General features: G+C 32.3%; 2 protein-coding genes and 1 long non-coding RNA gene across 7 annotated transcripts; 2 read left to right on the top strand and 1 right to left on the bottom strand.

Annotated features, from left to right (window-relative positions):
* The first annotated feature begins 14,570 nt into the window (after nt 1-14,570).
* On the top strand, nt 14,571-15,281 carry LOC121216072 (restin homolog). Its single transcript, XM_041091356.1, has one exon. It carries the CDS (start codon nt 14,571-14,573, stop codon nt 15,279-15,281), a length of 711 nt encoding a protein of 236 aa, XP_040947290.1.
* Nucleotides 15,282-31,689: 16,408 nt separating this feature from the next.
* Nucleotides 31,690-33,014, top strand: LOC107935782 (uncharacterized). Of its 3 annotated transcripts, XR_005912369.1 has the most exons (4): nt 31,695-31,909; nt 32,115-32,355; nt 32,473-32,535; nt 32,618-33,014. It is a non-coding gene; the product is annotated as an uncharacterized lncRNA (long non-coding RNA). The 3 variants fall into 3 exon arrangements; XR_001694275.2 differs by having other exon boundaries at nt 31,690-32,355; XR_005912368.1 differs by having other exon boundaries at nt 31,696-31,909; nt 32,473-33,014.
* Nucleotides 33,015-50,203: 17,189 nt separating this feature from the next.
* On the bottom strand, nt 50,204-52,751 carry LOC107935781 (beta-adaptin-like protein C). 3 transcript variants are annotated; one of them, XR_001694274.2, is made up of 4 exons: nt 52,390-52,751; nt 51,924-52,280; nt 51,386-51,462; nt 50,204-50,972 (listed from the first exon to the last, which is right to left on the bottom strand). XR_001694274.2 is itself a non-coding variant. In XM_016868403.2 (3 exons), the coding sequence occupies exons 2-3, from the start codon at nt 51,448-51,450 to the stop codon at nt 50,750-50,752; spliced, it is 288 nt and encodes a 95-aa protein (XP_016723892.1). In that variant the 5' UTR covers nt 51,451-51,462; nt 51,924-52,643; the 3' UTR covers nt 50,204-50,749. The 3 variants fall into 3 exon arrangements, 1 of the variants encoding a protein (XP_016723892.1); XR_005912367.1 differs by having other exon boundaries at nt 51,924-52,126; nt 52,234-52,643; XM_016868403.2 differs by having other exon boundaries at nt 51,924-52,643.
* Between the last annotated feature and the right edge of the window lie 19,338 nt (nt 52,752-72,089).

The following is a 72,089-nucleotide window of genomic DNA, read 5'->3' as shown; positions in this document are numbered from 1 at the left end:
GATAAGTGGTAGCTTCAGCAACACTTATCTGATCAGTGACAAGTGACAAGTGATAAGTGGTAGCTTTAGCTACACTTATCTGATCAGTGACAAGTGATAAATGTGATCCGTGTAAGATCATGGCAGGGCTATGGCTTCGGAAAGTGATAAGTGATCATACGCAAGACCATAGTTATACTATGGCAAAGTGGAAGTGAAGGACTCAATTTTTTGTAACCCTTCCCTAATTTGATTAATGATAGTAAGTGACAAATGGGCCCAAAAGAATTATAGTAAATGGATAAATGGTAGTGAGTTTATACAAGGGGACTCACCAATGATTGTGGTTGACAGGTGAACTTAGTAATTGTGTATAATGTTTTAGTGTATGAATGTTTGGTAAGATTTATGTTTTATGCCTATGAACTTACTAAGTTTCTATAAGTTTACTTGAGTGTATTCAACGTCTATTGTAGATTGACATGAAAATATATGGATAGTCAGATCAACACGAAGGATCACACTATCAAGATTATCTCCGGTAGCTTTTTTAAATTTCATTTTTTATTTATATGGCATGTATATGGTTTGATAATTATATAAATGCCAAAACTATATGCTAAATGGTATAATTATAATAGAAGTATGATTTGGTATCAAATTTATTGAAATGGATTGGTTGGTTTGGATTGATCTCGATTTTAAAATTTCAGGGAAGGTTGGATATCTATAAAGGGATCATATTGAGTTCATAAAAAAAAATTGGGATTTTGCGAAAAGTTCCCTATGGTTTCGATTTAATCCCGGTTTGGTCCCCAAGTGTGTTTTGGGCTTTAGAGGTCCATCTAAATGATGTCATGATATGTTTCATTAAATGATTAGTAACTAACTCATAATAACGGAAAATTAATTCAGTAAACTCTGGTAATACCTCGTACCCTATCTTAGCGAAGAATACAGGTAGGGGGTGTTACAGGTTCCACACAATTAAATAAATTTTTAGCATAAAATTATATTTTAAATCTATGTAATAATTGTAAAATCTAATATAAAGTTTATCTCGTTTCACCCGAGGACGTAAAAATAGAAAGCGAAACCGAACCCATGAATGTAAAATGAAATATGTATAAAAGTAATAACACATGCATCTGCCATATTTTATTTATTTGATGGATATTTATAAAATTTTATAATAAATTTACAACAATTATCTCTCTATAACAACATATTGTTATAGGTGTATAACAATCACTTTTCTATAACAGACAAAATTTAAGCAGACAAATGGAGTTAAGACAAGATTAATTGTAATTAAACCATAAATTGTTAATTACAAAATCGAAAACAACTATCATAGTTTTAAAATTAATATATAGTTTAATATATTAAAATTTAATATTATTTGATATAATATATTATAGTTTGATATGATTTTATATAAGTAATATGTTTATTTTAATAATTGTTAACCTTTAAAATTATTTCTTCAAAAAAAAATTTAAAAATTAACCTACATATAAATATAATTTATTTAGCAATTTATATTATTATATCATATTTAAAATTATTTCTTAAAAAACCCTTTAAATTTTGTTATTGTATATTTACTTAAAAACTATTTTCTCAAATAAATATAGAGCCTTTTTTACATAAATAAAATCATAGAATTATTTTTAAAATATGTTTTTTAAAACTTGTAATAAGAAGTTTAGAGGTGTTAGGGAAAAAATTAAAATGTTTTAAATAAAAAAAATTTATAACTCTTTTGTAATAATTTTTATTTATATTCATTTTAGAATTATTAATATATTTTGGGCTTAATGATAAATTTGGTCATTAACGTTTACATGTTTTGTCAAAATGACCTTAATTGTATTTTTTAATTTTTTTTGGCCATTAACTTTTGATTTTTTTTCAATCAACTTTTACTAACATATTTAATGAATAAATTCAAGGTTTCAATTTTTCATACTATTGTTTATTAAAAAAAATTTACTGAGTTAATTTTTTTAGATATTATATATTTGGTGAAAGAAATATTAATTTAGATTTAGCTTGTCATTTTTCTTCATTTTATATTGTAAATTGTTATCTTAGTTGTTAAGTTTTAAATCTTAATCTTTTAATTGGTCCCAAAATTCCCGACACTGCTAATGAGCATAACACAATAAATTTTATGGGCTATTAGAACCTTCGAGTTTATAGTTATTGATTATTTTAATTTTATTTATGTAATGTATTTATTTTGATTTTATTTATTTAATTACATTTATTTGTAAAGGATTGGATACCATAACATATCTCATTTCATATTTTATCAAATTTTTTGTTATTAGCAAGTCTATATTTTAAATTTTTTAAGCTTAAAATTTGAAGAAATATTATTAAATAATTGGGATGAGATTCGGGATGATATGGTCCGCCTGATTCATTCGACCATAGCAAAGAGTAGTCTGTCTACTCTTGCTCGTACCTCTCTGCTCCATCTATCTCCTCTTCGCTCAACTTCTTTGACGAGGTTCAAAATCCCCCATTGGCTCCCTTATCCATCAAATTCTTTTCAGCTACGCGTTTTCTCGAACACTTCATGCTGCCCCCCCCCCCTCTTTTTTTTTGGCTTTTTTCTTCTCGTGGGTGTTTCAGTTTGTGTTGTTTGGTTGCAGGGATAATGCAACTGAAAGTGTTGCCATCGAGGGTGGTAATACTAACTTCTCGGTTAATACGAGGCAAGGCAAAATGGTGCCAATTCTCAAGGATTGTTCAATTCCTTCCGACAGTTGTGGATGCTTCTTGGACCTAATGGTTGTGGTAAATCTACCCCTTTAAAGGTACGTCCCCAAAATTTATTTTTTTACCGCATTGATGATCTAAAAGCATTTAAAATAATGAATTACTATATAAAAAACGACAAGCTAAATGTAAATTAATAATTCTTTCACCAAATATATATTCATATTAATGTAATATAATTATTAATAAATTAATCCCTTAGTTGTAAAATGAATTATTAATGATAAAAACATTATAAAAATCATTATATTATACTTTAAATTATATCACAAGTTTTAAACTGCGACCTGTAAATGGAATTAGTAATATCTACACGTAATTAAAAAAACAAAACTAGATTAAGCTGTTGCTGCCCAAACGTTGCTTTAAATTTCCGACAAAAGGTAGATTTGTCTTTGTCCAAAGAGCCTAAAAGTTGCTGCCCAAATGTTGCTTTGGATTTCCGACAAAAGTTAGATTTGCCTTTGCCCAAAGAGACTTCCGCACATAACCATAATGAACTTCTCCGAATAGTTATTGCCTCGTAGTTGGAGTCCACACACTCTGATTTGTGTAGATTTTATTTTTCATGCTTGGGTTGGGTTGATGAGAGCCCTTGAATCTGCCTCAACATTCATCCATTCGAAAACTCATGGGTTCTAGATGAAATTTCAATGAGTTGTTACTGTTTAATAATATTAATTCATTTTTATTATAATTTTTTTTTTCAATAGCTGCAGATCACTCCTCGTCGGGCGGTTGGACAGTAGCTGTGGTCAGAAGAGTTCTATGGTATTGAAGGGAATAAAGTTGGGTGCTTTTGCTGCGATTGGTTTTATTTATTTATTTATTTATTTATATATGTAAGACTTCGTGCTTGGTTCTATGATGCAATAAAAATGGTATTTTATTTTATTAAAGTATTGATTATTGATGTAATTAAGTGAAAAGAGTGGAGGGAAGTGGACCAAGTCACGTGTGTGAATCTATTTGAAGCTTCTTTTTCCTTTGAAATTTTAGTGTTACGAGATTAGTAAGTAGCAACATCTAATTTGGGAAGAAGCCGATTAAGCGGTAAGCATGAGTGTATGGCTAGCCATTTTACAGGTTGGATGGTTGGCACTTGGCAATGGTATCCCACATCTTAACAAGATCTTTCACTCTCAATGAACCCAATTATATAATATACTAGAATTTGATATGATTTTATATAATTAATATATTTATGTTAATAATTGTTAACCTTTAATACATATAAATATAATTTATTTAACAATTTATATTATTATATCATATTTAATTAATTTTAACCTTAAGGATGTAAAAAGCTCTCAATTTAAAAAAAAAATTAATTAAGTTTCCGTTTTTTTTTACTCATTGAGTACTTAAACTTTCAAAATGTATCAAAAAGGCCCTTAAACTTTTTCAAAAAAAGCAATTGAGCTCTAGCATTTTTTTGCACTCAATTGAGTACTTGAATCATCAAAATGCATTAAAAAAGCCCTTTGACCGTCGATTTTAATAGGTTAACTCTTTTAAATATAATTAAAATTTAATCATATAACTGGAAACAATGTAAACTACCAAAATAGTCACTTTTGTTTATCTCATGTTATATTTTAGTCATTTATGTATGAAATGTTACATTTTAGTTACTTACGTTATTGTGTTGTAACATTCTAGTCTCTGAGCCATTAATTGTCGTTAACGGTGTTATGGTACAAAAAGTGACAAGTTAAATCATTATTTCAAATGAAAATTAGATTAAATTATATAATTATACCTATATTTTACATATTTAGTGTAGGTTTATTTTTTTAATGTGCTCTAAATAACATCATATATAAAAATAACATAATATAAAATATTATAAACTTAAAAATGGGTCGGGTTGAGCTTGGGCTTGGGCCTTGGATGTTTAAGCACAAGCCCAATCCATATTTTAAATGGGCTTATTTTTGAAATTCGAGGAGTTGTGCTCCTAACTTACGGAGTATGACATCTTCTTAAAACCAAAGTAATTGAATGTCCTATTTAAAATAGCAAAAAAAAAAAGATTTAGGTAATGATCAAACTAGAGGTGCTCATGAGCCACCCGGCCCGACGGCCCGCCAGAAATATGGGAGGGTTTGGGTAAAAATATAGGCCCGAAATATGGGCTTGGGCAAAAAAATGAAGCCCGTTTAGAAAACGGACCTGGCCTCGGGCACCACTTTTTTGCCCGAGCTTGGCCCGAATATAATAAATTTTTTTTTTATTTTTTTATTTTTAAAAATAAAAAAATATTTTTAAAATAATTTTTTATTTTTTATTTTAAAATATTTTTAAAATACTTTTTTAAATTTTTTTAATTTTTTTGGTGTTTATTTTAAAAATAGGCCGGGTCGGGCCCGGGCTTAGGAATTTTTCCCCGAGCCAGGCCTGGACAAAATTTTAGGCCAATATTTTGGGCCGGGCTGAGCCCGAGCCTAGGGCACGGGCCAAAATTTTTTATGGGCCCGTCCCGATCCAACCCATGAGCACCTCTAGATCAAACGACGATTATTTTGGTTTTTGAGAATTAGAGAAATCATGTCCTAACTCACGGGACGTGATCTTCTTCTCGATTAATTCAGAATAAAGCCATTTCTATTTAATTTAATTTAGTTAAATAATATCTTAATACAAAGAGGGATCGTGTTTTAACTTCTCTTCAAATTTTCAATTCTCAACACCAAAACATCAAGTAATCAAATAGGTACCAATTTTGGACGTCTCGAGCGTGTTAATCCTTCCTCGTGCATAACCGACTCCCGAACCCATTTTATGGATTTTCTAGATCGAAAAACATTGTTTTAGTAAACCAAACCTTTTATTAATAAATAATGATCAAATTACGAGGTGATTCGATCATATCTCATAAAAATGTTGGTGACAACTCCATTTTCATTTGTTTTAAAATAAAAATTCGATTTCAAAAAAGGTTTCGACATATAGTTTAATATATTATATTATAATATTATTTGATATAGTTTGATATAATTAAAAATTTCTAATTAATATTGTAATAGGCCAATTTTGGCCTGATTAAAAAATCAAATAAAAGCCAAATAATGACAAAATACCCAGCCCATTTACGCAACCCAAATAGAGGTTAAATACATTTGGCCCAATGACCCAAAATTAGTAACCCTAGCACTAGCCCAAAATACAAAACAGAGCCAGAAAGAACCCTAGCAGCAGCCTTCTTCCTAGCTTTGGCGCCGCAGCAACCGTCTCCAAGCACGAACTCACAACAGCCCCGCATGTCGCGCATGTCGCCCTCGCACAGCCCACGTACTCTAATCCAGTACACCTGCAAACCACGAATAGCACAAATAGGACGATACATACAGTAAATTGTAAAAAAGATTTGGCTATAAAAAGCCAATCGATTTCTGTAATGGAGGACGAATGTTGCAAAAAATATTGAAATACAAAAACAAAGAATCAAAAAACAGTTTCGAAGGTGATTAGTTTTTTTCTTTTCTTTTTACTGTTTTTTTATATTTTTTATTTCTTCTTCCTTGTTTCTTAAAACAAATAATCGAAAATGAAAAGAAAAAGGGCAACTCACCTGGTTTCGAGCGCCGTACGCGGTGTGGCGCGACGATGGCAGCATGAAGGTGCTAGGGTTGGAACCCTAGTAGAGATTTTCTCCCTCCCCTTCTCTGTTTTGGAAAAAAATGAAAGGAAATGTTTTTTTAAAGGAAGTTTTTAGCTTCAACACTATAGGCAAAACGACGTCGTATAAGCCAGAACCCAATAGCCTGTGTGACCCGACCCAAAAACTCGATAAAACCTGCGTTTTTATTTCAATGGGAAATTTTCACAATTTGTCCCCCTGTTTTACAGTGTGTTTGAATTAAATTTATTACTTTTTTAAAATTTTACTGCACATTTTATTTTTGTTTCAAATTGGTCCAATGTTGCGCAGCGTTTTAGGATGTTTGGGTAAATTTCTCTTTAGGTCCTCCTACTGTTGCGCGTGTTTTTATTTGGTCCCTTTTCATGTTTTCTATTTTTGAATTCAGCCTTTAAATTCCGGTTACTATTAATTTAACCCTTAATTTGTCATTTTAGGGTTTTTGTTTTACTGTTATATTGCATCATTAATATCGTATTGTTATTTTATTATCATTTATTATTATTATTATTATCATTAAGCCACTTTTATTATTGTTATTGTATTATATATCACTATTATTTTTTTAGTATTATTAATTATTGTTATGTTTATTTATATTTTCACTTATTTTTCAAGCATATGTATATATCATTTTACTACATATTATCTTACTTTATAATTATTTAGTATAATTTTATTTCAAGGTGTTTTATATATTAATTATTTTAAAATTATTTTCATATAACATTAATTTTCTATTATTTATTAAATGGTTTTATTAAACATTTTAAAAAGAAACATATTTGTATATTTGTTTTTTTAAAATGTTTGTATTTTATTAAAGCATGAAAATCATTTTATTTCGTAAATTGTTTTGAAATATTTGGTATTCATGATTCTTGGGAATTCAAAAATGTTGGGTCCTAACTTACTAGACATGGCATTTTGTCATCTCGAAATAAGAATTTCTAAAAGTGAATAAATAAATGCAATATTCGGTATTTGAAATTTTGAGAAATTGTGCCCTAACTTACTGTGTTTCGATTTTCTTCATTTGACTTAAATAACCGAATATCCTTCTTATGTTTAAATGCATGAGTTTTAAAAATCAAAATACAAACTTAATTTTAAAGATTAAAAATGTTGCGCCCTAACTCACTGGGTGTGACATTTTAATTCTTTGAAATAAGAATGTTTTGTTATTTTTAATTCATTCAGAATAAAAAGTTTTCTTTTAAAATCTTTTCAAATTTTCGACACCAAGACATTAAACAATCAATTTGGTACCAATTTTGGGCGTTACGAGGGTGCTAACCCCTTCCTCGTGCGTAACTGACTCCCAAACCTGTTTTCTCAAATTTCGTAGACCAAAATTATTTTTAAGGTGAGCTAACCACATCTCAATCGATGATCGGTGGCGACTCCAATTTTCATTTTTAAAAGTTGACAACTAATTTTTGTTTTTCAAAAAAATAGTTTCGACCGCTTGACGACTCCACTGGGGACTTTTAGAGAGTCGAACCATGAAATGATTTTTTTTATCTTTTTTGTCGAAAATCAAAAAGTTGTTTTACATCATGATTTCCCCTTTGCATTCATTTGTTTTCGTCGCTTGCTTAATTGGTCTAAGTCCGTTAGTTTATTTGTATTTTACATTTCATGGTCAATTTTATCCCTTTAAGTGGGAGTGAGAAGCTACTCCTTCGTGATGTTTTCACCTCCGTGTAGGACAGTGGATCACTTTCGGGATACATCCGTACCTATGTTTTCGTGTGATTTTCATCTCTGTGCAACCATAGGGAAATGTATTCCCCTGAACCGAACTCGGTCTATATGAGCTTATAATGGGTAAGGATCGAGGAATCTGCTGGTTCGGGTACCCTTGCTCTAGAAGCCAGAACCTCATATAGTGAACCTTAAGAACTCACCGTAGGTAGAATTACTCTTAACCTCAGTAGATGATGCGGAAACCCAGATCTAGACACAAGAAAACACAAATTAGAAATAAAACGAGAATAAATAAAATTAGTTAAATAATAATAAAAATAATAAAAAGGATAGATTTGCCCTATGGAACCCTTGGTTAACTTGTAACCAAAAACGCCAATGATTGAGCGGCTCCCTACGAAACCCCTAGAAGAAGAACCTCTAGAAACACCGATGAACGGGAAAGAAATTTGAATATTTGTAACTCCGAAATACCCTTGAAAGTAACAAACCCCAAACTAAATAGCAATAGAAGAATCACTCTACTCTCAAAAATTTGCCTCACACAAATTTGGAAGAAAACAAATACTCTCTTTTTTATTGTCTACCTCCAATGTGTAGAAAACAAGCCTATTTATAGGCAAATTACAAGAGTAATTGAATCCTAATAAAACTCTTTCAAGAGTAATTGAATCCTAATAAAAACTCTTTAAAGAGTAATTGAATCCTAATAAAACTCTTTAAAATTATCTAAGAAAATAAATAAATAATAACCTAACCAATAAAATTACTTAACTCATAAATGATGTGTCCCAACCAATGAGAATTAAGTAAATAATAATAAGATACATAAAAGATTAATCCACCAATTTATGGGCTTTCACTATTCCAAGATTGGTCCAGTGAATTGCATTCTCGTATTTGTCAATGTCATGAACATGATGAATTAAATTTGTAGCAACAAAGTCTTGGACAAAAGCATTCATATTTGATTTTAATTGTCGTGCCTTGCTTCGAGTGATTGGACCACTAGGAAAGACAACCCTTTGAGTGTCACCTCCTTGGCTCGTATCATTCTCCCCCTCTTTAAGAAGATTCGTCCTCAAATCTGAACCTACATCAAATTCAAAAGGAGAAAGATCAAAAACATTGAAAGTAACACTAACACTATACTCACCAGGAAGATCAATACGATAATCATTGTCATTTATTTTCTCGAGTACTTGGAATGGTCCATCTCCTCGTGCATCAAGTTTATTCTTTCTCTTAGAAGGAAATACATCCTCAAAATCCTGCAAAAGGTCAACAAAACAACTAGGAAAATGTGTATTAGGGTTAGTCAAAACAAAGTTTTCCCTAAACCTAATAATTACAAATGTTTGTTTTGTACAATGAGCAAATTTGATATCTCGAAACCTAGCGAATAAACTCACTTTCTCATCTCATGACTTGTGTGTGCAATCACTCACCAATGTTGGGTCTTTAAGTTGGCTTTAACACTAATAGCCTCTTTACTCTCAGCCTTTTTCAATGATTTTACCTCACTTCCCTTACCCATCTCACTAGCAAGTTTGAGTTGATCATTGTAGACTTATTGAGGAGGAAGTGGAGCCAAAGTAAACTTCTTTCCAAGGAACACAAAGGTATATTGGTTAAGGAAACCATCATGATTTACTCGTCGATCAAACTGCCATGGCCGTCCAAGTAATATGTGCCTAGCTTGCATTGGAACAACATCACACAAAACTTTATCAGAGTATCTACCAATGGAAAATGAAACTAAGCATTGTTTAGATACTTTTACCTCCCTACTATCATTCAGCCATTGCAAGCGGTATGGCCTTGGATGCTTCACACAAGGTAGGCCAAGTTTCTCAACAAGGGAAGAACTCACCACATTGGTGCAACTTCCACTATCGATGATCAATGAACTAGGTTGTCCACCAATCAAACATCTCGTGTGGAAAATGTTATCTCTTTGTTCGTGCCCTTCCTCTTTAAACTGGACATTTAAAGCCCTTCGAGCAACAAGTGCTTTCTCACCATACTCCAAGTATTTTTCATACTCATCATGAGTATGCACATCATCAGCATCTTCCAAAGGAGGCATCTCATCTTCGTTATTAGACTCAAAATCAACCTCGCCATCTTCTCGAATCACCAATGACTTTTTATTAGGGCATTCTCGAGCATAGTGACCCCTTCTTTGGCATTTGAAGCAGGTAATATCTTTTGGCTGCTTAATGGCACTAGGAGAAGTAGAAGAAGAAGGTGGAGCTTGATTAGTAGAAGTAGAACCTTTAAATGAATTAGGCATACCTCTATCTTTGGAGTAAGTTCTAGGCTCATTTGGCTTGAACCGTGCATCTCTCTCATTCCACAATCTATCATCTTATTTTTGCCAATTTTCTCTCCAAGCAGGATTAGAAACTGAACTAGCACCCATCGGTATCCCTTTCTTTCGTAATTACTTTTCAATGGTGAGTGCGGTTTGAAGCATCTCTTCAACATCCATGTAGTGTTGTAACTCAACTCGATTTGCAATCTCAGGCTTTAGGCCGGCAAGGAATCTAGCCATAGTTACCTCAGCCTCTTCAACAAGATTGGCTCTAATCTGAATGGTCTCTATCTTTTTGTAGTAGCCATCCACAGATCTATCTCCTTGAACAAGATGTTGGAGTCTTTGATAGAGTTCTCGATAATAGTTTGGTGGAACAAACCATTTTCGTAAGATGCGCTTCATTTCAACCCAAGTAGTAACAGGTTGCTCTCTATAAAGAATCCTGCTTTTACATAATTGATTCCACCATGTTAGTGCATAATTAATGAACTCAGCGACAGCGTATGTTACCTTTTTCTCATCAGAGTAATTGTAACAAGCAAAGACTGCTTCCATTTTTTCCTCTCAATCAAGGTAAGCATCAGGATCATTCTTTCCTGAGAAAGAAGGAAATTTTGGTTTGGGGGTGTCATTGTTTCGTTCCACCCTTTCTCTAGGTACATACTCAGACTTAAAGTCATCATCAAAAACATGGTCCTCCCTTCATTTAAAAGTTCGATCGCGCGAATTTGATCGGCTTATAAAGGCTTCGTTCAACTTCTTGTAATTTTCGGCAATGTATCTCTCTTGAGTTGTAAGTTTTACATCAAGATACTCTCTTTGCTCTTGTATCATCTGGGTCATGCGATGTTCGAATTGAGTTTGCAACTTTTTCATCTCTTTTTGTAACAACTCGACCAAAGTATCGTTCTCTCTTTTTTGCTCATCCTCTTTATTTTTACTAGTTTGGGATCTAGTGATCAGCATGGTATCTGTGAAAGATCACACAAACAAGAACAAGAAAGAAAAATAATAATAACCTCACTCGTTAGCTCTCAAACGAATAACTCTCTGAATGATTCAAAAATTGTAAATATGTTTGGAGAGGGTTACTAATCAAGATCAAATAACGAAGGTGAAAACTTCAAAGAAACAATGAAGACCCTAATTGCTCTAAGAGGCCAATAAACTTGACGAGACAATTTGTAGTGAAGGCTACACGGATGAAGGAATTGTGCGTGCATTTAATATCTGCTAACACAAGAAGAAACAAAGTGTTAGAAAACGTAAGAGAAACAAAAAAAAACGTAGACCTGCAACGATCCCTAACTCTAGAGTCAAAGAAAAGCTTTAATAAGAAGAAAACTTAAGAAAACTCTACCCAATTTAAAGGAAAACAAAAATCGGAAACGTTTTGTATCCTAAGATTTTCAAAAAATTGAAGCTTAAATTATACTTGAGTCAAGAAAAGAAGGGAAAGAAAAAAAAATTCAATTTTGGGAAAAATAAAAATAAAAATAATAACAATAATAGGAAAAGAAGAAACCTACGTATGAAAGGTAGGTAACCTTTTTTTGCGTTTTTTGCTCTTTTTTGCGTTTTTTACTCTTTTTTGCGCTTTTTGCTTTTTTTCTATTTTTTTAAAGAATAAGAGGAGAATAAACACAAACTTCACAAAAAAAAGAGAATCGAAGAAACTGATGAAAAGTGTTTTTGGTATGTTGACTCGTTTCGGATTTGATTTTAGCTTCGAAAATAACACCGAATGGCCTGAAACTGATACCAACTGATGCGGAAACCCGGATCTAGACACAAGAAAACACAAATTAGAAATAAAACGAGAATAAATAAAATTAGTTAAATAATAATAAAAATAATAAAAAGGATAGATTTGCCCTATGGAACCCTTGGTTAACTTGTAACCAAAAACGCCAATGATTGAGCGGCTCCCTATGAAACCCCTAGAAGAAGAACCTCTAGAAACACCGATGAACGGGACAGAAATTTGAATATTTGTAACTCTGAAATACCCTCGAAAGTAACAAACTCCAAACTAAATAGCAAGAGAAGAATCACTCTACTCTAAAAAATTTGCCTCACACAAATTTGGAAGAAAACAAATACTCTCTTTTTTATTGTTTGCCTCCAATGTGTAGAAAACAAGCCTATTTATAGGCAAATTACAAGAGTAATTGAATCCTAATAAAACTCTTTCAAGAGTAATTGAATCCTAATAAAAACTCTTTAAAGAGTAATTGAATCCTAATAAAACTCTTTAAAATTATCTAAGAAAATAAATAAATAATAACCTAACCAATAAAATTACTTAACTCATAAATGATGTGTCCCAACCAATGAGAATTAAGTAAATAATAATAATAAGATAAATAAAAGATTAATCCACCAATTTATGGGCTTTCACTATTCCAAGATTGGTCCAGTGAATTGCATTCCCGTATTTGTCAATGTCACGAACATGATGAATTATATTTGTAGCAACAAAGTCTTGGACAAAAGCATTCATATTTGATTTTAATTGTCGTGCCTTGCTTCGAGTGATTGGACCACTAAGAAAGACAACCCTTTGAGTGCCACCTCATTGGCTCGTATCAGTAGACACCCAATTAAGAGTTTTTACTATTTCTTAGTCGTATTATATTTAATTGATACTGACTTTTTGTGTTTTACTCTGATTGCATGGCATTACAATTACATGGCATTTCATTATAAAGGCGTTGGTTCGTATTCAGTTGCTCGATAGAGAGTTTTTCATGGGAAATGGGTTTCTTGATAGAGTGGAGGACAATGCGGCTATCCGAGCTTGGGCTGAGATGACACAGAGCGAAAAAGGTGGTAGTTTGGCCGAGGGATACGTATCAGAATTATGAGACTTCACCCATGTTAGAGTAGCCCAGAATAACTTGCAGGAGCTGAAGGAGATTTGGGATCAGTGGAATAATGAGGTTAGATAGTTATTCTATTCAAATTATGGGGATTTGCCTTATTTACTTGATATGAAGGTAGACAAGCGTCTGTTTCGAGTTCTTGCCCAATTTTGGAATCTAGCCTACAGTTGCTTCACGTTCGGAAAGGTCGATTTGGTACCTACAATATAAGAATACGTGGCTTTACTTTGGTGTTCGATGATTCAAGTAGACAGAATCTACTCGAAATCGGTAAATTTACTGACCTTATTGAGGAAGCTGATGAATATAACGGGGATGAGTGAGCAGTGGGTTACAGCTCGGATCAAGCAAAAGGGGGATAGCAGGTGCATTCCTTGGAAAAATTTGAAGGACCTCACTTTAGCGTACCTAGATGCGAGGAAGAATGTAGATGTTTTTGCTTTAAGTATATATGGTTTGGTTGTGTTCCCTAAGACTTTGGGACATGTTGACGAGGCAGTCACTGACTTATTTGATCGCCTTGATAAGAGAGTTTCACCAGTCTCGGTAATTTTGGCAGAAACTTTTAGGTCATTTAATGCATGTCGGAGAGCAGGAGAGGGTAGATTTATTGGATGTGCGTAGCTCCTACTTGCATGGTTCCACATTCACTTTTGGAAGGTTGATAAAGTTTCGTATCGGGTTTTTTCTGAAAGTTACTCACCATTGAAGGAGATAGTGATTACACCAAGGAGGGATGACATATCGAAAGAGAAATGGATGGCAATTTTTCAGAATTTGCAAGAGGAGGATATCGAGTGGAGAGCTCCGTGGTTGCTTTCAGGTGAGATCCTATATCAGTGTGAGGATTTTGATTGGGTTCCTTTGCTTGAATTTTGGGGAGCTGTTGGTTATGCCCCATTGCTAGTGCTAAGGCAATACAGGTCAAGGCAGTTTGTGCCCGTAACTCAGGGACTAGCCGAGTGTGAATTCTCGTATGGGGGTGAAGGTTATAAAAAGAAAGCTCGTGAGATGGCCAATACATGGAATCAGACTCACCGAATGAAGGGGATGGCTGTGGGTCTGATGACAACTTCCGAGTATAGCGAGTGGTGGGTTAAGAGGATTAAGATAACATTCTTGGTCCAAGTTCAAAAAATAGTCAGTCGGTAGGGGAACACTTATGAGTCGTCCCTTTTGAGCTGGAAATTATAAGGCAGGACTTTGAAAGAATAAATGCAGAATTAGAAAAAAAATAGAGCAAATGGAGAAGGAAAAAATGAATTTGAGACTGGACGTGGATGTTCAGAAGTTCGAGGCTGATAAACTAAGGAAGGGGAAGAATAAAGCTGAAGAAGAGCTAGATAGCTTGAAGACAAATTATAAGAAGCTGCGTCTGTCAATGAGAACTGCCGGGCTTGGAAAAATTTTAGAGCAGTGGCGTGAAGAGATTCGAGAAGAAAGAAACAAGTCAGACTGGTGGGAAAGAAAATTTCAAGAGGTTCAAACACAAAATGAAGCATTAGAAAAGAGTTTGTCAGAGAGCCAAAAGGAAAATGGCAAACAAAAAGACAAAGTGGTTGAGTTAAAAAGGTCTCTTCGTCAACATAGAAGTCGAAATTCTGTAGTAGAGCTAAAGACAAGTCTAAGTAAGATTGAAGAGATGAAGAACAGAATAGAGGAGTTGAAAACAACATTGCGAAATTGTGAGGTCCAAATTGAGCATTTAAGGGCAAAAAAAAGTCATCAGAAGGAGCAACTTCACTACTTTCAGAATCATGTTAGAAATAGGGATCATATTATAGGAAAAACTATGGTTCAGATTCAAGAAGTAGTAGATCACCTACAAACTTTGGCAGTACAGGCCGACACATTGAGCGTGAAGTATGAATTGGAGTCAGATCGGGGACAAAAATTTGCCTCGTTACTTAAAAAGATTAAGGCCTTGAGTATTATGACAAAACCTTATTTGTAGCTTATTCTATGTAAAGAGATTTATTTTCTAATAAAGTTTTCTGAAAGTAATTGAAATTAGAATTGACGCCTTTTTACATCCATCTCATGCATTTGCATTACATTACATCATATACATTAAAGACCACCAAAAGATCTTAATTGATTAAAATTATTACAGTTAATCTGAAAAACCCACCAACCAAACATCGTTACGGTACTCAAGCAAAGACTAGAGAAATGAACCAAAGGTTAGAGAAATTAGAGCAAATACAAATATAGATATAGGAGCAATTGACCAAATTTCAACAAGATATGAGGGATCAGCTGTTAGAATTCCAAAGAAATATGATGTGCCAGTTAACTCAGTTATTGGCTAGAGGGTTAGGAAGAGGAAAGAGCCTAGTGGTCCACTTTTGGGATGATAATGAGGACCCTATATATCCTCCAGGCTTCACCCTAACAAATATCCAAGCACAACCAAATGCATATCCACAAAGGGTAATTGTTAACATCCGACCCCAATATCAGACCAGCACCTCGACACGGGCGAATTTCTAGACTGACAACCTGAGGGACAATTTAACTAATCCTATTGTCCTTGATGATATAGCAGAAATAGAACAGGCGAGGGTGGAGTTTCCAAAACAATTTGAATATCGTTACAAACGAAAAGGGCGAGAGTAGAACTCCCAAATCAATACTTTAAAGGCTCCAAGGAAAAGGAAAAATGAGGTGAATAATGCGAGTGGGTATAACAAGGGTTATTCAAATTCGGTTACAGCAAGCAAGCCAAAGACGGTTACTACTAGCTATCAAAACCCTTTAAAGCGAGGATCTTACACGAAGACAAATACAGAAGGGCCTCAGTTCACGCCTATACTGATGTCATATAGCGAGCTATATCAAAGCTTATTTAATGCACATGTGGTGTCCCTCTTCTATTTAAAACCAGTGTTGCCCCCATTTTCTAAATGGTATAATGCAAATGCTCAGTGTGAATACCATGCAGGAATTGTGAGGCATTCGATAGAAAATTGCACTGCATTCAAAAAGATAGTTGAAAGACTCATTAATATAGGCGTTGTAAAATTTGATGATTCATTCAGTGAAGAAAATCCATTACCCAATCATGATTGATAATGGAATGAATGCAATGGTGGGAAATTTTCACATCAATTGAAGACACAATTAAAAGGGTCCTTATTAGAGATTTGCCATTATAAACTTAGGAGTGTTCTAAGTAATCGGACTACAGAAGAAATCTCTATAGTATTTAGAGTTTACTCAGAGTAATGTTCAGAACACTCTTATTGCTTTTAGCCTAGAAGTGATAAGAACACCTTTGTGAAATAGGCTCATGTCTGAACGTTATTATTTTAATGAAATATATCTTTGTGATTATTGTGAGCCAATATTTTTATTTTTACGAATAATTCTAGATTCTTTCATTCTTTTGGATTTTCATCTAAATCATTTATTCATAATCATACTGTACAAATAACTATTCATAATTTTATATATGCTTTGTATATTCTTTTGTACCTATAATATGTCCCTAGATATCAATGCCACGAGTGATGCTGCTACAGATTTAGAATCTCCTTTTGAGCGAGACATGTGTTTAGAGGGATCTCATGACTTCGAAGATGACATAGATCATGGCCTATCTTCGGACTTGTTGAGGATGGTAAAGCAGGAAAAGAAAAAATTACCTCATAAGGAGACAATGGAGATTGTGACCTTGAGGGAACATGCATAACCGAAGAAACAAAGCAAGACCTTGTTGAGTCACCTCAAGAGTTCAAAGATTTCTTCACATGGTCATACCAGGATATGCCCGGGTTAAGCATTGACATTGTAATCTGAGCAACAGCACGATGCCAAAAATTTATAGTATGTTCAAGATTAACATCATGAACGATGCAGTTAGAATTCTTTGTCGAGGCAATGCATTCTTCTCTAGCTTATCATAGTTTTGCCCGTTTAAATCAAGTTGTCATTTCTCCGTGTTTTTATTGGATTTCATCCTAATTGAAGAGAAAGATTCAAAATTTTTTTGTCATAGTTAAATTTCGTCCCAAAAAGACTCTGTGAGAGAAACCTGATATCAAAGAAGATCTTTTGCATACAAAATGAAAGTGGAAAATTTTATGTGGAAAACCTTATCTGGAATAACATTGATTCTGATCGAAAGGGATGACCAGGACTTGCCTAATCTTATGAGTGCATTTCTTTCATAAAAAAAGAAAAGAAAGGGAAAAAGAACAAAAAAAGAAGAATAAAAACAAAAAAAAACCCTCTACTGGGGCTATGCCTTCTCTTAGTTTATCACAGTTTTTTTCATTGAAGTTAAAATTCTTTCTCTCCAGGTATTGGCTAAGCTGAAGTAGGAACCTAATTGAAGGAAGAAGGCTAAAAGCTATTCGTCACGGTCAGATGTACCAAAAACAGATGATGCGAGCTTACAACAAAAAAGGTTCATCCTAGATAATTCCACAAAGGGAGACCTGGTATTGAAAAAGATCCTTCATCTACAAAAAGATTTTAGAGAAAAATGAGTGCCAAATTGGGAAGGTGCTTATGTTGTAAAGAAGACCTTTTTCTAGAGGAGCACTGATCTTGAGTGAGATGGATAGTATAAAACTTGCCTAATTCTGTAAACTCAGATTCAGACAAGAAATACATAGCTTAAAAAAGGAGAAAGGACCAAAGTAAAAACCCGCAAAGGGCACTTTGAGTCGTAAAAAATGAAAATGAAATGAAAAAAATAGAAAAATAAAAATGAAAAAAATAAAAATGGAAAGAGTAAAAACGGAGAAGCTAAGGTGAAAACCCACAAAGGGCGCCTTAGACCAAAGGGGATTTGAGTTGAAAACCCGAAAAGAGCGGCTCAAATTTTGATCAGAATAGGCCATGAGGTGATTAGCGTTACTCGAATGTTGATCAAAGTGAGGCATGTGGTGATCTTGCTATGCCTGAATCAGCAGAAAAAGGTATGCGACATCTTGGAGCATCGGCAGAGTATGGTAGATCTCCTAAGTGCATGTCAAACTTGGAATGGTCTTCAGAAAGTTTGTACAGAGAAGTTCACGCTGCGATATCTGGGGCACCTAGCCTTCATACTATTTATATTGAATTGCTTATTCTTGGAATACTTCATTCTTTTTCAAGAGACGAGTCAATTCCTTTTTTATTCTCAATATTATTGACAATTTATTCATTTTGAGTTATGCTCTCAAATCAATTCTATTTTATCCATCGTTTTATTCTTTTTGCAAGTATGTTGCATTGGAATAACGATTAATAGACTAATAAAACTTTCACAATGGAAGCTTCGCATATCACTCTAGAAGTTTCTAAATAATACGGGAACCTAAAATAGGACTATTGTTTAGAACGCACCTGGTTTAAAGTTGGGAAATCTGAGAAGGAATAGTCTAAATTAAGACTATCTCTTTGGATTTTGTTGTCAAAAGCATTGATAGAACAAAATGACAAGATGTTGTGTTGGTGACAAAGCTTCATTAAACAAATAAGCAGTAATCACCAAGCAATAGAAAGGGGTTTCTTTGGAGAGGGAAATCCTTCATTGGTGGTTGAGCATTTTGTATCACACCCTGAAAATAGGGTAAATGATCAAAGTGTTTCACATTGCGATAAGAGAGGATTAAAAAGGCCAGATTTTTCTATCATTGGGTTACAGCGGGAGAAAGATGGTACAATTTTTATGTTCCAGTGGATTGGACCTTGAAGTTCACAGTGGGGGCAATCTGATTAAGTGTTTTTTATGCCAACTAAGCAATAAGGCGTTGTAGCACGTCAATGATAAAATCTTAATAAACTTTGAGTAATGACAACTCAAAAAAAATAATATTCTACATTCATTCAAATGTCATTCATACACGTCTAGTTAGGAGCATTTGATTCATTCTGATCATGACATCCTAATCACTAAGTATAATTAGGTTCATAGAATAGATTATACAGGTCATGTACCTGGAGAATAGATCAATGAAGATAGCAGATCTTGCCTTCTTGTACTGACAGCGAAGTAGATCAAAGACATCAGTCTTGCCTGCTTGAGTTTGCAGCGAAACGGACTAAAAATGACGGATCTTATCTTCCTGTATTGGTAGCGAAGTAGATTGAAGACCCTAGCCTTATCTCTCTAAGAAGTAGTAGAGTTGGTTGAAGATAGCAGATCTTGCCTTTCTGTACTGACAGCGAAGCAGATCGAAGACACCGGTCTTATCGCCTTGACGTTGCAATGGAATAGATTGAAGCCACAACAATGAATTTTACTTCCCTGACATTGCAGCGGAGTAGATTGAAGCCACAACGGCGAATCTTATCTCATTGGCGTTAAGACTTGAATTAGCTGAAGTGGAGGGGATTGAAGTTGTGGGCAGTGAATCCTATCTCTTTGGCGTTACAGTGGAACAGATTGAAGCCACAACGATGAATCTTGTTTCCCTGGTGGTGTAGTGGAACAGATAGAAGCCACGATGGTGGATCTGGTTTTCCCAACAATTACAATTAAAAAGATTGAAGCCACAACGGCGAACCTTACTTCCCTGGAGGTATAGTGGAATAGATTGAAGCCACGACGGTGGATCTGGTTTCTCTGACTTTACAATTAAAGATTAAAGCCACAACGACAAATCTTACTTCCTTGGCGGTGTAGTAGGAACAGATTAAAGCTACGACGACGGATCTGGTTTCCCCGACATTGCAATTAAAAAGATTAAAGCCACAACGACGAATCTTACTTCCTTAGCGGTGCAGTGGAACAGATTGAAGCTACGACGGCGGATCTGATTTCCCCGATATTGCAATTAAAAAGATTGAAGCCACAACGGCAAATCTTACTTCCCTAGTAGTGCAGTAGAACAAATTGAAGCTACGACGGCGGATCTAGTTTCCCCGATATTACAATTAAAAAAGTTGAAGCCACAATGGCGGATCTTACTTCTTTGGCAGTGTAGTGGAATAGATTGAAGTCACAACGGCGAATCTTGTTTCCCCGACATTGTAGTTAAACAAATTGAAGAAAATAATTCTATCTCCCTGAAGTTGCAGTGGAGCGGATTAACATCAGATCTTATTTCTATAAATTGCAGAAGAGTAGGTCGCGTCAACTCTCAATGGAACAAATTGAAGCTACAAGTCATATCTCCTTGAAGTTGCAGTAGAGCTGATTGAAGATAGCAAATATTTCCCCGAAGAGTTACAAATCTTGTGTCTCTGATGTTGCAGTGGAGTGGATCGAAGCATTAGTTCTTATACCTTTGAGGACATAGTAGGTTGGAATGAGATTACTTGAAGAAAAGGGCTTCGAAATCTGGCACGACCAAGCAAAATTGGTCATTTTAAAGTCTTTGCTCCGTTTTCATTACACGATAATGAACAAAGAGGGGCAACTGTAATAGACCAATTTTGGCCTGATTAAAAAATCAAATAAAAGCCAAATAATGATAAAATACCCAGTCCATTTACGTAGCCCAAATAGAGGTTCAATACATTTGGCCCAATGGCCCAAAATTAGTAACCCTAGCACTTGCCCAAAATACAAAACAGAGGCAGAAAGAACCCTAGCAGCAGCCTTCTTCCCAGCTTTGGCGCCGCAGTAACCGTCTCCACGCACGAACGCATAACAGCCCCGCATGTCGCGCACGTCGTCCTCGCACAGCCCACGTACTCTAATCCAGTACACCTGCAAACCACGAACAGCACTAATAGGACGATACATACAGCAAATTGTTAAAAAGATTTGGCTATAAAAAGCCAATCGATTTCTGTAATGGGGGACGAATGTTGCAAAAAATATTGAAATACAAAAACAAAGAATCAAAAAACAGTTTTGAAGGTGATTAGTTTTTTTTCCTTTTCTTTTCTTTTTAATGTTTTTTTATTTTTTTTATTTCTTCTTCCTTGTTTCTTAAAAAAATAATCGGAAATAAAAAGAAAAGGGGCAACTCACCTGGTTTCGAGCGCCATATGCGGTGACTCTCCGGTTGTAGCGATGATGGTGGCATGAATGTGCTAGGGTTGGAACCCTAACAGAGATTTTCTCCCCCTCTCTGTTTTGGAAAAAAATGAAAGGAAATGTTTTTTTAAAGAAAGTTTTTAGCTTTAATACTATAGGAAAAACGACGCCGTATAAGCCAGAACCCAATAGCCCGTGTGACCCGACCCAAAAACTCGATAAAACCTGTGTTTTTATTTCAATGGGAAATTTTTACAATTGATCCCCCTGTTTTACAGTGTGTTTGAATTAAATTTATTACCTTTTTAAAATTTTACTGCACATTTTATTTTTGTTTCAAATTGGTCCAATGTTGCGCAGCGTTTTGGGATGTTTGGGTAAATTTCTCTTTAGGTCCTCCTACTGTTGCGCGTGTTTTTATTTGGTCCCTTTTCACGTTTTCTATTTTTGAATTCAGCCTTTAAATTCCAGTTACTATTAATTTAACCCTTAATTTGTCATTTTAGGGTTTTTGTTTTACTGTTATATTGCATCATTAATATCGTATTGTTATTTTATTATCATTTATTATTATTATTATTATCATTAAGCCACTTTTATTATTGTTATTGTATTATATATCACTATTATTTTTTTAGTATTATTAATTATTGTTATGTTTATTTATATTTTCACTTATTTTTCAAGCATATGTATATATCATTTTACTACATATTATCTTACTTTATAATTATTTAGTATAATTTTATTTCAAGGTGTTTTATATATTAATTATTTTAAAATTATTTTCATATAACATTAATTTTCTATTATTTATTAAATGGTTTTATTAAACATTTTAAAAAGAAACATATTTGTATATTTGTTTTTTTAAAATGTTTGTATTTTATTAAAGCATGAAAATCATTTTATTTCGTAAATTGTTTTGAAATATTTGGTATTTATGATTCTTAGGAATTCAAAAATGTTGGGTCCTAACTTACTAGACATGGCATTTTGTCATCTCGAAATAAGAATTTCTAAAAGTGAATAAATAAATGCAATATTCGGTATTTGAAATTTTGAGAAATTGTGCCCTAACTTACTGTGTTTCGATTTTCTTCATTTGACTTAAATAACCGAATATCCTTCTTAGGTTTAAATGCATGAGTTTTAAAAATCAAAATACAAACTTAATTTTAAAGATTAAAAATGTTGCGCCCTAACTCACTGGGTGTGACATTTTAATTCTTTGAAATAAGAATGTTTTGTTATTTTTAATTCATTCAAGATAAAAAGTTTTCTTTTAAAATCTTTTTAAATTTTCGACACCAAGATATTAAACAATCAATTTGGTACCAATTTTGGGCGTTACGAGGGTGCTAACCCCTTCCTCGTGCGTAACTGACTCCCAAACCTGTTTTCTCAAATTTCGTAGACCAAAATTGTTTTTAAAATGAGTTGATCACACCTCAATCTAGGATCGATGGCGGCTCCAATTTTCATTTTTAAAAATCAACAACTAATTTTTGTTTTCAAAAAAATAGTTTCGACAAATATATTTATCTTAAAAATTTTTAACCTTTAAATTTATTTTTTTTCAAAAAAAAACCCCTTTAAAATTAACCTACATAATTTTTAATATAATTTATTTAGCAATTTATATTACCATATAAATATTTAACTAATTTTATGTATGTTAATATAAAATATATTAAAGAAAATTTAATATATCAAGTTATAATAAAAATATATTAAAACGTTTTATTATTTAAATTTAGCATAAGTTAACGATGAAATCAGAATTAGGAACTAAATTTTATTAAATTGGTATTAATACTCGAATTAGATAATGAAAAATTAATATCATTTCCTTTGAGTACTAAAATTTATAATTGTTGTTATATACAAGTACTAGATTGGACCAACAAATAACACATACACCAGATTAGAAAGTGTCAAACTCGGATATTGAATAATATATTAAGTAAAAAAAAAACCCTAACAATAATGTAACAAAAAGTTGATATTGTAATGAAAATGAATTTAACAGAAAATTTTAACGGTATTAAAACTTCACATTAATATTTTAATCATAATAAAATATTTAAACTCACTAATAATATTATAAAAAATAATAAAATAATTCTTTATATCACACACCATAAAAAAGTTGTATGTATTTATTTTCTAATGTTTTAATAAAGGCATTTAAGATGCTAAGCATAAAAACCAAATTTAAGAAAAAATGAATGGTTTCTCCGGGCAATTTATCAATAAAAGCTTTTTTTTTTCAAAAATTATTAAAATGGGCCAATTATTTAATTATTTACCGGAATGGTCCATTTTCCGCGAAATCGCGTCCACGTCAGCGCAATGTCAGGGTACACGCCAGGAAATCGCGTCCACGTCAGCGCGAGTTGCTGACGTGGAAGCAAATTGCTCCCTCTAGGACGCGATTTTGTTGACGTGGATGAACAGTTTATGTTTTTTAGCTTGAAAAACTTTGAAAGGCCATACTTTTCGCTCGGTTGTCCGATTGAGACGAGTTTTTTTTTATTTCGAATAACTTTTTGAGATTTACGCGCTGACAAACTGCCGAAGGCAATTTGCCGTAGTTTTCGTCAAAAAAGATGCTTGCTCTTTTCCCTTAGTACCTTGATTCAAATCTTGTTGGTAACAATTTTGAATCTTTTTTGTACTTGTTGCATTTATTTTTTTAATCAATTAACTCTTCAATATTACATCAATATATTAATGTAATATTACATCAATATATTCAAACATAACATCAAGTTTCAATTTTGTTGGTAACAATATTGAATCTTTTTTGTACTTGTTGTATTTATTTTTCGACGAAAACTATGGCAAACCGCTTTCAGCGCTTTGTCAGCGCATAGATCTCAAAAATTTATTCGAAATCGAAAAAAATCGTCTCAATCGGATAACCGAGCGAAAAGTTATGGCATTTCAAAGTTTTTCAAGCTAAAAAACATAAACTGTTCATCCACGTCAGCAAATCGCGTCCTAGAGGGAGCGATTTGCTTCCACATCAGCAACTCGCGCTGACGTGGACGCGAGTTCCTGGCGCGTACCCTGATATCGCGCTGACGTGGACGCGATTTCGCGGAAAATTGACTATTTCGGTAAATAATTAAATAATTGGCCCATTTCGGTAATTTTTTAAAAAAAATGCTTTTATTGGTAATTTGTCCTGGTTTCCCCTGCCCTTGTTTGTATTTCTTGTAGTATAAGAATTTAAGTGTATAATCACAAATAATACACCCCTTTTTATTCTGAATAGAGAATATATGTTCAACGACAATAACAGTGACCCCATGGCACCATGAGAGAAGATTACAGTCAGTTATGTAGATACATCCAATTGAAGGAATATCCAGGATACACAGGCCACTCTTAAAATTTCAACTGCAACCGTACGGGCCAAATGAAGAGTTTGGGTTCATTGTTGTTTCCCTTTTATTCCCTCGTATAATTATGAAATTAGGCCACTAAGTTAATTAGAAGGAAAAGAAATATGCTGTTTAATCTATACGGTGCTTAATGGTGCGTTCATAGGTAAGGCAATAAGTTGCTTGCATACGAATTCCCGCGCACCTATTACTGCCTTCTATAAATAATCATTATAAGTTGGCCTTTTTTTCTTCTTTTTTCTTTTTAGCCTTTTTCCTTTGGGAAGGGGGTTTAAGAAAGAATAGTTGATAATCGTTATTTTCTGAAATTATTGTCTCCTAAATGGGGTGCAGATAGAAAAAATAATGACCGATTATATAATAATGGATTATTTGTCGAACACAAATATTTCCACAAAATATTTTGTATGCTGTAAAATATCTGTAACAAGTACAAATGAGATTAAGAAGTTACCCTTACCCTCTATATCAATTGCTTCAACTTTTACAATTTACAAAAACCAAAACTCGAAATTAATTAATTAAATTAAATTAAATTTTATTGTTATTCTTTTTTAAAATAATTATATCTTTATATGAACATTCCATTACAAATTATATAAAAAATGAAAACTTGAAAAATATGGAAAAAGAAGATCAAGAAGAAAATACTGAAATTGTCTATGTGTCGCACAACGCTCAAACTTTATAAGACTATAAGTTCGTTTATGTATGCATTATATAGCGTAAAAATATAATTTTATTATTTTAATAATTTATATGTTTATAATTTTTAAAAGATTAAATTTAATTTTTATATTTTTAAGAGGATCAAAATATAATTTTATTATTACTGATTTAAAATAAAAAAAAACAAAGAAAAAGTTTCTTAAAGTGTAAAGTGCCCTATCAGACCCCTAGTTTTGCCCATGGTAGGCAATGGAGTGAGATATATTGCAAGCACCATTGTCCAGTTTTGTGAACTCTTACATAAATGAAAACAGAATCTCATTCTTTTTCCATGGTTGGGCTGAGCGAACGACTCCTTTTCAATAGTTGGGCGTAGCGACTCCATTTTCTTTGTAAACTTTTACATAAAAGAAGACAAAACCTCTTTCTCTCTCTTCTTCTTCTTCTTTTTTTCTGCGAATAAAAAGATATTATTATACTAAATTACATAGAAAAAAAATGATAGATACATATAATTCCTTCCTTTATCTGCTCCAAGAAATTCTAATGCTTATTATGGAAAAGTCTCAAACAGTCATAAATATACATATAATTCCTTCCTTTATCTGCTCCAAGAAATTCTAATGCTTGTCATGGAAAAGTCTCAAACAGTCGTTAATTCTTTTTTGCAAAAGCTTTGAAATTCTGGAATTCACATAACCATTAAATTCCATAATTAAATGTTTTATTGTGAATTTGAAACATCATAAATTTATTAAATTGATTAATTTAATTTAGTAATTCATATTGATTAAATTCCAAGACTCGGCCTGTTTTCTAAACGAGGCTTAAATCTATTCATTTGTTATCGTTTTCATCTATAATATCAAAATAAAATAAAGTATCAAAGTCATAAAGAATCAAGTTTTCATCTATAATATCAAAAATATTTTATCAAAACTGGAATCAAGTTTTCAAGTAACAGCCCGATTTTGGACCTAGTCAGAACAGTGGTTTCAAGACCACATATCCAATGAATAAAATTTTATTTTTATTATATTTTTATGGTCTATAAATTCACGGGATGATTTCATGAAAATTTCGTTCAAAAATTTCGACGTTTGGGCACTCAATTTAGCCAAAAGGACTAAATTGTAAAAAGTACAAAAGTTGAGTTCTACATGTTATAAGTTTCCAATTGTTATGAAATTTTAAATTGGTGGTCCTTAACTGGTAATTAGACCATTGGTTACAAAAATGGACATGAGATAAGTGAAATAGGAAAATTTTAAGTTAGGGGCATTTTGGTAATTTGGTAATTAAAATGTATTAAAAATACAAAATAAGCCAAAAATCATCATCTTCAGCCTCATGGCCGAAATTAGCAAGGGGGAAACCATGGTTAGGGTTTTCAAGCTTCTAAGCTCGATTGTAAGTCCGTTCTAACCCCGTTTTTAATGTTCTTTACGTTTTTTGAGTGCTGGTAACTTGATTTAGCTTATTCTAGCAATAATTTAACCTAGGGTTTATATTTGGAAAAATAACCATAGGTGAAATGTGTTTATTTTGATGTTTTATGGTAGAATACGAAGCTAGAAATTATGTTAAACAACTTTTGCTAAGCGATTTTAAGTGAAAACGAGTTAAACGACAAAATCGGTAAAAATACCTAATGTTCAATAGTAAGTGTTAGAGTGGGAAATTAATGTTGCCATAGAAGGGAAAAATGCTCAGCATGTCATAAAACATAATAATAAGAGATGAAGTTTAATTTCCGAGCTTTGGGGCAAAAGTGTAAATATGTAAAAGTTTAGGGGCAAAATCATAATTTTTCCAAAGTTCGAGTCAATGACTATTTTGATGAATGTGAGTGTTAAATAAGTTAAATATGTTATTATAAGTTGAGAAAGACTAGAATTTGACATTGATTAGTGAAAAGAAAAGTGAATTTTTTTTTTGTAAAATGTTGTAAAATAAGGTTCTCGATTGAACACTCGGAATAGACCGAGATTCATTAGATGAAAAAGGGGTTGCTAAGTGCAAATTCCCCGAATCACTGATGAAAAAGGAGTTGCTAAGTGCAGATTCCCAGAATCACTAATGAAAAAGGGGTTGCTAAGTGCAGATTCCCCGAAACTCTGATAAAAAGGGGTTGCTAAGTGCAGATTCTCTGAATTATTGATTCTAAAGGTGATTGCTAAGTGCTGATTCCACCGAGTAACGGTTAATATTCCAAAGTGTTCATCGGGGAAATTGGACAAGTGAAAGAACATGTGGAAATGGATAAGATTACGTGATGAATCTTGGGTACGATATTTAATAAACCCTTGAGTAAGATGAAAAGAAGTAATAAAACTATTAAAGAGTAAATTTAGGAATAAAACAGCTTTAAACGACAACAGTTGTGTAATTTTGAAAAATCACCAAAAATGGTGGAAATTGAATTAGAGAGTGAATATTAATGAGTCTATTTTTACATAAAAGAAATAGAGCAAGCAAAAGAGTTATATGTTTTGAGATATTTGAATTTTAATGAGACAGGGTGGGATTGATTTTGGAATCCCCTGTTTTGATTTTGGAAAATCATTAAAAATTGTAAAAAATAATTATGAGTTATAATTTATATTCTTAGAATCCTTAATAAGTCTATTTTCAAGAGAAACAAACTGGAACACCATTTGAATTCTGTACAATGAGATAATTCATTTTTACTAAAGAGTGGTCAGAACTGTCAGACTGCATAACAGGGTAAAATTTAAAGAATAAACTGTACTATTTGGCTAAACCAAAAATTCTAAAAATTTTATGGTAAGAAGATATGTGAGTCTAGTTTCAGGGAAAATTAACGGTTCTTAATTAGGATTTCTGTAGCTCCAGATAAAAATAATTTACTGATCCTGACTCAGATAAACAGCTTTGAATATACATATGAGTGAATAATAAAACTATAGAAAATGTTATTTCTAAGAGTGTTAAGTACACTAAGGATGTGAAATGGAGAGGAGGAGGAGGAAAATTAAATATATATATGAATGATTTGTGTATAATTGGTTATATGATCAATTATAATCGATAAACGTGGAAATAGAAATGATGCTTACATTTATATATTATTGTTCATGGTTTAAGCTCATATGAGAAAATAAAGTTTCATAGTATTTATGTATGGTATATTTGGTATATGATTTGGTATGAAGTAAGGCCATGAATGGTATATGGAGTAACTCATGTTGGTAAGTTATGTGTAAATAATAGCAATATTTTCATATAAATTGTGAACTTTATTCGATATGTTATTGTTTTGTGTGATATCTGTAGGAAATGGATGGAAAGGAAATGAAATGCTAAATTCACACTTGAAGAGTAAAATGACGAAAAAGAGGATGATGAGTTGATTCGATGTTGCTATTTAAGCTTAAGTGATGTTTGCATTGCAATACTAAGAATTTTATAAATGTGTTAATGAATGGTAAAATCGATAAACGTTGAGTTAAATGGTGAATACATATTAGTATTGAACTTAATGATATTGAATTGTACGTGAATTAAATGGAAGTTTCTAGTGATATGTTTTGAATTAAAAGAATTATTGTGGTACTGAAATGTATATTGGATTGCGAATTGATTTGATTTATGAACATAAGAAATTGTGAATTAAATGAAATGGAAATGAAGCATTGAATTATATGAGTAAATATCGGGTCTCATAAGCTATGTTTGTTATAATTATAGTATTTTGAGTTATAACGTGAAGATTTATAAAATCATATTAATAATTTGGAAAACCTTAATTTGAATGAAATTTTGTAACTCGATTTAATATGTATGCAAATGTATGTGTTCTAGTAATGTGTCTCGTATCCTATTCCGGCGTCGAATACGAGTAAGGGGTGTTACATTTCACTTCTTTCAGATCTTACTAATCTCTTAACACTAACCACCCAAGTTTGAAATAGATTGAAAATATTAGATTCACATCCCCTCCACTGGCTATGTGACATAGTTTTTACTCAATTACCTTCTTTATTAAGACAATAATCAATAATTTAATAATGATAAACAAAATCAAGGAGTACAACATAATTAAAACCAAAAACACCCAAATAATATTTAAAGCCAACTAAATCAAATAGCACCATAGAATGTAGCTCAAAGTCTTACTAAAACCCAGTTACTGTTCACCAAAATAAAATAAAAAATAAAAATCAATATAGAAGCAGCCAGCATAATCTCACAACTTTATTCTAAACGCCATCAAACTCTCCCGACCGGAGCTACCGTACCACCGGCCCGACGGCGAGAAATCTGCAAATAAATACAGTATATTATAAATATTGTGGTCATCATGATTTAACCATCTTAAAATATATTTGATTAAACAGCAACAACTATTGCCTCCCTCAGGCTGCTCCATTATCCCATATCTCATCAAAGTAAAAAAAAAAAATGCTAAACATGTTTGAGAAATTCGTTTGTTTTATAAAAATAAAAATTCCAAGATTATATGCTTTATACAAAAGCTAGAAAGGGAAGAGAAATGAACGTTTTACCATGATACCTAGGGAAGTTCTGCATCAACCTCGTCTTCCCCAGAGATGCTAGCAAGATGATTCGAAGCGGTAGTGGCACGTCTTCGTCGTTTGATGCAAACTAGCACGAGCTTGAGCAGAAAAATAGCAGAGATGCCGGTAAGCTGGACCAGTGTCATGATTTTCGTGTCACCCTTCATGTGAAAGTCCCCAGAGAAACCCAAGGAAAATGTTGACGATGAAGAGTTGTCAGAAAATTTCATTGTTTTTCAGAGATTATTAGGCTAAGAAGAAGTATGTGAAGCAAAGATGGATTGACAAGGCTTTTATAGTATGAAAGGGTAATGAGCTCAGTGGAAATTACACATTTGGAAAAGTTATGCGTGGCTTATTAGCTTACGTAATTGGAAAAAGGTATGACGCGGCTTATGAGCTTAGTAGCAGCTTTATGAAATTAGATATTCCTCTCTTGTGGGCCACGCCCAACTGAAAGGAATGTGTACATTGCTAACTGAAAGGAATGTGTCTGATTTGGTTTATTGATTGGGTATCAAAATTTATAATTGTTGCTATGTGACCATCAAATAACATATGCACTAGATTAGAAAGTGTCAAACTATACTGAATAATATATTATTAACAATAATGCAACAAAAAATTAATATTGTAACAGAAAATTTTAACGATATTAAAACTTTACATTAATATTTTAATCATAATAAAATATTTAAACTCACTAATAATATTGTAAAAAAAATAAAATAATTTTTTATATCACACACCATAAAAAAGTTTTATGTATTTATTTTCTAATGTTTTAATAAAGGCTTTTAAGATGCTAAGCATAAAAATTCCGTTGTCGTAAATCGAGTTTTTGCTTCTGAGCTTAGTAGTAGTTTGGTTACTGTTCAATAAATTACATAAAAACCAAAGCGTAAATAAAAAGTCCTCTCTCACTGTTGGCCACTGCAAACTTTTGCTTGGCAAACTTTTTGACCGTTACTGAAAATAATTTTTGATAGATGCGAAGTTATGGTAGATTGATCGCGACCGCTGATATGTCTTTTCTTGTCTCATTAACCGTTGTCTCAAAAAAAAGAGAACTAACAGGCCATATTTTCCAAGTTAAAAAAGAATCAACAGGCGATATTTATTTTAAGCATAATTCAAATTAAGTAAAAATACATTTAACAAATTTCGATTTAAAATTTTTTATGCTTAGCATCTTAAAAACATTTATTAAAATACTAGAAATATCATGTTTAGAAAATAATGGATTATTTGTAAAATTTTGTATTTGATTATGATTAAAATATTGATGTAAAATTTTATGGGATGGTTATAACAAGAGTTGACTGTAATTAAATCTTTAGAAAAATTGGACCAACAAATAACACATGCATCATATTAGAAAAATTGTCAAACCCGAATACTAAATAATATATTAAGTCTAAAAACATACTCACTTAACAATGATATAAAAAAAATGATATTGAAATAGATATGAATTTAGTAAAGAATTTTAACGATATTAAAAATTCAGATCAATATTTTAATCATAATCAAATACAAAATTTTACAAATAATCCATTATTTTCAAAACATGAATTTTTTAATATTTTAATTAATGTTTTTAAGATGCTAAGCATAAAAATTTCTAAATCAAAATTATTTTGAGTAAATCGACGGGATATGCCAAAACAATATGAAATTGGTTCCAGACATCACTGGACTTAATCCTAAAAAGAAATAATCAAAGCTAAATGCTAAGTGCAGGCCTAATCAATGTAATAACAGAGAAAGGTCCAAAAAAACCAACAAAAACAAAAAGACAAAATAAACAAAAAGGAAACCTAATCCCTAGTCCAGTCAACACCAACAGCTAGAATCCACAAATCTGTTGCCTCTTCACTTCCCTGTCCCAGCAGTTCAATCGATAGCAATTTCCAAAAACTTTCCTTCTCTAATATCTTTTCCTTTGTAGTTCTCCCATGAAACTGCCTCAATCTGGGTGTATCGGCCATCTTTCTTCCGGTGTGCGACGGATGTAATCCAGTACTGCTCCCACCAAGTACTTTTCTTCACCCTTTTTAACGCTTCATGCGCAAGATTATGGGCACATCCATTTTTCGATCTATGAACAAACTGGAAATCAATTTCTTGAAAATGGACCTTTTTGCTTTGAATATCTCTAATGAGCTCCCCAATAATTGATTTATCTGGAGCCGTAGTTTGACATTTCTTAATAACCGTTCTTGAATCCCCCACAATTGCAGTTGAATTAAACCCCATTGAGATTCCTAATTGAATGGCTTATAAACCTACATGTGCTTCTGCTGCAAACGAAGATGAGATTGTGCTATGTATGACTGTCTTCGAGGCTAAAATCTCATCGATCAAGCCCCGAACCACCAGTCCCAAGTCGATTTAGAAGATCGTCTGTCAAAGGCTACATCAAAATAAATTGTCACCCTCGTATTTCCCTCGGATTGTCTCTGCCTTCTATCAGCTCTTAAGGTAAGCGGCTTTTCCTCTAGCCCATCTAACTCTGACATATAACTTTGGAATCGTTTCGCCAAATCCCTTCCTGTCATGATTTTTCCCTCATGTATCAACTGATTTCTTGAACTCTAGATTAACCATAATGCACAGCAAAAGAGTCGACATTGTTTACTAGTACCCATGCTGAATACCCAAGTAAGCCACTCCTAAAAACTTTGAATCGTATTATTAATAATCCAATAAAGTTTTAAGTTCTGCCATACCTCTATTATTGTAGGGCAGTGTCGAAAAATATGATTGCTATCCTCTTCCGAACTACGACACCGAGGACAAGAAACATTCACTGCCACTCTTTTGTTTCTGAGATTAATTAGAGTAAGAATGTAGTTCCAGGAGATTTGCCATATTGTGATTGTAATTTTTGAAGGAATATGTTAATTCCATATTTTTATGTAGAAATCTTTAATCTCGGCCTGTATTTACTAGGACCCAAATTAGCTTATTGTAATAGTTTATAGGCGCTTCTGACTAAGAATTTCTCAGAAGGTTCTCCTTTCCAAACTTGGAAATCATTATGTACTGCTTTTGCCAAAGGAATCTGCAGAATTTTCTGTGCAATGTTTGCTTAAAAGGTATTAACGATTAAGCCAACCTTCCAATTTTTATTTGTGACATCAATTAGATCCAAAACTAACTTGAGTTCTTCATTGTTAGAAATGTTGCTTATTCTATCTGTATCGACTCCCGGTATACACCGATCATCCCAAACAAATATTTGATCCCCCCTACTGACCCTCTAGCATAATCTACTTTTCGGAAGACCCTTTGCTACCCAAGCTCTCTTCCAAGTAAGCGAAAGTAAATTCCCTAACTGTGCACTAATAAAATTCGAATTCGGGTAGTATCTGGCTTTCAGAACTCTATCTAACAAAGAATTTGGAAAGTTAACGAGACGTCAGCCTTGCTTGCCTAATAACACAATATTAAATTGACCAAGATTTTGAAACCTCAAACCACCGTTCTCTTTTAAAGTGCGAAGACCCCTCCAAACACACCAGTGAATACCCCTCTTATCCCGACCCTTCTGTCACCAAAATTCGCAATAATAGTCTCTAGGTTAGCACATAAGGATTTGGGTAATAAAAAGCAAATTGTATAGGTTGGTATAGATTGAAGAATAGCTTTTATGAACACTTCTTTTCCACATTAAGAGAGATGCCTAACATTCCAATTATAAATTCGTTGCTTAAATCTATACTTTAAATTTGGGAAAGACTTTTTTTCTTTCTACCCACCATTTTGGGCAAGCCAAGGTAACGTTTTGGGTCATTTGAATTGCGCACACCAAGTATACTAGCAACTATTATTATTTCTTCCTCATGCGGATTAGTACTAAAAAAGACAATTGATTTGTCATAATTAACACACTGACCTAAACAATTTCCATGCTAAATCAAAATTCTCTTTAATAAATGAGCTCTTCTTCTTGTTGCCTCCCCAAACAAAATATAGTCATCTGCAAATAGCAAATGCAAGACTTGTGGACCACTGCTACTGCCCTTAACTCCTCTTAATAATCATTCCTTCATTGCAAGTCGCATAAGACAAGATAAACCCTCTCTATATATTAAAAATAAAAATAGGCTCAAAGGATCACCCTCTCTTAGTCCTCTAGTTGGACGAAAGTTTTCTCTAACATGACCATTAAAGACCACTAAATAAGAAACTATGGATACACATTTCATGAAAGATTCAGTCCAGCCTGGATCAAAACATATTCACTCCATCATTTCCTTCACAAAGCTCTACTCAACCCTATCATATGCTTTACTCATGTCAAGTTTCACCGCTATAAACCCCTTTTCCCCTATTTTTCCTCTGTTTTAAAGTATGTAATATTTCGTAAGCTAACAAAACATTGTCTGAAATTAACCTTCCCAGTACAAAAGCACTTTGTGCAACATCAATGTACTTTTCTAACACTTCTCTAAACCGGTTCACTATAACCTTTGCCATCAGTTTATAAAGTACGTTGCATAAACTAATGGGCTGAAAATGAGTGATATTAGAAGGATTGGCAATTTTAAGAATTAACACAATACGAGTAGTATTAATCGAACTAACATCCTTACCTCCAAAATTTGTAGGCAAAAGGATGTGACACCTTCCCCAATGATATGCCAACACTTCTGATAAAATAAAGCCAGAAAATCGTCCTCACTTGGTGCTTTTATAGGCCCCATCTCAGAAAGCACAAATTAAATCTCCTTCTTTGTATATTTCGTTGTGAGCCTTTGATTGTCCTCCTTGAAAACACAACAATCAATACCTGACAAAAGATGGTCATAACTTCCCCTATCACTAGCTGAAAATAAATTCTAAAAATAAGATCTAGCAATTACTTCCATTTCCCGTATGGCATCCGTTTCCCTTCCATCCTCATACTGTATTTTACGAATGAAATTTTTCCTCCGTCGCTGAGTCGTTTGACTATGAAAGAAAGATGTGTTACTGTCCCTAAGTTTCAGCCAATTCACTCGAACCCTTTGTTCCCAGTAACATTCATCCATTTCAATCTCAAAGTTAAGTTGAATCTTCATATCAATAATTTCAGTCAGATTATTATCATCTTTTTCGGCTCCAATCAGCTTTGACAGTCTTGATGTTAAAAACTCCTTTCTCTTTTTTTTTGTCGTATTCGAGCAGCCCATCTCTCTAAACCTTTTCTTAAGCTTTCCAGTTTTTGCAACAAATCCCATGTTTTCCTAAATGTGTTTGACTTTGGCAGTGAATGATTCTTCTAATACCCACCAAGCTTTAAACTTAAACTCTTTATCAGTTAACCAGTTGTCTTCCCTTTTCGTAGTAATTAAAAGTGGGCAATGATCGAAAAAAGAGTGCACAAAATGTTGAATTGATGCTTCAGGAAACATAAACATCCATTTTTCAGTAGCCACTCTTCTATCCAAACGCTCTTGGATATTCGTTTCTGGCAAATTGCCTCTTTCCCATGTAAACCAATTACCATAATAACCCATATCCATCATATGGCAATCCTCCAACACGTTTTAAAATACTTTTATTCTTATTTTATCTCGAGGTACCCCTCCTTTTTTTCTTAAACCATACATAATTTCATTAAAATCTCCACAGAAAAACCAAGGGATCCCCTCATTACTACAAAGACTTTCAAAAGAGCCTACGATTCATCTCTATCCTGTGCATAAGGGGTGCTTTAGAAACCTGTATATTTCTATTTATTCCCGTATTCAGAGTCTTAAATTATCACATCAATGTGCCTTTTTTGAAATTTCGAAGTGTAATAGTAACATCACCTCACTATGCCAAACACAACCCTCCTCTAAAACTATTAGAGTCAACATCAATGCTATTAACAAAACCACAACTTTGTCGAACTCTTTCCATCTGAGTATTGCTAATATTTGTTTCCATAAAGAAGACCATCTGGGGATTATATATCTTCAGCGAATACCGAAGTCATCGCATTGTCAATAGATTCCCTAAACCACAGGCATTCCAACTTAAAATTTTTATTACGCCCGATTGGCTTGTCTTTTGGCAGCCACCGATGATAAAAGATTACTTTCCAACATTCTCCTATTCCTTACCCTCGAAATATTGATTTCTTCCCTAGCTATCGACTCCTCAATCTCCCCCTTAGGCCTCTTTTTCCCCTCTTCTCCTCTTAACACACCTTCTTCCAAATCGCAACCCATTACAGATTGAAACTGTCTGGTAGATGAGTTACCTCCCTATTGTAAGGAAGAGTTCGAATTCCCTTCCAAATTGATTTCTAATACAGGGTCAATGACATTTCGATGTCCCAAATTATTTTCCACGTCCCACAACCTGCTTTTTGGAACCTGACTGCCATCAAATTTTTCACCCTTTTCTTCATCCCTATCCTCACGTAACCAGACACTGCTAAAAGCTAAAGCTCTTCTAAATTGTGCTCGCAACTACAAACCCCACCCATTACAGTAATTTCCACACCTAACGCTATTTTTGCCTCACAAAATGAGTCACTGTGACCCAATCGACCAGAGTAGAAACAGAAAAGTGTCAGTATTTTATATTTAAACCTCAGCAAATTTCAAAGAACATAACCTGTTTCTTCCTCTTTAACTGACGACGAACATCAAGTTGGACTCTTCTTCGCATAAAATTTCAGCATCTTTTCCCCAGATCTGAACCATCATACTCTAAGAATTTACCTATGAAATCGCCTAATTGCTTTGCCAAACTCTCAGAGAAAAAACCTGTGGGAACATCAAGAATCTATACCCAAAAGGATGTCAAGATTAAAGGGACTTATAAGGGGTCTTCCCCCCATTGCAGCTTGTGTAGCACCAGCAAATGATTGTTAAAAGTTCATGGTGATCCCTTCAAAACCCTCTCCATATCCATGACATGAAAAAACTGAAACAAAAACCTTTTTTCCCTTAGATCCGAAATTTGGATGCCTCTAAAAGAATGTCACAGATTTTCCATTGTGCTTCTTATTGCTGGGAAGTGAATAACACTAGCTGTTAGGAAACACCCCACCAGACGAAAAACCCGTATATTATTTTATGTGTTCGATTCAATCTGTACTTGTAGCATCGCTTCTTCTTCTTTATTAAGCGTTAATCCAGCAAATTCATTTTCCATAGATGCAAATTAGAAATTCCAAAAATGTAGGAATCACTTCTCAAGGAGAATAGAGAAAATCTTGCTAAATAGCTGCTGCCAAAGCAAACACCAGACTAAAAATCAAGAAAAACCTAAAATCATGCCAGAGAAGGCAAATAGTAACTTGTTAGGATAGTAGACTATTCATTTCTAAATCAAAATTTGTTAATGTATTTTTACTTAAAAACTATTTTCTCAAATAAATATCCAGTGTTTTTTACATAAATGAAATGATAGAATTATTTTAAAAATATGTTTTTTAAAGCTTGTAATAAACAGTCTAGAACTTTTTGGGAAAAAGTAAAATGTTTTAAATAAAAATAATTACCAAAAAATGTTTTTATATATATTTTGGAAAACTATTGTTAATATGTTTTGTGATTCTTTTGTGTGGGTCGCACTAAAGTTGTCTATGGGTCTCGCCACTCGGTTCGACTTGAAGGTTCACTTGAAAAGTGAGAAGGTTTGAACAAAAATATAGATTTAAAAAATAGATTTACGTAAAAAACTAAGTCTCATTTAGAAAATAGGCCGAGCCTTGGGTAAGAAGTTTTTGCCTCGACTGCATTTGGTTAAGTCTCAGTTGCAACGGTTTTTTCTTCTTTGACATAACAATAGTTATTCAGGAGTTTTAATATAAAAAACTGAACTTAAGTTAACTAACTACATAATAATTATCTGTTGAACCATCATTCACATTTGAAACACTGAATGACTCTAGAGTTTTGTTCGGCAAATTAAATAAATCAATGGTTAATTGGTCGCCCAAAAAATTAACTGGCAGAAGATCAAAGATTCTGACGACACAGGTAAAGGCAAACACTCTAACACTACATTTGAAAAAAAATCACTAGAAATTAATTGAAGATGACATGCAAAAAGATAGATCAAGAAGAAACGTAGTAGTACAATAATGTACTATGCCACAAAAATATCAAGTTCATCCTCTTGAAAAAATCAACCAAAAAAAAAAGGTTTCCTTTGCTTGGAAAAAATAGACACTATAATTTTAAACATGAAGTAGTGTGTCGAAATGATCCTATAATTAGAGATATCAGTCTAGCAGAACACTCACTAAAATAAACTTCACATGGCTCAATTATAACCAAACCAAGCAGAACAAAGTTAAGACTATAGTCCATTAAAACAAGTTTAAATGAGTAGCTGAACTCATAAAGAAGTCTTGCTATCAAAAGGAATTTTGTAATCTCACCAGTATGAGTTTATACTAAATGGACTTCAGCAAGAACACAACTTATAGTGCAGTTTTTTTGCTTAGCCAAAGCTGACATATTTTTTAATATCGGCCTTGAAGACCTATGTTACTCGGAGTGTGTTGGTTTAGGGACATGGGTATGTGGGTGTTCAAGAAAATAAAGAGTCAGATCCACATAGTTGCATATCATAATTTGGTCAATCTTGCACTAAAGGTTGCCTTGTTAAATGGCTAGAATTTATAGCATCAAAGCTACAAATCTCTCAACAGAAATGGATCACTATATGTTACAACCCATAGAAGTGACCTGCAGGTTCTATTTCTATTTTTTAAACTAAAGAAACATTTAATAACTACTAGAAGATAAAAATATGCATAAACACGACAGCATCCATGTAATAGTCTGTTTTAAGTGAAATCAGAATAGTGGTTTTGGGACCACAAATTTGAGTCAAAAAGAAAAATTATTTTAATAGTATTGCATAGTCTACATTATGATAGGAATGACGTATGAAAATTTCTTTAAGAAAATTTTACTGATTTCATGTTTAATTAGGAGGAAAGGACCAAATTGTATAAAATGTAAAAGTTGAGTTCTAGTAGCTATAGGTATCAAATAGCTATGGAATTCAAAATTTGAGGTCCTTATATGGCAAATAGACCATTAAGAGGAGTTAGTAGATAATTATGATGATTCATCCATGAAAAATTGATTAAAGAAAAGGACTAAAATAGAAAGTGGAAATAATAAAAGATGATAAATAATCAAATAACAAATATCATCTTTTTCATCATCTTTCCCCAAATTATTTTACATAGAAACCGTAGCTAAGAGAAAAGAGTTAAAGCAAGCTTAATTGACTTGATTGGGTAAATAATTTTGTCCAGTTTTTAGTAATTTTTATATTTCTAAAATCGTAATAGCTTAATCTAGCTATTTTAGGGATTAATTTGTAAAGTTATCAAAGTATTAATTTTTTTCCATGGATGAATATGCATGAATTTTGAAGTTTTATAGTAGAAATAGGAAAGTTGATGATAGATAAACTACTTTTGTAAAGGAAATTTGTATGAAATTGTGATTTAGGGACTAAATTGAAAAGATGTAAAATTCATAGAAAAATTTTGATTTTTGTGAAATACATGGACTATTATTGTTATATGAAAAATTCGGCCAGGCTTGGAATAAGGATTAAATTGTATGAATTTCATTTTCCGAGACTAGGGACGAAATTAGAATTAATCAAAAGTATAAGGGCAAAATGGTATTTTTCCTAAAATGTGAATTGAATTGAATTGAATATGAAATGTATTAAATTGATGTTAAATTCATTTCTATAGATCCGAAAAGAGCAAATAATGAGTTAGATCAAGGAAAAGAAAAAGTGTTAGATTAGTAGAGTTTCGAATACGAACATTGTTGAGGTAAGTTTGTGTAACTAAATTGTATAATTATATATTTGAATTGAATTTTATGTATGAGTATTGTGTAGATGATATGCATATGAAATTGATTATATGCCCGACAATAATTGACAAGTATTAAGTCCCATTTGGATAAATGAAATTCGGTGGATACAAAGTTTTCGAATTGGTTGTGATCCTGCATGTTTTACAGACACACCATAGCTCGAAAGACAGTCCCGTTATTAGCTCTTATGAGTCCCGTTATTAGCTCTTATGAGCTTTTTGTTATAGTTCTTTTGAGCATCCTGATAGGTTGTGATCATGCATGTGTTGTGGACACACCTTAGCTCTTATGAGCATCCCAATATATGGCTCTTCGTGAGCTTCTTGTTAATTGGCTCTTTGGAGCTTTCCGATATGGCTCGCTTGAACTTCTCGATATATGGCTATCCAAAGCTTCCCGATTAATGTCTCTTCAGAGCTACCTGTTATTGGCTCACATGAGCTTCCTGTTAGAGTCTGGATAAGCTTCTTGTTACATAGCTCACATGAGCTTCCCGTTTATGTGGTCCTATGAGCACTCCTAAATATGAGTTGACGGATTTACAGTATTGTGCACTTCGTGTGTACTACCATGTATCCATCGATATTTCAAATGATTTAACGGGTGAAATTCTTATATAAGTTAACAGGAATTCTGAATGACTCACTCATATTTACTTGAAAACACATAGAAGTATAATATTTAATGAGCTTATCCTTATTCTTGTTATTTACATGAAATACATAACTAACATGTTTGATGAGGATGTGTGTTTAGGTGATTGATTAAATTGATTTGGATGTATTTTGTATGCTCACTTTAAATGTAAATGTATGGTAAGTTAATTTCCCGTTATACGAACTTACTAAGCTTAAAAGCTTACTTTGTTTCATTTCCTCTGTTTAATAGTACTCAAAAGCTCATAAAGGTTAGAAGCTGGTCAGAGATACATCATACTATCTATTGGTTTGTTTCGATATAATTAGCAAAATTTCTTCTGGGCATAATGGCATATATAGGTTGATATACCAATGTTAACAAATGCATATTTTGGTCGTAATTAGCCATTGAATATGTTTTGATGTATATATGTATGAGACCATATTATGTTTGGTATGTGTGTGTGCTTGGATTGGCATATTAGGTATAAACATGCTTAAATAAGTATTTGATCAATTTGGTAAGTTGGATACTTGAATAAATATGATGATATATCATGCATAAGACTTAGTTTTTGGTTGGATTTAAGGGTTATGAATTAATTTTTGGCTGGATTTAAGGGTTATGAATTGGCTTGTGAATGGGCTTACATGTTGTTGTCGGTGGAAGGCAAATTGGGTGAGAAAAGTGGCATTGAAAATGACCTATTTTCGTTCACACGGGCAGAGACATGGGCTTATGTCTCAACTGTGTGTGACACACGGCCATGCGCACGGGCGTATGGTTTGGCCATGTATCCCTGCATCATTGAAATTAAGAAATAGAATACTTAGGATTTGTCACACGGGCAGAGACACGGGCGTGTGTCTTGGCCGTGTGACCACTGCACCTAATTAATGCAAATTAAATTGATCACACGGCCTAGCACACGGGCGTGTGGCTTGGCTGTGTGACCCAAGTCACTAAGCAACCTAAATTGGACACGGGCAGGGACACGGTTGTGTGCCCTTATTTTGAATGCCCATACTGCCTAGAACACTGGCGTGTCTCTTGGCCGTGTGAGCCACACGACCATAGCCATACGGGCGTGTGTCCCCTGCACCTAAATTTTTTTTGAAATTTTACGAAAATTTCTCTGAGTTCCCGGATTAGTCCCGACTTGTTTCTAATGCATATTTTGGGCCTCGATGGCCCATATAAGGGACATTATGATTGAATATGATTGGTTTCTGATATGAATAGTAAATGTTATGAATTAACTATATTTGATCTGTAAGCTCTGATAATATTCTGTAACCCTGTTTCGGCGATGAATATGGGTTAGGGGTGTTATAATCCAAGCCTGTAATAGACAATAATTCATCCTCAAATGGTTGTCATGCCCTTTTCAACCAACCAGATGATGGTAGAAGTCTTTCCAAGTTGAACTCATCCTCTTCCTGAGCTTTTTTTTTATTGAACAACCAAGGCGAATATATGGGGATATTACCTGTCTGGTTCCTCAATATCGAGTATAAAGCAAAAAACAAAAAGCAAAGACCAATATTGATCCCAATAGAAGTTAAAAGAGCTGAAAGTATCATCTCTAAAAAGGCAGCTTTGATATATTACCCCATATAAAATCACCAAATACAACAACTCAATTGTAGTCATTGACTGCCCAAACTGAATTCCCTGATTCAAAATTCGAAAAATTGTGTCAAAAATCAAAAATCCCAACACGGGAATGAACTTAGAACATATAAACTCATCAGCTGAGGAAATATAGCACACAGAATTTTGTTATCAAACTTTAAAAAGACAAGCACCTTATGAACAAACTATTAAACACTTTAACCCTCCATGATTCTACACAGGTCTCACTTGTCAGACAATTCAAAAACTCATATCAAGCTTAAACTATAAACAATGCTAATAATTGGCATTAGATTAAAAAAAAACAACTGAAACCCAGAAAAGAAATATATGTTTCAATTAATATTTTTAATTTGATTCAATGATACAATAAAACTCAGAAAAAAAATACAAAAAATAATCACCTTCACAAAGAAAGTAAGAAAGAACACCTAGTCAAAGACTTTGCAGAATGAACTGAAAGGGTAAACAAATGGAGCAAGAACACAAAGCTTGGGTTGCTCTTGGAGACCAAGTAAAGAAAGACAAAGACAAAGCCAAAGAAGGGAACTTTCGTATTAGATTAACACTCATAAGATCACCTTTCAAGTCTTAACTTTGCTCAACATTTTTAAAGATGAACATATATATGTATGAAGTGTCGGTTTCTATCGAGTTAATTTCACTGCATGTCCCTATTCACATTCTTAATTTTATCCATAAACTTCAAAGCATATATTTTTTTTTAAAATTCTCAAACTATCAAGATCCTCTCTCTCCATCTAGATTAACCATTATCCTTTTTTGTTTTTTTTTTCTTTCTTTTTTCTTATTTTTCATAGATAAATAATTAAAAATATAAATTTATGTTATAATTGAAAACAAAATTTAAAATTTAATTAGTTACAAAATATTTTATTTTATTTTATTTTTGTAATTTTCTCTTTTTATTCTATATAAATAAATGAAAAATAAATAAATAATGATTTAGATTACAATGTAAATTAATATTTTAATAGAAATAAATTATTGAACTAATTTATATTTTCTATTTTAGTAACATTTTTTCCTTCTTTATTTTCTTGGCAAAAAATTCTTCCTTAACTAAAAAAAATATTGGCTCATAAAGATAAACATATATTATTTAATTGTCTTAAATATATTTGTAATCTTATTTTTTTTATCATTTCATACGTAAATATGAATAAAAATAAGTAATATTTTATATTAGTTAATACAAATTTATTTGCACTAACTTAATTTATAAAAGTAAAAACAAATGAAACGAAAAATAAAATAAAATAAATTCTCAATTAAGTAATGTAAATAAATATCTATAATTCATAAATAAATTTTTTATTCATAAAATGGAGAAAAGGAAAAGAATAGAGATAAAAATAAAAATAATTAATATTTACCAATTAAAAAAATATAGAATTTGAATTAAGCTTTTTGAATAACAAAAACAAAAACAAAAACAAAAAAAACCTAATTCAAAAATTGAATCGTGTTATACACTCATGATCACCAACCCAAAAATCAGATAAGGTTCGGGTTGTCTACTCGCGACTCAACTAGGACCCACCAGATGGATGCGAGCAAGCCCCACAGGAGTTCACATGTGGGAACTGCGAAGTCCAACAGACAACCTAGAATAGTACACGTGTTCAGCATGCATAGAGTCTAATAAAAACATCAATTCCATGAATAGTAGTTATGTATATAAATATTCAAATGTCCCTTTTAATGAGACACAACGGAAAATTACTCAATAAATCAAATGTTGAAAAATAATCTAAGATTTTGCTCTCTCTCTCTCTTTTTTTTTAAATAAAAGATTTATTTTCATATGAATTATTTGGATATTTGCTATGAAGGAATGGCACCCAATATGTGTTTTACGAATTTAAATAATTTTCATATAAAAAATTGGCACATTTTGGATATTTTACCAATAAAGGCCAATTTCCAATTTTATTTACAGAAATGGGTCATTTTTTATTATTTATTGGAACGGGCCGAAAACACTAAAACGCGTTCACGTAGGAGCGTTTTAAAGGGAAATTCCAGTAAAACGCATCCCTGAGAGAGCGATTTTTCCATGTCAGCACAAAACGCGCTGACGTGGACATGCTTTGCTAACGTGGCAAAATCGCTCCCTCAGTGACGCGTTTTAGCTTGTATTTTTCTAGGGTTAGGGCTATTTGCATGTTTATTCCCTAAGGTTTGTAGGTTTAGGGTTTTAGGGTTGTGGTGTTAGTGTTTTTGTTAAAATAATTTAGGGTTTTATTTATTTATGGTTTAAGAATTTTTAAAAAATAAATTAGGGTTTAGAGTTTTTTTAAAAATTAATTAAATTAGGTTTTAGCGGTATTAAATTAATTAATTAAATTAAGGTTTAAAGTTTTTAAGAAAATTAATTAAATTAGGGTTTAGTTTTAAAAAAATAATAATAATTTTGTGTTTAGCTTTTAGGGTTTTTGTAAAAGGGTTTAGGGTAAGGGTTTAGAAAAAATTATATTGACAAGAAAGATTTTGTTTTTTATAATTTTGAGAAGATGGTTAATATTCAAAACAATTTTATTAAATAGGAAAAAATATAAAAATAAATTACTATTAAAATATTCAAAGCAACTTTTATTTTATTAAATAAAACAATATAAAACAATATAAAAATAGTTTGTACAAATATATTAAAAAAATTCAATGTATGTACCGGTCAGAATCAGTGCCACATGGGGGTGGTCAATAATTATGCGCTAGATTCCTTCTTGGTTCAGCTTCCTGCGGGAGTTGTGGTTGTTCTGGTTATGGGTATTGAGAGGATGACCCACCTTAATAGAATAAAGGATGCGGAGGTGTTTGCATCACTCACGGCGGAGATATTTGAATCCCATAAGGCGATGGGGATTGGAAATGAGATGAGCTTCCCGACGGTATGTAATAGCCCGAATTTGGGCCTAGTCGAAACAGTGATTTCGGGACCACAAATGTAATATTTTGAAAATTTCTACAGTAAGATATTATCCTTGGTATAGTAAAATAAGGAAATAAAGTAACAAAAAGGGAAACTTTAAGTTATGTCAACATTGAGAAGTATATTATGACATATTAATGCAAGGAAGGATTAAATCGTAAAAGTGAGAAAAGTATTGTTGCCCAAGAGTAAATACTCAAAATTTAAGGGGTTAAAGTGTAAATATAAAAAGGTTGAAGGACCAAAGGTGTAAATATTTTAAGGGTGGAATAATCTAGAAACTAAGAAAAATGGATGGAATGGGACCAATTTGAAAAAGGTGAAGAAGTTTGAGGGACTAAATCACAATTTTACCAAATTAAGTGATGACTCAAGGATGAAATTTTAAAAGATCATGAAGGGCAAAGTGGTCAATTAGAAGAGAGAGAAATCTGGAAGATAATGATGATGTTGGAGATATTTTAGATTAATAAATAAATATTAGTTTATTAATATTTTAATTTGATTTTTTTAAATGATATTATTTTATTATTATTAATTTATTTAGTATATATATGTGGAAAGAAGGATGAAAAGCATCCATCCCCACCATTTTTGCATGCATTAACGTGAGGAGAAGAGGAGAAGAAAGAAATCTTTGTTTTCTTTACAATTTGGTCCTTTCACCAAAAATCCACCATTTTCACTTAGAAATCAAAGAAATTTCCATAGCCACCAAGAGAGAAAATTGACAATGAGACTATGGGGAGCGAGAATATCAAGTTAGATTCAAGAAATAGAAGCTAGAGAAGAGAGAAAATCGAGTTAAAGATTGAAATCAATTGAGCAAGGTAAGAACATCAAGATTTCAATATATTTTTGAGTTTGATATTATTGAAAAGGTATGAAATTGATGTTAATGTAGAGTTTTATTATATAAGGTTTTATGTTCTTGGTATGTTAGTGAAGAGAAAATAAGAGAAAGTGATTAGAAATAGTGTAGAGAAAGAAAATAAGAGTGTTATAAACTTAGTAATCAATATTTTGCACTAAAACAGTTTAGACAGCAGCAGTAGGTTAACTTTGAAAAATCACCAAAAATTGTGGGAATTGAATTAGAAGATGAATAAAATATGAAATTAAATCTTATCGAGTCTAGTTTCTCATAGAATAAACGATGTAAGCAATAGAATTTCAAAACATGAGATATAATAAATTTTGTGAGACAGTGTTAGAATGATTTCGGGTTCCCCTGTTCTGATTTTGGAAAATCATCAAAAATTGAAGAAAAATAATTATGAGTTATAATTTATATGATTAGAATCCTTAATTAATCTATTTTCAAATTAAATAAACAGAAACATCATACAAATTCTGTACAATGAGATAATTAATTTTTAGTGAAGAGTGGTCGGAACTGTTAGACAGCAAAACAGGGGAAACTTTAAAGAATAAACTGTACTATTTGGATAAACCAAAAATTCTAAAAATTTTATGAAAAGAATATATGTGAGTCTAGTTTCAGGGAAAATTTACGGATCTTAATTTGGAGCTCTGTAGCTGCGGATAAAAATAATTTAGTGACTCTGACTCGGATAAACAACTTTGAATATACATGTGAGTGAATAGTGAAATTATAGTTAATGTTGTTTAAGTGTGTTATACACATTAAGGATGTGGAATGGAGAGGAGGAGGAGGAAAATTGGGAAATATATGAATGATTCGTGTATAAATGGTCATATGTTTGATTATAACTGATAAACGATGAAATATGAATGATGCTTATATTTGTGAATTATTGGTCATGGTTTAAGCTCATGTGTGAAAATAAAGTTTCATAGTATGTGTGTATGATATATTCAGTATATGATTTGGCATGAAATAATGTCATGAATGGTTTATGAATTAACACATGTTGGTAAGCCTGATATATGGATAAATGATCAAATTGAGCGAAACGCCGGATTTGAGTACTTCTGATCAAGTGACAAAGTGATAAGTGGTAGCATTAACTACACTTATCTGATCAAGTGACAAAGTGATAAGTGGTAGTCTAGCTACACTTATCTGATCAGGGACAAGTGATAAGTGATCATAAGTAAGACCATAGTTATACTATGGCAAAGTGGAAGTGAATTACTCAATTTTCCGTAACCGTTCCCTAATTTGATTAAGATGGTAAGTGACAAATGGGCCCAAAAGAATTAAAGCAAATGGATAAGTGGTAGTGTATTTATACCAAGATTATGTTGTTATTTAAGCTAAAGTGATATCTTCATTGCAAAATTGAGAATTTCATAAATGTGTTAATGAATGGTATAATCGTTAAACATTGAGTTAAATGGTAAATACGTATTAGTGTTAAACTTAGTAACATTGAATTGTACGTGAATTAAATGGAAATTGCTCGTGATATTATTTAAATTGTGAGCATGAGAAATTGTGAATTGAATGAAATGGAAATGAAGCATTGAATTGCATGAGTATGTATCGGGTCTCATAGACTCTATTTATTAAGATTATAATTTTGAGAATATATTGTGAAGAGTTATAAAAGCATGTTAATAATTTTGAGAGTTTTAATTTAGATGAAATTTTTTAACTCGGTTAAATATGTTTACAAGTGTATGTGTTCTGGTATTATCTCGTACCCTATTCTGGTGTTGGATACGGGTAAGAGGTGTTACACGGTGCCTCGTGGGATCCCTCCTGTGATGATGGCCTATATATTGTCGATTGAGTCGGAGTTATCGGGAAAGGAGATTCACCGAGCCATGTATTCCAACCTGGCATAAGACTGGGAAAAGGAAACATATAAGGGTTAGGACACATATAAGGGCTAGGATACGCACCTAGCATAATCTAAAGGGGCTATGGTGTGGGCGTCATTGCTTGAGGCGTTGGGCTCGGTGATTGTGTAGGCGCTGTTGATGGGCCTGTTCCGTCATCCCTTCTCCTTGGATTTAAAGGGCCCCGTCGTTCCCTTTAAACACAGATTTGCCGACGCCTCTGCTCTTCCGAGAGCAAATATGGGTTGCCATAGATCCTAAATAATTACAAGTAACCCGGCGCGCACGTTAACTCTAGAACGATGATCGGTTTGCGAGTAGGTATATGATTATACCGATTTTCCTAAATTTCGATATATTCCGAGAAGAATACCGGCCAATGCATATTCGATTGTCGTAAGTAAATTTCGTGTTCATCATCTAGCACCTCAGGTGTCACAGGAATCAGTTGTCGGAATCCAAATTGCTCAACACTCTATTTGTCTGGTGCATCTCGATGGTAGCATAGTTGACCAATGGGACCTTAACATGCCAAATGTTTGGATTTTGAAATAATTCATCCGGAATTACTGCCCGAATTGTCAGATCCTCGTATGGTGTCCATTGAAACTATATGACCGTGAAAAAAATATTAGTTATATACGTAATACTAAATACTAAATATGAAACGACTATGTTATGTATATATATTTTATTTAATATTTACAAGTGCTTACGACCGTTTGTCTAATAGAATCCGTATATCTTCAAGAGCGATAGGTATTCCAACATAACTCTCAGTATAAAATTTTTTAAAAATTTTATGTTTTTTAAAAATTTTCTTTGCTGCCATCAACACCAGCTTCAGCACTATTACTTCTAGTGCTACCACTTGTGCTCTGTTGTATACATGCCAATGGTTATGTCCTGGGTCATTTTCCCTTTTTAGAAGAAATAACTTTTAATGTCATCTTAGTAGCTGCTACTGCCTTTCCCTTGAAGTTATTCTTCTATGCTGCAGCCTTTATAATGTGTATGTGCTATCTTAATGACTGCATTTTGTTTAATGACCCCTTTTGGGTCTTTTGGCTTTTCAGGCATTTCAACATATTGGAAATTTTGTCTCTTAATGATTTTGCTGAGCAACAATACGGATATGAACAATCTTTTATACTAGTAGTGGATTTTTAAACGGAACTAACCTGAGTTTACAAGCACCAGAGGCATCTCTCACCATGCAGGTTGTGATGCCTACAGTTGAAGCAGATGTTGCATTTGGCCTTGGGAGATTAAAACTTAACTAATTCTGAAGTTAGATCCAGGGTGTCCAAAGCTTTGGATGCCGTTGGCATGTCTGAATGCCTACAGGTAAAATTTTGTATGCAACAGCTTTTGGAGAATAATACAGGATGTTGAATATTGTATGCTTACTCAAGGTTTATCATTTTTAATTTCTTCCAGAGGCCAGTTCAAACACTTAGCGGTGGTCAAGAGCAAAGGGTTGCCATTGCAGGTGCTTGAGCTGAAGCATGTAAAGCTCTGATTCTGGATGAGTTTATGACTTTTTTGGATGAAAGTGATCAGGTGAGTAATAGTAGACACAAGGTAGAATGTGTACCAATATTTACTGAAGCAAGTTTTGCATAAGGCTTAGTTTGGATGGGCGGTGTGTTTAGCTCCGGTGAGATTAAAAACAGCGGTGGCGGTGAGATTAGTTACTGTAGCGGTGAGATTAGATACTGTAGCAGTGAGATTAGAAACAGCGATGGAGTGTGTGTTTGGATTCAAACGCAGCTGTAGCGGTGAGGTGAAAATAGAAAATGACTTTTAAGGACATTTGATTAAAAATGATATATAATAGAAGTTTTAAAAATTATTTAACAATTACAAAATTAATAAATGATTAAAAATTATTACAATTATATTTATTTTTAATAATAAATAATTAAAAATGAATTAAAACTAAAGAAAAATTCAAAAATTTATTTTATTTAATATTTCAAAATTAATCATATATTTAATTGTAGGGACTCAATACATTATTGAAAAACTATTGTAATTATTGAGTCTTTAGAAAAATAAAACATTATTGAAAGATAAAATAATAAAGCAACACTAGAATAAGGGTCTTAATGCATGTTATTTCAAATGTTTGTTATTAGTAACTCAACATTGCTAGCATCAAATAACTTTAAAACTAAAATCAACCGTTGGCTAGTAACTGAAATAGCCTATGGCCACCATGTAGAACGTGCAATGTCGAGCCTTGAGCTGGTCATCAATGCTAAAGGGAAGAATTAAAAATCACATCTGTTGGGGTTTTGACAGCAGAGGAAGAAAACAGAAGCAAGTAACCCGGATGATGTAAAGATTAACTTCATTACTTGAATAAGCAATATGCCATATACATAAGTAGTCCGGATTACATGTGTTGGTTTTTTTAGCAGAAAACTAAGGAGAAAAAGAAAAACGAATGCAAAGAAGTTTGAACAATAAGAAAACTGAATTTGATTTCCAAAATTCAGATCTTTTTCATTGACTTGAGAAGCATTTATGTTACAATGAAATATGGCAGTTAACTAATGTATAGCTGCTCCCACTAATACATGACTAAAGCCTAAATAGAATTACAAACAAAATGTAGCTGACATACCAGCTATAACATCAAACATAAATCCAACCCTATCGAAATGTATTATAACAAGAGATAGATGTCTAAGGTGTCATGCTACTAAAGACATCTAAAATTGGACGCCCAAGTAAAGAAGCAAAAATCTATGAATGTTTATTTAGGTACAAAAAATTCCTGAAAAATGCAGGCACAAAAGATGAAAAGATATTATCTTTGCATATTGCATGCCAAACTAGTCTAAAACCTTCTGTCCAAAAATACCAAACCTTTTAAGGAAACAGTTTTCAACTGATCTTAACAATGGAAATCGAGTCGTAGCAAAGTAAGGTCATAATAAATGGTGGATAACACGAAAGCAAAAATAACCATGAAGAAATAAATCTATCAAGTGAACCTCTTCAATTGCCGAGGTATGTTCCTCTAGGCGCAAATCATGTACTTTTGGAAGAGCACAGCTGCACATTTTCTAACATAAACAGATGGATCTCTAGCACACTTGCCCATAGCCACCAGAACAAGAGGTGCAATAACATGAAGACGAATTCCAGCCATGGTGCGAAGTGCCCATGCTCTCACCAAGGGATTAGGGTCCCCCAAATCCTTCTGGAAACAATTAATTGACAACAATGCTTCGTTGGGACGCCTACAAAATTAAACACAGAAACATTAACAATAAGTTCAATCTACCTGCTTAAATACAAGAAATACAATCCAGGTCACTCATCACCTCTCCTTTGAACCACTATTATTTTAAACTAATGAGTTCCTACCATCTCAAGCACTGCTTTTATTAAGAAAAAGAACAGTTATTCAAAATGAATTGTAATTAATTAAACTTGAAAAGTGCTTAAAAACCATGATCTAATAACTACTCTTATCTAATAACTAGTTAAACTTGATACCGTTTCTATCCGGTGCAATTAGAGATAGATTTCAAGCAAGCATGTTCTTTGTTCATACTAATAATTCCCTCATTTACTAATATTGCTTCTTAACATATGGAAGCAACCATAGGAAAATAAAAAGAATATTGTAAGAGAAGTTTGCGAAACATACTTTTCAGCATAATGCAGTATATACAAATAAACAAGTTTCTTTACTTCCAAAGATTGAGATGCCATGTTTTAAACAACCTGTAATTCAAGCAACCAGAGAGATGAAAAACATATATACACCTCAATTAACAAACAAATATAAGATTTAAAAGTATCCATTACCAAACCCTGATTTCATATCATGAATGCAATTATGAACAACTATCTGTATTTTATCCACAGTCTTAGACCCGATTCAACCATTTCTTCACTAATCAGAGTACAACTATCAATAAAGATCCAATGAATTATAACTACAACACTCGATAGCTTAATTTTCTTTCTCAATTATCCTGTGATAAGTTCACTACACCTATTAAACAATGATATTTAAACTTTTAGACACTTAAATTTATTTACACTTTCCAGAAACCTTATCAGCAGTCAAAACGGTGCTTTGAATGAAATTACAAAATCCAGATCACTTCAATATTAAATTTTAAGTAAATTTTTCAGAGTTCATTCAATAAAAAGAAATCAAAAATGAAAAACGAAATTACCTGAGGGAAGTAATTAGAGACGTCGAAGCTTTGAGCGATGAGAGCGAGGAGTCGCTTGAGAGCCTCACACTTCTCCGAATCGAATTTACTATCTAAAAGCGGAGCTATGCTGACATCATTTGGATCGTTGTAGGGGTGAGCATCGGTTCAATCCGGAACACCATCGTCGACGCCTTGCTCAACATCTCCGCCATCGCTTCGAACTGTGGAAACATTTCCGATTAGTTTTTCCTATTTCTTCTTTACACAAATTAAGAATTCATAAAAATTGAATTTGAAAAATTAATTTCAAGGGGGAAATTGAGAAGACTTTGTGATCTCTTGATGTACTAATGGAAGCATTCATGGTAGATTTGCCTGAGAAAGAGAGAAAGAGAGGAAACAAAACAGAATATGCTGAGAAGAGAAGATGAAGAACGGAAGAAGAAAAAGGAATGAAGAACGGAAGAAGGAGAAGGAGCCTTACCTGGATGAAGGAGGAACCGGAAGAAGTCCTTGACCAAACTGATTTGCAACCCAAGGGGAAGGGGAAAGGGAAGGGGAAGGGGAAAGGGGAGAAGAAGGTAACAGACATCAGAAAAGCCTGAAGAATGCAATTGAAGAACATATGGGTAAAAGAGGAAAACAAAAAGCAACTGAAGTTGCTAAATTTTTACTGGAACAAAAGGCTCCAGTCTGGAATTGAGACTCCAGTGAGATGAAATGCATTTTCAACGCACTGAAGAATGCTTTCCAAACACCCTTGCGTTTGCTAACATTTCAGTTACAATTTTTTTTAGCCTTAAAAAACCAACGTACTGAGATGCAGTTGCATCCAAAGGAAGCCTAAGTGTACAACATGTTAAAATGCACAAGAAACAAAAACATATAGTTAGACAAGCCTAGTAACAGTTATTGCCTTATCTATGAACGCACCATTAAGCACTGTATAGATTAAACGGCATATTTCTTTTACTTTAAGTAACTTAGTGGTCTACTTTCATAATTCTATACAAGGGAATAAAAGGGAAACAACAATGAACCCATAGTCTTCATCTGGTCCGTACAGTTGCAGTTTAAGTTTTAAGAGTGGTGTGTATTATATGTGATCCTAGATATTCCTTCGATTGGATGTTTCTACATAACTGATTATATAAATGAGCAAACAGTTACTTATTCCTCGATGGTTCAAGCTTTTTGTCTGAATCAAAACTCTTGGTATGATCTGATTAGATGGGGGTGATAAAAGCGGTTCAGAATCTTTTGGATATATCAGAAGTCACAGGACAGCATTGTGGGTGACCCATTGTTTTGAAGAACTTGAGTATGCCGATGGTGCAGTATACATGGAAGATGGAAGAGTGATTACGCATGGTGATGCAGCAAGCATAAGTAAGTTCATCAAAGCCAAGCAACCATAGTTATGATGATACACTTAAAATCTTATACTACAAGAAATACAAACAAGGGGCAGGGGAAACTAACCCGTATTGTCATTCCAAACACACCATCAAACTCTCCTGACCGGAGCTACTGTACCACCGTCAAACACCATTATAGAACGAAGCATAAAGTCTTACATAAATGGAATTTGTTCCCTTGGGTTCAAATCTTTTTTCAAGTTCCCTTGGGTTCAAATTTATTGATACGGTAGATTTATAGAAAAGTTCCTTTTCATAGATGGAATTTGTTCCTCGGGTTCAAATCTTAATCTTAATCTTTTTTCATATATGGAATTAAATTCCTTTTTGAATCTTAATCTCCGAAATTGCTTTAACTCTTAAAATTTAACCTTTAATTGTCACAAAAACGACAATAAATTATTATAGTTTTTAAAATTAATATATTATATTTTAATATAATTTGATATAATATATTATAGTTTGATATAATTAAATTATTTATGTTAATAATTGTTAACCTTTAAAATTATTTCTACAAAAAACCTTTAAAATTAACTTACATATAAATATAATTTATATTATTATATCATATTTATTATTTTTCGTCGACACATGACTTTAAAATGCTGATGTAACAACATATATAATATTCCTTGTTCTTTAAAGGGCGGGCCCACATTGATGTAAGAAAACAAAATTGTCATACAAATCCCATGACACATTTAGTCCTCCTTTTTTCGGTGTTACAACTTAGCACAATTTTGCCTGTAAAACTTCCCTTCTCAATTTACGAGTAAACTGTATCAAAGCCTTCGTCTCTTACCAAATATTCCATGTTGCACAGAGTTTAGTGAATTCACATCTTTCTTCTTAACCTAATAAGCACCGAAAAACAATGGCATTTTCTCTGGATTCTTCATCATCAAGATTTTCCTTGGGTTTCTCCAGCAACATTAACATGGAGGGTGACACTAAAATTATGGCATTCATCCAGCTTGCCGGCTTCTCTCTTCTTTTTCTGTTCAACCTCATGCTTAATTACATCAAATGAAAAAACCATACCATTATTTTTTGATACACTAAAAAGTTAATATCATTAATTTTAAATATCAAAATTTATAATTTTTGTGAAATACAAATATACTAGATTGAATCAATAAATAATACATGCACCGAGTTAAAAAAACTTTGACAGTTTTTTGAAAATAACAAGGAAAAAGGAATTGACAAAGTGGCATTGATAAGAAGTGTTGACGTTGACGGATAAATGATGCTTTTGTGCTTCTTTTTCTGTGCGGGCCCACATTAAGACCAAGGAATAAGAAATGCTGTTGTACACTTAAATCCAATGACGCGATTGTTAAATTTGAAAAACGGATATCGACTTTGAAAGTAAAATGGAAGTCGTCACCGATTTTTTATTAAGATGTGATTGGATCACTTTGAAAATAATTTTAGGTCTACGAATTTTGAGAAAACAGGTTCGAGAATCGGTTACGTACGAGGAAGGGTTAGCACCCTCGTGACGCCCAAAATTAGTACCGAATTGATTGTTTAGTGTCTTAGGGTCAAAATTTTGAAACAGATTTTAAAATACGATCCTTTGAAGTTTAAAATTGAATAAACCAAGTTGAATAATAAGACGCACCCATTTCGAAGAAATAAATTGTCATACTCAATGAGTTAGGGTGCAACAATTCAATTGTCAAAATTAAATATGTCTTTTTAATTTTTTTTTAAAAATTCATGTACTTTGAGAAGGTTATTTGGTCATTCAAGTCAAACGAAGAATCCAGTAATTTAGGGTTAAATTTTTCGAAATTCCCCAAACATCAAACATTGCCCTTATTTTAAAAACAGGATAACAAAATGTCATATCCAGTAAGTTAGGATCCAACATTTTGAAGTCTCAAAAGCTATTTTAAAATTGTATGGTTTTACCAAAATAAACACTTGGCTATTCAAATTCATCGAGAAGAATTGAAGCCGAGTAAGTTATGGCACAATTCTCTCGAGAACTTATAGACACCAAGTTTTTCAGAAATTGTGAAATTGAATGATTGTAGCGCTTTAATAAAATACAATTTTTATAAATGAGATAGGATTGAATAGCAATATAATATAAAAGATAGATAGCAACCCAAACATGTACTAAGAATTAACAAGCAAGTGAAAGGTAAATACAAAGAAGAACAGCAATAGTAGTTCTAAACATATTATACAAATATCATTCTTAACAACTAAACATCAAAGAAATTAATGGGCAAACTTCACAAAAATAAGCCCAAATAAAAAAAAAAGAATTACACTTAACAAATCCTAAATACAAAAGGTCTAAAAAATTTTATGCCTGAATTCAAAAAAAGACTTGAAATAAAATAATAACAACATTGTATAATAGTATTTTGAAATGAATTTGAAACAAATAATATATGTTTATTAATTTTTAAAAAAATACATATATAGACGAAAAAAATGAGGTAGTCATATACATAAGTAGTTTTAAAAACAAATTACATGTAAGTAAAATCGATTTAAAATACATATATAAACATATTAAAAAACTTGAAATCAATAATCTTAAAAATATCTAATATCATAATATTAACATATATTTTTAAAATATTTAATAATTTATGTGCACATGAATAATAGCATTATATAAAAATATATATTATCCTATAAGTATTTGCTATAAAACATATTAAAAAGGTAAATTTTAAAACAAAAATGAAAATAAAAAAAAATCAAAATATATGTATAAATTATATCAAATCTTCAAAAAAAAAAATATGTATATTAATAAATGATAAATTAAGTACTAATATACTAAAATTCTTAAAAACGTATAATGAAAAATAAAATGAAAAAAAAACTAATGTACGATATATTTAAATAATATAATTAACCATAATAGTATTATATTTTAAAATTGTATTAATACTAAGTTTACAAATATTGCCAAAAATTAAAATATTACATCAAAATCAGATCTAATTTTATTTAAAAATTAAGAACACAAAGAACAAAATTAAAATTACAGCCGAACTTAAGGGAATAACAACCAAAATCAAACTAAATTGACAATCAATTCAACATCGAAGGACCAAAGCAGCAAATAAACGCAAAGGTCCGGGCATTCAAATCCTACAGTGAAAACGACGTCACTTGACTAAGGATTCGGATGAAATCATAGCTAAATGCACGGTACAAATTAAAAAAGGATGAAAACTGAATCGAACAACTCCCAAATGAAGAAGGGCTCATATTGCAAATAGACCATAAGGTGTAAACGCGTGGATCCTTCCCTCGGGTCGGGTCACCGCGCGGGTCGTAGGCCTTTAAACGGCGCCGTTTTGAAACCATTGCTTCGGCATCAAACGACGTCGTTCCCTTCAGCAAATAAAGGCTAAATTAAGCCTAAAATCAACAGATTTTAATCTCTTTTACAAAAAACATAAGAAACCCTAAAAAATGTGATCCCTTCTCCTCTATGCGCCGCTCCGCTCATCGATTCCTCTAAACGGATCTCTGAACCCCTGCTCAAGCTTTGACGACAACAGAAAGAACAGGGATTCGACGACGAGGTATTTTTTCCCTTTTTTAATTCCTTATATTATTTCCTTTACAAATCACGAATCAAAATAAACATTGAGAAGAAAAAAAAGAAAACATAAAAGAATACCAGAAATGAAAAATGAATCACCTTCTTGAAAAACTCAGTTTTTTTTTGCTTTTGATTGATTTTTTTATACAATCCCTATCCAAAAAACTTACAAAGGCTCTTCCTTTTGTTTTATAGCCAAAATAAAATCAAAAATAAAATATACAATCGTCCTTTTTCTTTTTGCTGTGTTGTTTTTGTTTGTTTGTTTGCTGCGCAAGTACGGTCGTACGATGACGTGGCGCGGTGCGACACGTAAAGGAGCAGCTCGGAGGCGCGGTACGTGGCAGTGGCGCACGTGCGAAGGCAAAGTCTGTGTTCGATTGCGGCGCGATAGCTTGCTTCAGAAATTGCTAGGGTTTTCTGATTCTTTCTTTGTTTTGGGCTCATTGGGCTAAAGTTTTTTTTAGGCTAGTGGGCTAGGTTAAATTTGGATTTAGATTTGGGCCGTGTTGATTTGGTCTGTATGATTTTGGGCTTGTAACTATGGACTGATGTTATTTGTAAATGGACTTTTAATATTTTTTGTTTTTATGTTGGTTTTATTTATTTTTTAAATTGAGTTTTAATATTTGTGTCGGGCCGAGCAAATTTGGGCCATTACACTGTCGTACACTTAAATCTAATGACACAATTGTTTTTGGTCAACACATTGAGACCAAGGAAAAGAAACTTAAATCCCATAACTAAGGAAAACGGAATTCACAAAATTTTGGTTGGACTAGCCCGGCTCATGGACACATTTAGTATTGTTTAATAAATTTATGATACTGGACTGAAATATGCAAGGGTAAAACGTTTAGGGACCTAATGAAGTAATTATCTTTTGTAGGTGAAATCGGGACATAAATTAAACTTTTGGTCCATTTGTATGTTTGGTCTGTCCCCTTTTAAAATTAAATTGAAATAACCTTTAAAAGATATATCTTCTCATTTTTTATTTTAAAAAAAAAACAAAAAAAAGTTAAAAAATATATAAAATTATTATTTAAATTACCCAAATATATCCCTCAAAAAAATTCCTCAAGTTTATCTAAATCTAATTGAGGAAATTTTTGAGAGACATATTGAGTAATTTAAATAAGAATTTTATATAATTTTTTAAATTTATTGTTTTTTAAAAATAAAAAAATCAGAAGAATTTATTTTTGTTATTCTTATATCTTTTAAGGGCTATTTAAATTTAATTTAAAAAAAAACTGACCTAATATGCAAATAGACCAAACTTTAATTTTGCTCCTTTTCCCACCCAATCTAAACCATACTTGTTACTGTTTAATAAAATAAATTTTAAGATGGTTAAATCAAGACCGCTATAGCTAGTTATTATAATTTAATCAAATAAAATTTATTTTATTATAAAAAATATTTTTTTTTCTAATAATGTATTTATCTGCAGATGACTCGGGCGGGTGGTAGGTAGCTGCGATCGGAGGAGTTTGATGGTGTTTTAAATAAAGTTGGGTGCTTATGCTGCTATGAAGATTTTTCTATTTTGGTGAATCGTAACTGGATTTTATGTGCTTCCTTCTACATTTGCGTTGTGATCTGTTTTCTTATTAAAATGTTGATTACTGTCTTAATAAGCATGAGTGCAGAGCGGACCATTTTACAGGATGGATGGTTGGCACTTTGCACTGATAGTCCACATCTTAACAAAATTCTTCACAGTCAATAGAGCTTAATCATAGACTTTGATCCCTTGCTCGGAGGAGGGTACAAAACTATATGAAGCTGAAGTTGCTTGCATATGAATTCCCACACATTAATATAACTTGTTGCTCTTAAGTTGGCTTTTCCTCTTCTTTTTTCTTGGGTTGGAGAGTTTAACATAACAAACTTGCCTCTTGTATGCAAAAATGATGTTCAATTGGGTGAATGATAATTAACAAAAATATTCAACTTTTATATTACTTTAAAATTTTCTATATTTTATTGACAATTGCTACTTTATGCTCATACAAAGTTAAACATTTCATTTGTCATACAAAGTGGATCACTTCTTTTGTTTTTATCTGTACTTAAAGTCATAAAGAATATTAAACTTTGCATTCAAAGAAAACATGGCATGTTGGCTATATGGCTTGTTAGTACTCTTATTATTGAGACACGGTTAATGAGATATAAAAAGACATATCAACGGTTGATATGCTTTTTAGTATATTAATTTACCATATATCAACGGTTAATATTAAAAACTTTAGAACGGAGTTTGCATTTATCAAAAAGTGTTTTCAGGTAACTAAGCAAAAGTGTAAATAAATTATTTTATTTTATTTTTAATCTGTTGAAAAACTTTTTTTTAAAAACTAGTTTCTTTATTTTTATATTTCTAAACAATTTAATTTTTCCTTTTTATTTTTTTCTCTCCCCTCGTATTTTTCACCAAATGATAATTGCTTTTTTTTTGGAGTGGTGAATCGAATTGACTGGGTGCTGTTGGCCTACAACTTTTAACAGAGCATCAAAATGAGAGAAACTGGAAGCAAATGTCAATGCAAGTTATATATCCTTCCTTTTCCCCATCTGGAATTATTAGACTTTTGTAGTCAAACATAGTCTAAACCATCTTCGGCTTTAACTAGGTCGGTAGGCCTTATCCAGCTTTCATCTTTTGATTTTAATTTCATATTGTGAAAATCAGAATTTGAGCTTAAAAATCAACACCTATTCATAGGTTAGGTTACTTGCTTAGGTCGGAAGGCGGGCTCGAAATTTTGAAAGGTTTGAAAAAAAATTTGCATAAAAAAATTAAGGTTGTTTAAAATATAAGCCGGGCATGGGTTTAAATCTTCAAGGATTGAGCCCGGCCTGACTTTACCCATTCTTAAGTTTATAATATTTTATGTTATATAATTTAAAACACCTATTTAAGTATATAATACTAATTCAATATAAATATTAAAATAATGTTAAGATATTATATAAAAAATAAAATAAATATTTTTAAAACATTAAAAAAATAATGTAAAGATCTAAAATTATTTTACATTTACTGTGGTTAATATTTCTTGGGATCTGCATCAACTTCTTGGAAAAGAAGAAAAAGATCCCAACCAATCATTTCCCATTTTTATGGGGGGCAGATTGGATTAAATTCCTTTTGAATCTCAACGTATGTCCATTTGACCCAAATTGCTTTAACTTTTAAAATTAATATATTATAGTTTTTAATATTATTTGATATTAAAAGCAAGATGATCATTTGACAACTACTCACAAGACACAAGTTTGCTAAACATTAATAATGTTCGATGTATATCATTTCAACCTCATTTGACCAGTTAATGATATATATACTTTTGTTAATACAAATATTAGATTGGACCAACAACATACACCACATTAAAATGTTACTTTCCAATATTTGTATTAATGTTTTTAAGATGCTAAGCATAAAAAATTCTAAATCCAAATCTGTTAATCTGGAAAATGGAAAATGTGGCCTGGATTAAAAGAGTTGGCAATACCGTCTATTGGTTCTCTCTTTTCTGAAACACGGTTAATGAGACATAAAAATATATATCAACAGTTGATATGCTTTTTAGTAGGACACTGTTAGTTATATTTCTTGGAATCTGGGATCAACTTCTTGGAAAAGAATAAAACGATCCCAATCAATCATTCCCCTTTTCTTTTGGGGGGCGGTTGGACGTACACACAACCAATTTACTTCCTGAGTAAGTGTGGCTATTTCCCGCCCTAATTGACTACCATCTACCTTGCCTACCTTTGTTAATATTTTTTCAATCTTATATTCCTTTCCAATCTTAATATTTTTTTCGACGTACAAAAAACCAAAACAAATTATTATAGTTTTTAAAATTAATATTATTTGATATAATTAATATATTTATGTTAATACTTGTTAGCCTTTAAAATTATTTTTACAAAAAAAAACCTTTAAAATTAAATTACATATAAAAATAATTTATTTAACAATTTATATTATTACATCATATTTAATTAAATTTAAGCTTAAAGATGTAAACAATTCTTAATTTTTTTTAAAGAAAAAGCAATTATGCTTCTGTTTTCTTTTTTACATTTAGTTAGCTACTTGAACTTTCAAAATGCATCAAAAAGATTTTTAAACTTTTTAAAAAAAAACAATTAAGCTCCTGAATTTTTTTGCACTTAATTGGATACTTAACTATCAAAATGTATTAAAAAGGCCATTTGATCAATAACTTTAATAGTTGGCTGTTAAAGTTAACTGCCTCTAATTTTTTTCAATTAAAATTACAACGTGTGACAATCACGACATGATAGGTGGAAAAAATAAAAAAAAACTAAATAAAAATTATTAAAATTATTAAATTTTACTAAAAGAATATTTAAATTTCATGATGCTGATTATCAATGTCGGGGCGAGGATGACCTTCGATTTTGAGGCCATTTAAAAGATTCAATTTTTTATTTAAGATTAAAAATAATGAATTACTATATAAAAAAACGACTGTAAATTAATAGTTCTTTCACCAAATATATACTCATATATAAATGTAATATAATTACTAATAAACTAATCCCGCTAGTTATAAAATGAATTACTAATGATAAAAATATTATAGAAGTCATTATATTATATTTTAAATTACATTTTAATCCTTCTATTTGAAAAATAAATAAAATAATTTTTATACAAATAAGTAAAAAAACAAAACTAGATTAAGCTGTTGCTGTCCAGAAGTTGCTTTGAATTTCCGACAGATGTTAGATTTGTCTTTGTCCAAAGAGAGTTCTGCACATAACCATAATGAATCGATTATTTTTTTTCTATCAGAGGACGTTACTTCAACAATTTTTTTTGTCCAAAAATTTTACAAATAATCAATTATTTTTCTAATATTTTAATTAATGTTTTTAAGATGATAACAATAAAAATTTTTAAATCAAAATTTATTAATGCATATTTACTTAATTTGAATTATACTTAAAAACTATTTTCTCAAATAAATAGCCAGCGTTTTTTTTTACATAAATAAAAAATTTAAAAATATGTTTTTTAAAGCTTGTAATAGAAAGCTTAGAACTGTCAGGAAAAAAATAAAATGTTTTAAATAAAAATAAATACCAAAAATGGTTTTTAAAGATATTTTGTAATAATTTTTATTTATATAAGAAAGCTGCAGTCTTTGAACAAAATCTACATCCACGCTGTCATTTTCTGTGCATTACCTTGCCTATATAAAACCGGCTTTGTTAGTTTACTACCATCCACGCCTTGGTCGATCACATACAATAAACCAAACCTTGTAGTCTTTTGTGTTTCTGCTTCACATATTTCTTCTTAACCTAAAAAACGATGGAATTTTCTGTGAAATCTTCATCATCAAGATTTTCGTTGGGTTTCTCCGGAGACATGAACATGGAGGGGGACACAAAAATCATGGCACTAATCCAGCTTACCGGCATCGCTGTTATTTTTCTGCTCAACCTCGTGTTTGTTTGCATCAGACGAAGAAACCGTGCCACTGTCGCTTCATATCGTCTTGCTACTATCTCTGGGGAGGTCGAAGTTGATGTAGAACTTCCCGAGATTAATGAATAAGTTTGATGGTAAAACGTTCATTCCTCTTCCCTTTCTAGCTTATGCATCTCACCAGGTATTGCCTTCCACATGATGCTCCATTGTCCCATATCCCATCACCCGCCGCTGCAAAAAGATTGCTTGATGGGAACGCACGCCGTAACTGCACCACCATCATCATTTAATTAAAATTACGAACAGAAACTAGCACACACTGTGATGTATGTAGATTTTATTTTTCATGCTTGGGTTGGGTTGATGAGAGCCCTTGAATCTGCCTCAATATTCATCCATTCAAAAACTCATGGGCTCTAAATGAAATTTCAATGAGTTGTTACTGTTTAATAATATTAATTCTTTTTTATTATAAAAATTAATTTTTTTTCAATATTTGCAGATCACTCCCCGTCGGGCGGTTGGACAGTAGCTGTGGTCAGAGGAGTTCTATGGTGTCGAAGGGAATAACGTTGGGTGCTTTTGCTGCGATTGGGTTTTTATATATATATAGATATATATATGTAAGATTTCGGGTTGGTTTGGATCGGCGGTGCGTTTACCTGTGGTTAGTATAAAAAAAGCAGTGGCCGTGAGATTAGATACTGAGCATCACACTACACCTAATCGTCCATCCAAACTCACCCTTCATGCTTTGTTCTATGATGCAGTAAAAATGGTATTTTTTTAATTAAATTATTGATTATTGATGTGATTAAGTGAAAAGAGTGGAGGGAAGTGGACCAAGTCACGTGTGTAAATCTATTTGAAGCTTCTTTTTCCTATGAAATTTGGGTGCTTAGTGTTAGGAGATTAGTAACATCCAATTTGGGAAGAAGCCGATTAAGTGCTAAGATTAGTTGTTTGCATGTGAATTCCGACACACATCATATTTATCCTTATTTTCTAAACAACTTGTTGCTTAAAAGAAGTTGGCTTTTTTTTTCTTCTTCTGCTTTTGGTTGGGAATGGAAGAGGAGAGTTCACATTGCTTTTTCTTTTCTTTTTTTTTGGGGGGGGAGGGGGGGTGATGAGACTATGGGAGAGGAGAGTTTAAGAACAAAACTAGATAATCATTATTTTCTAAACTTGTTGTCTCCTAATTGGGGTGCACAGACTGGGACTCTTGAATATTACAAGTTCTTATTGATCATTAGGCAATGATGAATTATTTGTAGAACATAAATATTTCCTCAACTTGTGCACAAAATATTTGGTATGGTGTAAAATATGGGTAAAAAGTGAAAATGAGATTGAGAGATTAAGAAGGTACCCTTACCCTATATATAAATGCCTTTAACTTGGAAAATATTTAATTAAATAAAAATTTAACTTAATTTTGCTGAGTCTAGTTTTGCCTTGATAGACAAGAGAGTAACAGATTGCAATCACCACCAGCCCTAGCAACTCCATTGTTTTTGTGAACTTTTACATAGTAAAAACAAATTAATCTACTCTTTCTCTCTCCATCTTAGGGTTAGGGTTAGCAAATCTCTCCATTCCATGGTGGTATGCTCAGGGCGGGTTCCATTTACAACGAAAAAACAAACTGCGAAAAGCAAAAGGAAATGGAGAACTCGTACCTAAGAGCTTTATGGGAAAAGCAAAAGGAAATGTGAGTACTCATAAACCTAAAAGCCAAGATCTGCCCTTTTCACAAATTTGCCTATAAAACTTCCTTCATAGTTTACCAGTAACTATCAAAGCCTTCGTTGCAGAGTTCTGCTCCTTAGTATTCAGTGAGTTTCACATATTTCTTCTTAACCTGATGATAAACACCGAAAAGCAATGGCATTTTTTAAGAATTCTTCATCACCAAGATTTTTGTTGGGTTTGTCCAGCAACAATAACATGGAGGGTGACACCAAAATCATGGCATTGATCCAGATTGCCGGCTTCTCTCTTCTTTTTCTGTTCAAGCTATTGCTTGATTACATCAAACGAAGAAACCGTGCCACTGTGGCTCCAAATCATCTTGCTACCTCTGCAGCCACAATCGCTCCAAATCATCTTCCATCATTTCATTTACAATTGTTATTCTAAATTTTATTTTGATTTATTTATAAATTAATATAATTTTTGACTCCCAATACTAAATTTTCTTTCTTCAACTTATTGTTTAGTGTTATACGTAGTTAAATTTCTCAAACATCAATTTTCTGAAGGCTAATTGGTTATGAGTTTCTGCCAATTTTGACAATTGAAATCTATTTAATCCTTTGAACAATAAATAGATACATAAAATCTGTTTAAAACCATAGACAATCTTCTTCCCATAAACTTTGATGCCTTGCTTGTTCCTAATGAGCTGAGCAAAGTTCAGCCCAGATCATGTTATTGCTATTGATAGTCGCAAGTAACAAAACTTGGCAAATTGCTTCCCATTTTTTTGTTTTAATTAGAAGCATTTATAGCAACCATGGTAGCGTGTTCCTGTTCTTGCTTTCAGTCAGAGAAGCTCAACTATGAGAGATTGTGAAACTGACCTCAAAGGTGGAATCCCACCCATTAAAATGATCCCAATATACCATTCATTTTTCATTTCCATGGTATCATTTGGTTCTGACTCACCATGAGTTACAAATACCGTATTAGCCAAGCGGTTTTTGGTCACTGGATGACTGGTCATGATACCGCAGCTATTGACATCGACTGAAGCATTGGCAAATCATAAACTTCCCACCTTCAGCAAGCTTTGCTCCAATTTGGACATATTAGTACTAACCAACAATGCTAAGCTTACATGTTTCAAATATATTTTTTGACAAGGGAGACAAGTTGAAGGAACTTACGGGATGGTTGATGCTTGATGGAGAGCTCTCTCTTTGGTTGATATGCCCATTGCTAAAGAATATGACACAGTTCGAGAATTCTAACCAAGTAATCATGAAGCATTGATGCTACTATGGTTCTTGTTAATTCCGCACGGAAATAATTCTGATTCACCCAATTGATAGTCCATGATAGTCAAATAGTATATCAATTGAAATAGAAATAGCTTTCTTGTGATGAAGAGATGAAATTAAACAAAAAAATTAATGGTTTCCCCCACCTCTTGTTTGTATTTCTTGTAGTATAAGATTTTAAGTGTATAATCACAAATAATACACCCTTTTATTCTGAAGAGAAAGAATATCTGTACAACAATAATGGTGACCCCATGGTACCTTGCCCGGATTCATCTAAAACACAGTTGGCTCCAACCTGCGATGCACGAATAACTGGTATGTTACTTTGGGCAGTGATGGTTCCCGGTCTCATTTTGCAAGTAACAAATATTTTCAACAGGCAAGCATTAACTTTGGTCTGAAAGCCAGTAGCGTTGCGTCTTTCATGGGACATAACAGAACAAATTAATTTCCCCTGGACCGTTTGATGGCATTCCTTAGCTCCACTAAAGAGGGAAGAGGCTTAGGCACAGGTGTATTCATTGACCGGTACAACTTTCGGAAGTTGTCACTGTAGCCCTTTGAATATCCGATAGAGTAAGAACACTAGTTAGTTTCCTTCCTTGTCAGATTCTCACATTGCATTGTAATCTCATCAGCCTATTTGTTTTCATATCTGTACTCGTGGTAAGTATCCCATCTCCTCTCCTCACTTTGCATAACAGTTTGAACTGCCTCTAGCTTGTTCTCTAATCTTTCCTCGACAGTTTCCGTAGTCACCAACTTCTTACGTTGCAGTGCAGAGCCTTCTGCCATCAGCTCATTTTGCAATCTATTCTCAGAATCTTCATTGGTGTTATGGATTATAACTAGTTGCTTCATTTCATTGACAACACAAACAGGGTTGTGTTGACACCATTTTTTGGATAAAAACAGAGTCAACTTGGATTTTGAAAAATGAAAACGAAAATGGGAGTCGCCACCAATCTTTTTTGATAAAGTGTGATCGGGCAACCTTAAAAAATGGTTGTTTTAATAAAAAAATTGATTTTATCAAAACGATAATTTTGGTCCACGAAAATCAGAAAACGGGTTCGGGAGTCGGTTACGTACGAGGAAGGATTAGCACTCTCTTAACGCCCAAAAATTGGTACCTAATTGATTAATTAATGTCTTGATTTCGAAAATTGAGAACTTAAAAGAATTTTAGAATACGATCCTTATTTTGAAAGAAAATTTATAAAAATCGAGCCGCTCATTAAGACTTTTTCATTTCAGAAAGAGAAAATGTTACACCCAATGCGTTAGGGTACGGTATCTTACCCCTTCAGAAATGAGCAAGTCTAAACTCGCATAAAAAAGTTTATAAGAGTGTTTGATTGTTTAAGTCATATGAAAAAAATTGCAACCCAATACATTAGGGTACAATTTCTTCAAATGTTAAACATTGAATATTGCATTTTATTTTGAAAAAAAATCCTCGTCTCGAGAAATCAACGTATCATGTCCAATGCATTAAGACACGACGTATTGGATTCTCGGTAATGAGTTTTTTATTTATGTTTTTTTTATAAAGGAATAATCTCGATTATTTTTTATTCAACAAAGAAAATCAGAACCCAATACTTTAGAGCTCGATTCTCTCGAAAATCTCAAATATCAAGTGTTATTTTTATCTTGAAATTTTCCGTTTTTTGGATAAATTCGAGTAAATGAATGTAAAATAATAATAATGATGACAATGCGAATAAAATAATACAAGCAAAATAATAAAAGATAAATAAATAAGATGGCAAATATATAATAAAAAGAAATCAACAAATAAAAGTAAATAAACAAATAAAAATTAAAGCACTTAAGTAAATAATAATAATGAGCATGTAAATAAATAAATAAATTAACACTAAATGAAACAATAATAATGAATAAAATCATATATATAAAAAATATGTATGTATGCTAGAATTATAAAGTATAGAAATATACGTGTGTGTATAAAAGAGTATGTATGTTTATAAAAACTATATGAAAATGTAAAGCATATAGGTACATGTATATATTTATAAAAAGATGTATATAGATATATAGATTCAAATTATAAAATATGAAAACATAAAGATAAATATATACATATATATGATAAAATTTATAATTTTAAACGTATAAATAAGCAATAACAGCAATAATAATTAATAATAGTATAACATCAAGTTTATTACTTAATAGGAAAATAAACAAACTGCAAAAGGACTAAATTAAAACTTAAGACAAGATTCGGGGTCTAAATCTGTAAATAAATGAAAAAGGAAGGACCATATTGAATGCGCGAATAACAAGGAGGGACTGGAAGGGAAATTTTCCCTTCTCCTCCAAAACGCACAACTTCAAAGGACCAGATTTAAACAAAGCCGAAATTATAGGGCCAAATTTAAAAACACAATAAAAATAAAAAGGACTGAAATAAAACAAACAAAAAATACGGGAGGATTGCGGGCATAAATAGCCCAACAAATGAGAACACGCAGATCCTCCTGGTAATGGGTCGGGTCACGCGCGGGTCTAAGGCAAAACGGTGCCGTTTTGGCCATTGATGCTTAAGCCCAAAACGACGCTGTTTAATGGGCCTATATAAACTAAAAATCAGGCCAAAAAAATCATTTTAACCCTTTCTAAAAAAAACTCCAAAAACCTTTCAACCACTCTCTCCCCTCTCTCTCTTTCCGACCCAATATTTTGCCCAAGCCTAAATAACCCAGACCTAACCTAAAACAGACCCAGACCCAACTAGCCTAGCCCAATACACCACAGCCCAAATCAGAAAACAAAAAGCCCAATAAGCCCAAATCTAACCCTAGCCCAGAAACCCAAATCAGAAACAAAAAATTAAAATTTTCAAACCCTAGGTGCGCCGCACCTAGGGTCTTCTCTGCCCTGCTGGTCGCCGCCCTAGTGCCACTGCCACTGTCCCATCACCTGCCTTCCACCGCCCACTTGCACCTGCAAAATCAAAGAAGAAAAGACAAGAAACAATAGCAAAGATTGGCTATAAAAGCCAACGAAAAATGTATTTTGAAGGGGGCCTTTTTTTCTTCCAATTTTTGTAACAAAAACTGATATCAATAGAAAGAAATAAAAATTTTAAGGTGTTTTTTTCCTTTTCATTTTCGCATCTCTTCCCTTTTCTTATCTGTTTATTTTATTTTTATACATATATACATATATATATTTATAATGGTTTATATTTACGAAAAATACAAAAAAATAAATAAATAATTTACCTTTTTTATTTTTTCGGCCACCGTGTACAGTGGCCGGCGCGACGCCAGTGCGGCGGTCCCCTGGCCAGAAAGAGAGAGAGGGGAGAGAGTGGTTGAAAGGTTTTTGGAGTTTTTTTTAGAAAGGGTTAAAATGATTTTTTTGGCCTGATTTTTAGCTTATATAGGCCCATTAAACGGCGTCGTTTTGGCAAAATTTCAGGAAGGCAGTCCTCTTGAACAAATAGCTTCCGTAAGAACAGAAGAAACGTATAAAAATATATCATCCTAGTCCTTCAATTTTACAAAACACATAGACCCCTTTAACAATGTTTACAAGTAAATGCATCCTCGGCCACAGAAGCTTCATCCAAGTGAAATCAAGTAATCCTTAGAAGTATAAAACCACTTCAAGCTTCAACTATAATTCCTAAATAGTCGTTGACTGACCAAACTGAATTCCCTGATTCAAAATTCAAAAGATTAAGTGTCAAAAATAAAAAATCCCAACACGGGAATGAACTTAGAACATATAAACTCGTCATCTGAGGAAATATAGCACACAGAATTTTGTTATCAGAACTTTAAAAAGACAAGCACCTTATGAACAAACTCTTAAACACTTTAACCCTCCATGATTCCACACAGTTCTCACTTGTCAGACAATTCAAAAACTCATATCAAGCTTAAACTATAAACAAGGCTAATAATTGGCATTGGATTAAAACAAAACAACTGAAACCCAAAAAAGAAATCTATGTTTCAATTAATATTTTTAATTCGATTCAGTGATACAATAAAACTCGGAAAGAAAATTCAAAAAATAATCACCTTCACAAAGAGAGTGAGAAAGAACACCTGGTCAAAGAGTTTGCAGAATGAACTGAAAGGGTAAATAAATGAAGCAAGAACACAAAGCTTGGGTTGCTCTTGGAGACCAAGTAAAGAAAGAGAAAGACAAAGCCAAAGCCAAAGCCAAAGAAGGGAACTTTCGTATTAGATTAACATTCATAAGATCACCTCTCAAGTCTTAACTTTACTCAACTTTTTTAAAGATGAACATATATATGTATGAAGTGTCGGTTTCTGTCGGGTTAATTTCACCGTATGTCCCTATTCACATTCTTAATTTTATCCATAAACTTCAAAGTATATATATTTTTTAAAATTCTCAAACTATCAAGGTCCTCTCTCTCCATCTGGTGTAACCATTGTCCTTTTTTGTTTTTTCTATTTTCTTATTTTTCATAGATAAATAATTAAAAATATAAATTTATGTTATAATTAAAAACAAAATTTAAAATTTAATTAGTTATAAAATATTTTATTTTATTTTTGTAATTTTCTCTTTTTTATTCTATATAAATAAATGAAAAATAAATAAATAATGATTTAGATTACAATGTAAATTAATATTTTAATAAAAATAAATTATTGAACTAATTTATATTTTCTATTTTAGTAACCTTTTTTTCCTTATTTATTTTCTTGGCAAAAAATTCTTCCTTAACTAAAAAAATATATTGGCTCATAAAGATAAACATATATTATTTAATTGTCTTAAATATATTTGTAACTTAATTTTTTTTATCATTTCATACGTAAATATGAATAAAAATAAGTAATATTTTATATTAGTTAATACAAATTTATTTGCACTAACTTAATTTATAAAAGTAAAAACAAATGAAACGAAAAATAAAATAAAATAAATTCTCAATTAAGTAATGTAAATAAATATCTATAATTCATAAATAAATTTTTTATTCATAAAATGGAGAAAAGGAAAAGAATAGAGAAAAAATAAAAATAATTAATATTTACCAATTAAAAAATATAGAATTCGAATTAAGCTTTTTGAAAAACAAAAACAAAAATAAAAAGACTAAATCAAAAGTTGAATCGTGTTATACACTCATGATCACCAACCCAAAAATCATATAAGGTTCGGGTTGTCTACCCATGACCCGACTAGGACCCACCAGATGGATGCGTGCAAGCCTCACAGGAGTTCGCATGTGGGAACTGCGAAGTCCAACAGACAACCTAGAATAGTACACGTGTTCAACATGCATAGAGTCTAATAAGAACATCAATTCCATGAATAGTAGTTATGTATATAAATATTCAATTGTCCCTTTTAATGAGACACAACGGAAAATTACTCAATAAATCGAATGTTGAAAAATAATCCAAGATTTTGCTCTCTTTTTTAATAAAATATTTATTTTCATATGAATTATTTGGATATTTGCTACTAAGGAATGGCACCCAATAAGTGTTTTACTAATTTAAATAATTTTCATATAAAAAATTGGCACATTTTGGACCATTTTACCAATAAAGGCCTATTTCTAACTTTATTTACGAAAATGAGTCACTTTTTTTATTATTTACCGGAATGGGCTGAAAACACTAAAACGCATCCATATAGGAGCGTTTTAAGGGGAAATTCCAGCAAAACGCGTCCCTGAGGGAGCGATTTTGCCATGTTAGCACAAAACTCGCTGACATGGACACGCTTTGCTGACGTGGCAAAATCGGTCCCTCAGTGACGAGTTTTAGCCCGTATTTTTCTAGGGTTAGGCTATTTGCATGTTTATTCCCTAGGGTTTGTCGATTTAAGGTTTTAGGGTTGTAGTGCTACTGTTTTTGTTAAAATAATTTAAGGTTTTATTTATTTAGGGTTTAAGAGTTTTAAAAAATAAATTAGGGTTTAAAGTTTTTAAAAAATTAATTAAATTAGGTTTTAGGGGTTTTAAATTAATTAATTAAATTAGGGTTTAGAGTTTTTAAGAAAATTAATTAAATTAGGGTTTAGTTTTTTAAAAATAATTTTGTGTTTAGCTTTTGGGGTTTTTGTAAAAAGGTTTAGGGTAAGGGTTTAGAAAAAATTATATTGACAAGAAGGATTTTGTTTTTTCTACAATAGTTTCAGAAAAATTAATTTTGAGAAGACAATTAATATTCAAAATTTTTTATTAAATAGGACAAAAATAAAAATAAAAATAAATTATTATTAAAATATTCAAAACAAAATTTATTTTATTAAATGAAACAATATAAAAATAGTTTGTACAAATATATTAAAAAATCAATGTATGTGCCGGTCGGAATTAGTGCCACATGGGGGTGGTCGATAGCTACGCGCTGGATTCCTTCTTGGTTCAGCTTTCAACGGGAGTTGTGGTTGTTCTGGTTGTGGGTGTTGGGAGGTTGAGCCACCTTGATAGAATAAAGGATGCGGAGGTGTTTGCATCACCCACGGTGGAGGTGTTTGAATCCTATAAGGCGATGGAGATTCGAAGTGAGATGAGCTCTCCGACGGTGCCTCGTGCGATCCCTCTATATCATCGGTTGAGTCAGAGTCATCGAGAAATGAGGTGCACTAGGCCATACATTCCATGTAACAGTCCAGTTTAGACCCTAGTCGGACAGTGGTTTTGGGACC

Source organism: Gossypium hirsutum, chromosome D04, assembly GCF_007990345.1.
Source record: "Gossypium hirsutum isolate 1008001.06 chromosome D04, Gossypium_hirsutum_v2.1, whole genome shotgun sequence".
In the NCBI taxonomy this organism is placed as follows: Eukaryota; Viridiplantae; Streptophyta; class Magnoliopsida; order Malvales; family Malvaceae; genus Gossypium; species Gossypium hirsutum.
Note: the sequence above shows the minus strand (reverse complement) of the source record. Positions and strands in the feature narration are given on the sequence as shown.

Excerpts from the sequence above, each read along its gene's own strand:
- LOC107935781 (XM_016868403.2), bottom strand. The coding sequence starts at position 51,450 with ATGGCATCTCAATCTTTGGAAGTAAAGAAACTTGTTTATTTGTATATA. Across the intron at positions 50,973-51,385 it reads ATACTGCATTATGCTGAAAA|GCGTCCCAACGAAGCATTGT; the intron begins GTATGTTTCGCA and ends TTAATTTTGTAG.
- LOC121216072 (XM_041091356.1), top strand. The coding sequence starts at position 14,571 with ATGGAGAAGGAAAAAATGAATTTGAGACTGGACGTGGATGTTCAGAAG.